This window comes from Phocoena sinus, chromosome 3 (genome assembly GCF_008692025.1).
Source record: "Phocoena sinus isolate mPhoSin1 chromosome 3, mPhoSin1.pri, whole genome shotgun sequence".
Taxonomy (NCBI): Eukaryota; Metazoa; Chordata; class Mammalia; order Artiodactyla; family Phocoenidae; genus Phocoena; species Phocoena sinus.
Genome location: NC_045765.1, coordinates 65,250,198 through 65,317,367, shown reverse-complemented (window position 1 = coordinate 65,317,367; position 67,170 = coordinate 65,250,198). Strand labels below are relative to the sequence as shown.

The following is a 67,170-nucleotide window of genomic DNA, read 5'->3' as shown; positions in this document are numbered from 1 at the left end:
TTGGAGAGAAAGCTCTGATGATCACAGAAGCTTTTACCTCCCAGATAATTACATTGGTCAGAGCCTTCTCTAACCCATGCTGAATATGTAATGTACTTAAGGAAAAATTATTTATTGGGTTAAGTCATTATATTAGGGTTTGTCTGTTATTGCTGTAGCATAAACTACCACCTATTCTGGCTAAAGTAGACTTAATTTGCTCAATCTCTGTTCTAATCTTTTCTGACTCTTCTTTCTCTCATCTCTCCCCTACCTCTCTCAAACTCTAGAGTTTCTTTCAGTCTGTACCTCATAATCTGTGATGAACAAGTAGGCTTTTTCAGAGTCTCCCAATAGTCAACAAATAAGGAGCCACCAATATCTACTTTTAAGGTCAAGCTTGGGAGATGCCACAGTACTCAAGCGGAATTCATACGGACTATATAAATGATCTCTTTATCATCTGGAAATGACTCACATTAGCTAATGTCTGGCCTTCCAAGTACTGGCCATATGTTTTTGTTGTAAATACTATTAACTGATGGACTGCAGCCATTATCTCAATTAGCAGATATTTAAGCCTGGATGAGCAGTACGAAAATCCTCGACAGTTGGCAGCATGTTTAGATTCTGTTATGTTTAGCTACAGGGAAGGTGAACTATAAGAAGTTCAGTGCTTGTCTTTCTTTGATCTGTGTAGAATCTATGTCCCAAGAAATTCCTTTAGTGAACTACATGTATTAATGACAATAAAAACAACTTGAAAATAATTATAATTTCCCACTAGAGTTAGCAAATATCAGTTTGACTTTTAGGTTAATTTGTCAAGCAATATATCAGACCACAAAATCAGCAATGACATTTGGGATGCTTATATTTTAAAATGAGTTGAGTTTTGAGAATATATATATATATATATATATATATATATATATACACATACACATATAGAATGCTGGCAATCAATTAGTAAAAAATAAACACAAATAGCAAAGAATTAAAATAGGCAGTTATTAGATGAAATCTAAATGTCTAACAAAAATATAAGAATGTTTAACCTTATAATTAATCAATGAAAGGAAAATTAAAACCACAGAAATATCATTAAATGCTGTAAGACTGTCAAAAATAGAGAAAAAGTCAAAGAATTGGCCAAAAGGTATGGAAAATTGAATCTCATATTTTCCTAGTAGAATATGAACTCAATAAGAAACCAATTTGGCCATATTTAATAAACCTCCATATGATCCTAACCTGTGACCGACAAATTTCATTTCTGATAATATATTCTAGGGAATCTATCACAAGTTCACAAGGAGCATATAAAAGAATGTTCACTGCAATATTTCTTTGGAATAGCAAAATATTGAAGACCCCTAAATATCCATATATAGTGAATGAATGAAGGGATTGTATTATATTCATTCATTGAAACACTATGGAAGTGTTGGAATAAATGAACTAGAGCTGTAGAATAAATGTGGATATATATTGAATAGATAGTGTTACATGGAAAATAAATAAAAAATGGATACCATTCAAGTAATTTAAAAAATTCCAGTAATCATAGATTTTTATTCAAACATACTTGCATACCCAGAGTAAAATACTTGATCAGGAAAAATATATACCAACTCCAGAAAAGGTTTTCTCTGGGGTGAGGAGAGGGTTCTCAGGAGACATTGTAAAGGGATTTCAACTACATCTGTCATATTTTATTACTTAAAGGAACTTTTATGATAAGCAGACAAAAAAACCAAGGGAAAAGCAGTAAAATAATCACTAAAAATTTTAAATATAAAAAGTCAAAACAAAGTGAAAAATCATAGATAATATCAGTTAAAATTTTGTTGCATTAAAAATTTTTCCATAGATAAGAGTATTTTAACCTAATTAAATTTATTCTCTTTACAAATGTCTCTTGCTTTTAAATTTTTATATTTTAAATGTTTTCATATTGTATTGTATAGACTTTGCATCACTTTTACCAGTGGAAGGTGGGGGAAAGTGATATCTGTCACTTCTGGATTAAGGCTTTAAGTGAATATAGCTTCCCCGTGCTCTCTTGTCTCTTCTGTTTTCCAGGTGCAGATGATGACATAGGGGATGGCAATGCTTTAGAAAGAAGCCTGCTCATCTTTAAATCAGGATGTCTAGGAAAGTCACCCTACCAGGGCTGTCACATGAGTGAGAAATAAACCTCTTTTGTGTTTAAACCAGTTTACATGTTTGGAAGCAGTTACAGCACCTTAACCTACAGCAATTTACACAATAGAATTCTTAGATCAAAGATCATTAATATGTTCAAGGTTTTTGATACATGATGTCAAGTTGTGTTTTAAAACGATTATATTAATTTACATGCTGACCGGAAATATATGAAAGATTGTCTTATTCCACCTACCAACATATATTATTTTTAAAAATATTTTTATATGATGTGGTATTATTCTTTGAATACATTTTTCCAGTATTTTGTAGAATAGCAATACCTGTGGTGTCTCAGAACTGGTGGGACAGCTTAAGGCTATACACTGAAGTGCACGTGAGCTCTTGTGCTAGTTTGGTCAAAGGAGAATGAGATTCTGTGGAAGGAAGATGTGGCCTTTGGGCCAAGTGACCTGACCCTAAGAGCGTGGTGATGTGAAGAACTATGAAATTTGCTTTGGTGAAACTGGGTGTATGGGGGAGAGAAATAGAAAATGATTTGGTTTGAATGGTGCTATAAAGAATGTAGACTTGGGAAAGGATATAAATATAGAGCTTCCTGGAAGAGAAAAGCTGATTGGTTAAAATAGCCTCACCTGAGCAAGAAAAGCAGAGATAGGTAGGTCAAAGACTTCAAAGGGCAAAGGCTATAGGTCTCCATAGCCCAAAGGTTACAGAATTGTCTACTAGAAGTGTGACACATTTGATACCATGGGATGTTTAGTTTAGAAAACCCTTCCCTGGATTCTATGGGTTACCGAAGAAGATTTAGGGCTGAAATATTGGGAGTACAGGGGTCTAGAAAGCTTTTCCAGAAGGGTCTGTCTTAAAAATTTTAAATGTTAAGGAGTATCTAGCTTATTCACTGCTTATTGCCAACAATGGTGTTCCTTTGATAGATTGGTTGAAAGTCCATTCATTCAGCAAATACTTCAACTGGATACAGTTTATATAGCATACTTTTCTCACATTATTCTAAAAACCCTGCACTTAAAGTCATTTTGTGTATATAAGATGATAAAGTACACAATAGAACAAAGAGTCCTGCCAAAGATGAGGAAGTGGGGAAATTCCATAACCTAGGAGTACTGCCTTTAAAGGAGAAACTTCTTTTCATTTGATTTCTATCTTGGCACATCAGTCTGGAGAATTCTTCTATAGGAATGATGGAACCTGGGTTCAAATCCAGACACTGCCATTTAATGACTATTTGATCTTGGATGAGTTGTATAATCTCTCTCTGTCTCAATTTCCTCACCAGTAAATGGAGATAATAACTATATTTCTCTCAATGGCTGTGTGATTAAGTGAATTATATGTGTAATGTGCTGTAGCGGTCTGAATCATGGCTCCCAAAGATATCTGGTCCTAATCCCTGGAACCTGTAAATGTCTCTTTATATGGTAAACAGTGACTTTGTAGATGTGATTAAGTAAAGGATCTTGAGATGCCGAGATTATCCAGGTGGACACTAGAAGTGATCACATGTATATAAATGTATCACAGGTATATATAAGAGGGAGGAAGATTTGACCACAGACAGACATAGAAGAAGGTGATGTGAAGATGGAGGTGGAGATTGGAATGATATGACCACAAGCCAAGGGATGCCAGTACCCACCCGAATCTGGAAGAGGAAAGAAGTAGATCCTCCTCCAGAGTCTCCAGAGAGAGCATGGCCTTGGTGACATTTTAATTTCAGCCCAATGATACTGAGTTTGGACATCTGGCCCCTAGGACTGTGACACAATATATTTCCTTTGTTTTAAGTCACTTAGTTTATGGTAATTTGATAAAGGCCACAGGAAACTAATATGAATGCTTAGACCCATGCTTGTAACATACTAAGGATTATAAAAATATAGTATAAATACTATATGCTATTAGTATTCTAAGAAAATGTCCATAAGGTCACACTCTGAAGTACAGAACTGGACAGCTCAAAGACCATTAACTGTGTATTTTCAAGGAACTTATTTGTGTCTGTTTGGGTACAAAAGTGAATTCAAGAAAGAAGCAAATTGTGACGTGGGAAGTGAATAGAACATTCCATGTGGCTCCTTCCACCAGAAGACCTTCCAATCAGGTGCAGCAAGGAAGAGGGACCTGTGGAACCTTAGAGGGAGACAGTGGCCATACTGCAATGCCCTCTCCTTCTGCTCAACTAAGAAGATATCCCATATGTATTCCAGGCGGCAAAATCACCTGGGAGGTATGTGAAGTATTTTTCAAAGCCTTGAAAACAGTGGCCCTGAATAGTATCTTGAGCTAAAATTTGCCTCCCAAATAACAATGCGAAACCCATTCAAGAGAAGGTGGTCTACTGCAGTGATTAAGAGTCTTTAGAGTGAAACTGACCTCTGACTGAACCCCTAATCTGTACTTAAAAATTACATGACCTCATACAGCTGTCTCTCCTCTCTGGACCTCCATTTTCTCTGTAAACTTGGGGTTGGGGTGGGGAATTAAGGGAGAGGAAGACAACATTGCCTCATTGGATTATTATAGGAATCAAATTAAATAATGCATGTAAAATGCTTAGTCTTGGACTGGTAAGCCGGAAATACTCAATAAATAGTCTCCAGAAAAGGTGAGGCCAAAGCAGCAATTCATTCAGAAACACTGAGGATTAAGTAGACAACTAAGTTCAATAAGGCTAAGGGATTGTAAAAAATCTGTGCACAAAAAGTCCCAATAGGTTTTTTCTTTATTTGTTTTAGCCCCGTATATTGTTTTTTTTTAACATGTTTATCAGAGTATAATTGCTTTACAATGGTGTCAGTTTCTGCTTTATAACAAAGTGAATCAGTTATACATATGCAATGTCCCCATATCGCTTCCCTCTTGCATCTCCCTCCGTCCCACCCTCCCAATCCAACCCCTCTAGGTGGTCACAAAGCACTGAGCTGATCTCCCTTTGCTATGCGGCTGCTTCCCACTAGCTATCTATTTTACGTTTGGTAGTGTATATATGTCCATGGCACTCTCTCACTTTGTCCCAGCTTACCCTTCCCCCTCCCTGTATCCTCAAGTCCATTCTCTAGTAGGTCTGCATCTTTATTCCTGTCTTTCCCCTAGATTCTTCTGACCATTTTCTTTTCTTTTCTTTTTTTTTAGATTCCATATATATGTATTAGAATACGGTGTTTGTTTTTCTCTTTTTGACTTACTTCACTCTGTATGACAATCTCTAAGTCCATCCACCTCACTACAAATAACTCAGTTTCGTTCCTTTTTATGGCTGAGTAATATTCCATTGTGTATATGTGCCACATCTTCTTTATCCATTCATCTGCTGATGGACACTTAGGTTGCTTCCATGTCCTGGCTATTGTAATAGAGCTGCAATGAACATTTTGGTACATGACTCTTTTTGAATTATGGTTTTCTCAGAGTATATGCCCAGTAGTGAGATTGCTGGGTCGTATGGTAGTTCTATTTGTAGTTTTTTAAGGAAACTCCATACTATTCTCCATAGTGGCTGTATCAATTTACATTCCCACCAGCAGTGCAAGAGGGTTCCCTTTTCTCCACACCCTCTTCAGCATTTACTGTTCGTAGATTTTTTGATGATGGCCATTCTGACTGGTGTGAGATGATACCTCATTGTAGTTTTGATTTGCATTTCTCTAATGATTAATGATGTTGAGCATCTTTCATGTGTTTGTTGGCAATCTTATGTCTTCTTTGAAGAAAGGTCTATTTAGGTCTTCTGCCCATTTTTGGATTGGATTGTTTGTTTTTTTGATATTCAGCTCCATGAGTTGCTTGTATGTATTGGAGATTAATCCTTTGTCAGTTGCTTCATTTGCAAATATTTTCTCCCATTCTGAAGGTTGTCTTATCGTCCTGTTTATGGTTTCCTTTGCTGTGCAAAAGCTTTTAAGTTTCATTAGGTCCCATTTGTTTATTTTTGTTGTTATTTCCATTTCCCTAGGAGGTGGGTCAAAAAGGATCTTTTTGTGATTTATGTCATAGAGTGTTCTGCCTATGTTTTCCTCTAAGAGTTTGATGGTGTCTGGCCCTACATTTAGGTCTTTAATCCTTTTTTTTTTTTTTCTTTGTGGTACGCAGGCCTCTCACTGTTGGGGCCTCTCCGGTTGCGGAGCACAGGCTCTGGACGCGCAGGCTCAGGGACCATGGCTCACGGGCCCAGCTGCTCTGCGGCATGTGGGATCTTCCCGGACCAGGGCACGAACCGGTGTCCCCTGCATCGGCAGGTGGACTCTCAACCACTGTGCCATCAGGGAAGCCCTTTAATCCATTTTGAGTTTATTTTTGTGTATGGTGTTAGGGAGTGTTCTAATTTCATTCTTGTACATGTAGCTGTCCAGTTTTCCCAGCACCACTTATTGAAGAGGCTGTCTTTTCTCCACTGTATATTCTTGCCTCCTTTATCAAAGATAAGTTGACCATATGTGCGTGGGTTTATCTCTGGGCTTTCTATCCTGTTCCATTGATCTATATTTCTGTTTCTGTGCCAGTACCATACTGTCTTGATTACTGTAGCTTTGTAGTATAGTCTGAAGTCAGGGAGCCTGATGCCTCCAGATCCATTTTTCTTTCTTGAGATTGCTTTGGCTATTTGGGGTCTTTTGTGTTTCCGTACAAATTGTGAAATTTTTTGTTTTAGTTCTGTGAAAAATGCCAGTGGTAGTTTGATAGGGATTGCATTGAATCTGTAGATTGCTTTGGATAGTAGAGTCATTTTCACAATGTTGATTCTTCCAATCCAAGAACATGGTATATCTCTCCATCTATTTGTATCATCTTTGATTTTCTGCATACAGGTCTTTTGTCTCCTTAGGTAGGTTTATTCCTAGATATTTTATTCTTTTGTTTGCAATGGTAAATGGGAGTGTCTTCTTAATTTCACTTTCACATTTTTCATCATTAGTGTATAGAAACGCAAGAGATTTCTGTGCATTAATTTTGTATCTTGCGACTTTACCAAATTCATTGATTAGCTCCAGTAGTTTGCTGGTAGCATCTTTAGGATTCTCTATGTATAGTATCATGTCATCTGCAAACAATGACAATTTTACTTCTTTTCCAGTTTGGATTCCTTTTATTTCTTGTTCTTCTCTGATTGCCAGGGCTAGGACTGCCAAAACTGTGTTGAATAATAGTGGCAAGAGTGGACATCCTTGTCTTGTTCTTGATCTTAGTGGAACTGGTTTCAATTTTTCACCATTGAGGACGATGTTGGCTGTGGGTTTGTCATATATGGCCTTTATTATGTTGAGGAAAGTTCCCTCTATGCCTACTTTCTGGAGGGTTTTTATCATAAATGGATGTTGAATTTTGTCGAAAGCTTTCTCTGCATCTATTGAGATGATCATATGGTTTTTCTCCTTCAATTTGTTAATATGGTGTATCACGTTGATTGATTTGCATATATTGAAGAATCCTTGCCTTACTGGGATAGAACCCACTTGATCATAATGTATGATCCTTTTAATGTGCTGTTGGATTCTGTTTGCTAGTATTTTGTTGAGGATTTTTGCATCTATATTCATCACTGATATTGGCCTGTAGTTTTCTTTCTTTGTGACATCTTTGAATGGTTTTGGTATCAAGGTGATGGTGGCTTCATAGAATGAGTTTGGGAGTGTTCCTCCCTCTGCTATATTTTGGAAGAGTTTGAGAAGTATAGGTGTTAGCTCTTCTCTAAATGTTTGATAGAATTCGCCTGTGAAGACATCTGGTCCTGGGCTTTTGTTTGTTGGAAGATTTTTAATCATAGTTTCAATTTCAGTGCTTGTGATTGGTCTGTTCATATTTTCTATTTCTTCCTGGTTCAGTCTCGGAAGGTTGTGCATTTCTAAGAACTGGACCATTTCTTCCAGGCTGTTCATTTTATTGGCATAGATTTGCTTGTAGTAATCTCTCATGCTCCTTTGTATTTCTGCAGTGTCAGTTGTTACTTCTCCTTTTTCATTTCTAATTCTATTGATTTGAGTCTTCTCCCTTTTCTTCTTGATGAGTCTGGCTAATGGTTTATCAATTTTGTTTATCGTCTCAAAGAACCAGCTTTTAGTTTTATTTATTTTTGCTATCGTTTCCTTCATTTCTTTTTCATTTATTTCTGATCTGATCTTTATGATTTCTTTCCTTCTGCTAACTTTGGGGCTTTTTTGTTCTTATTTCTCTAATTGCTTTAGGTGTAAGGTTAGGTTGTTTATTTGAGATGTTTCTTGTTTCTTAAGGTAGACTGTATAGCTATAAACTTCCCTCTTAGAACTGCTTTTGCTGCATCCCATAGGTTTTGAGTCATTGTGTTTTCATTCTCATTTGTTTCTAGGTATTTTTTAATTTCCTCTTTGATTTCTTCAGTGATCTCTTAGTTATTAAGTAGTGTGTTGTTTAGCCTCCATGTGTTTGTATTTCTTACAGATTTTTTCCTGTAATTGATATCTAGTCTTGTAGCATTGAGGTCGGAAAAGATACTTGATACCATATCAATTTTCTTAAATTTACCACGGCTTGTTTTGTGACCGAAGATATGATCTATCCTGGAGAATGTTCCATGAGCACTTGAGAAGAATGTGTATTCTGTTGTTTTTGGATGGAGTGTCCTATAAATATCAATTAAGTCCATCTTGTTTAATGTATCATTTAAAGCTTGTGTTTCCTTATTTATTTTCATTTTGGATGATCTATCGATTGGTGAAAGTGGGGTGTTAAAGTCCCCTACTAGGACTGTGTTACTGTCGATTTCCCCTTTTAATGGCTGTTAGTATTTGCCCTATGTATTGAGGTGCTCCTATGTTGGGTGCATAAATATTTACAATTGTTATATCTTCTTCTTGGATCGATCCCTTGATCATTATGTAGTGTCCTTCTTTGTCTCTTGTTATAGTCTTTATTTTAAAGTCTATTTTGTCTGATATGCAAATTGCTACTCCAGCTTTCTTTTGATTTCCATTTGCATGGAATATCTTTTTCCATCCACTCACTTTCAGTCTGTATGTGTCCCTAGGTCTGAAGTGGGTCTCTTGTAGACAGCATATATACTGGTCTTGTTTTTGTATCCATTCAGCCAGTCTATGTCTTTTGGTTGGAGCATTTAATCCATTTACATTTAAGGTAATTATCAATATGTACGTTCCTATTACCATTTTCTTAATTGTTTTGTGTTTATTATTATAGGTCTTTTCCTTCTCTTGTGTTTCCTCCCTAGAGAAGTTCCTTTAGCATTTGTTGTAAAGCTGGTTTGGAGGTGCTGAATTCTTTTAGCTTTTGCTTGTCTGTAAAGCTTTTAATTTCTCCATCAAATCTGAATGAGATCCTTGCTGCCTAGAGTAATCTTGGTTGTAGGTTTTTCTCCTTCATCACTTTAAATATGTCCTGCCACTCCCTTCTGGTTTGCAGGGTTTCTGCTGAAAGATCAGCTGTTAACCTTATGGGGATTCCCTTATGTGTTACTTGTTGTTTTTCCCTTATTGCTTTTAATATGTTTTCTTTGTATTTAATTTTTGACAGTTTGATTAATATGTATCTTGGCATATTTCTCCTTGGATTTATCCTGTATGGGACTCTCTGTGCTTCCTGGACTTGATTAACTATTTCCTTTCCCATATTAGGGAAATTTTCAACTATAATCTCTTCAAATATTTTCTCAGTCCCTTTCTTTTTCTCTTCTTCTTCTGGGCCCCCTATAATTCAAATATTGGTGCATTTAATGTTGTCCCAGAGGTCTCTGAGACTGTCCTCAATTGTTTTCATTCTTTTTTCTTTATTCTGCTCTGTAGTAGTTATTTCCACTATTTTATCTTCCAGGTCACTTATCCGTTCCTCTGCCTCAGTTATTCTGCTATTGTTGCCTTCTAGAGCATTTTTAATTTCATTTATTGTGTTTTTCATCTCTGTTTGTTTGCTCTTTAGTTCTTCTAGGTCCTTATTAAATGTTTCTTGTATTTTCTCCATTCTATTTCCAAGATTTTGGATCATCTTTACTATCATTGTTCTGAATTATTTTTCAGGTAGACTGCCTATTTCCTTTTCATTTGTTAGGTCTGATGGGTTTTCACCTTGCTCCTTCATCTGTGGGTGTTCCTCTGTCTTCTTATCATGCTTAACTTGCTGTGTTTGGGGTTTCCTTTATCGCAGGCTGCAGGTTCATAGCTTCCATTGTTTTTGGTGTCTGTCCCCTGGGACTAAGGTTGTTTTAGTGACTTGTGTATGCTTCCTGGTGGAGGGGACTAGTGCCTGTGTTCTGGTGGATGAGGCTGGATCTTGTCTTTCTGGTGGGCAGGTCCACATCTGGTGGTGTGTTTTGGGGTGTCTGTGGACTTATTATGATTTTAGGCAGCCTCTCTGCTAATGGATGGGGTTGTGTTTCAGTCTTGCTAGTTGTTTGGCATAGGGTGTCCTGCACTGTAGCTTGCTGGTCGTTTAGTGGAGCTGGGTCTTGGCGTTGAGATGGAGATCTCTGGGAGATTTTTGCCGTTTGATATTACGTGGAGCTGGGAGGTGTCTTGTGGACCAGTGTCCTGAACTTGGCTCTCCCACCTCAGAGGCACAGCATGATGCCTGGCTAGAGCACCAAGAACCTCTTCTCCACACTAGCCCCATATATTGTTTTCTTCACTCCTAAAGCTTACAAATCCAGTAGCACAATATCTGGGGGTAGCAGAATAGGATTGGAGAGGTTGTTTCTGAAAAGGAAGGTAATAGGAGATAGTCCAGTCTTTCAGTAAGCTTAAATTGGGGGAAAGGCACTTTCCTGGTGGTGCAGTGGTTAAGAATCCACCTGCCAATGCAGGGGACACAGGTTGGAGCCCTGGCCCGGGAAGAAGAGCCCACGTGTAGCGCAGCAACTAAGCCCGTGCACCACATCTACCGAGCCGGTGTGCCTAGAACCCGTGCTCTGCAACAAGAGAAGCCACCACAATGAGAAGCCCACGCACCACAACGAAGAGTAGCCCCTGCTCACAGCAACTAGAGAAAACCCACGCGCAGCAGCGAAGACCCAATGCAGCTAAAAAATAAATAATTGTTTTTAAAAATTGGGGGAAAATCCTGCCTATGAAAGTAGATGCTGGCTTCACAGCAATATTAATTATAGAAATTCTATTTTTGCCAAGTTGTAGCTCCAGAAAGGAAGTTATGAGAAATCACTTTAACTCTTCATAGCTTGATTTTAAAATTTAAGGAGATGACAGAATCGACAATTTAAAGTGGCCACAGAGCCCACATGTATTACCACAGTGAAGAAAGCACAAGGCCTCCCTGTCTGCTTCAATCACAGTGCTCATGTGTTGAAAACATTGCAGGTTTGCAAGTAGAGTAATGGAGTGGAACCTGGGGCAACTGCCATCTGCTGCCTTTGCTCAGCAAAGCCAAAGAGGGAAGGCTGAAATTTGGCTAAAGTTGTGATAGTTTATAGCCCTTATTCTTTATTGTCCACCAGAAGCTATTCCCTCCTTCCTCCTTAGTACCAAAATACCTACTTTTATTTCTACAGGTGGGTATGTGCCCCACTTCTGGCCAATGGCATGCCAGCACAAGTTTGCTCAGGGGTTTCTGGAAAAGATTTTTTCCTTCAGTAGTGGCAAGGGAGTGACAGAAAACTGTCTCTGCCTTGAGTTACGCTTGCTTCCAGGCACTGAATATAATTGTGTGGTGCTTGGAACTGCAGCACCTACCGTGGGACCAGGAGAGGAAAGGTGAGAGAATTAGATGCCAACCTTAAACTAGACATCACTGCAGCCACAAGCCTCCTCTGGACTTCTAGTTACATGCAAAATGTAAACTCTTTGCCTGGAATTCTATTTCTTGCAAGTAAAATGTAAACAATACATATAAATAAATTCAGATTGTCAGTAATTTAGGTTCAGAGACCTTGGAGCCCACCATGATGTAACTATACTACAACATCTTTGGGGAGAGAATGGGAAATGACTTTGAATTACTCAACCAGAGAACAGAAAGGAATGTTAAGGAGAATAGAAAAGAGTATTAAGGAGAAAGACTAATCAATTAAATTTAGTTATTCATTAGTTTGTTCGAGTATTTATTGAGTTGTATTTGACTGGTACTGTGCTACTGAGAATAATTTGATGAAAGAGGTGAACAAAGTATCTGCCTTTGTGTAGTGTGTACACTTCATAAATAGACTTATGGAAAAGATGAATACTGGATGGCAAGTGCTTAAAAGAAAAACAAAGATAATAATATGATGAGCGAGGGGGTTCCACTGCTGGAATCTACTCTAGATAGAATTGAAGGATGAGAAGGAGCCCAGTATGGTAAAATCTTGGGAAACAACCTTGCAAGCAGAGTAAGTACAAAGCTTTGAAGCAGGAAAATTCCTAGAGAATTCAGTGTGGCTGGGGCAGTGTGATATAAGCACAGACATGAGGTGAGCACAGAGAGGCAGCGCCTAAGTCAGACTTTGTGAGCCCTAGCAGACGAAGGTGAGGAAATGGATTTTATCTCACTTTAAATTGGAAGCTAATGAGAGTTTTTAAGGAGAGAAGTAGGATGTTCTCAATTATGTTTTCAACAGTTCACTTTGTCTGGAGCGAGGGCTAGGGGGCAAGAGTGGAATCAGGGAAACCACTTGGCAGTAATCCAATAAGAGCTGATGTGCTTCGACTAGGAGTGTTGCAACCTGAGAGTCAATAGTTGGTAGAAGCAATGGACTTTGCTCGTGAAATGAATGTTGTCGTGCTGGAGGGGGATAAGTCAAGAAGGACTCACATGTTTCTAGCTTGATCACTGTGAAGCAGTGTCACTCTCTGAGTTAGTGCCACTTTCTAAGATGGGGAAGACTTAGAAAAAAACTATTTACAGAATGAAAATTAAAAGTTCTGCTTTGACCATGGTATGTTTGAGAAGTCCTGGAGACATGGGTGGAGGGGTCAAGCCGGCAGTTTGACACATGCGTCTGAAGGTCAAGGAGGAGTCGGCACTGGAGAAATAAATTTGGTTTTTGTAACATCTGGATGGCATGAAAATGATGGGAATAGATCATAATCATTTGAGGAAAGTGTGCAGAGAAGAAGAGAGGATCCAGGACTGAGGCCTGCTGTGTGCTGACATTTAAAAGTCAGATAATGAAAGAACAACATTAAAAAAAAAAAAAAAAGGCTGGTGAAAGCAGTCAGCAAGAAGGAAAATTAGGGGAATATAAAGTAATGGCAGCTACAACCTAAAAAGGTTTCAAAAAGCAGAGAGTGATCAGAGATGTGTTGAATATATTTGAAAAGTCTGGTAAGTTCAGGGCACAGATACGGTCCTTAGCCATAGGCATGGTCACAGGATTTGGCAAAAAGATCACTGGTGACCTTGACAAGAGCAGTGGACTGAGGAACATAGAAGCCATAGCGGGGTGAGTTAAGGAGTAAATGGAAAGAGAATCGGAATTACCTCTTCCAAGAAGTTTTTCTATGGAGAGCAGAGAAATGGGTTCATATTAATAGGAGAAGAGGAAAAGAGTTAATTCATTATCACCTCACTTCATGTCTAATGAGAGAGATCAGTAGAGAGGGAGAAATTTTTCATGTAGAACAGCAGTGGGGATAATTGAAGAACAGAAGTCTCTGAGAGATGGAAGATCCAGAGCCCAAGTGGAGCACTTGGTAGGAGCAAGGGTGCTTCCTTCAGCTTCTGAGGAGGGAAGATGTGGATGGTAAATGCTGTGCTGACCTGAAAAGCTCTGCGTACTATGCCGTCTTACATAAGGGACTTCAGCATCCACAGATTTTGGTATCTGAGGTGGGGGGTGTCTTGGAACTATTCCCCCATGGATTCTAAGGGACAACTGTACTAACTTTTGTCAAAGAATGGCAAATCACAAAACTGCATTTGCCAGGCATGACACAGCCATCTGCAGCAGAGCAGTGAAGACAAGCAACAATGTGATTAAGGATTCCAATCCAGCCATAACCGAACTTGAGGAAATTAAAGCCATGCAAATTGTGATTAAAATTAATTGGGATTAGTGAGATGTTGCTAAACTGTCTTAGGTTGATGATTTCAAGATCTTAAGATAAATTTTGGACACAATAGGAGTTCTGGATTTAGGAAAGAGTTTATAATTCTGCTTTTTCCTTTCTACTCTAGGAACCCCTTTATTGAAAAATGAGCCAGACTCAGCAATGCACAGAAACTTCCTGATGAGATTTGTGGACATTCTAAAATACAAAGTAGAATAAATTATAAACACCTTTCTGTCTTCAAAATATGATCATGGTAAGGTGAATGTTTTAAAATAGAAATGTGACTCTGAAAGTATGTTCTTTGAAAAGAAAATAAGGAAAGACAGAGTTAGGAATACCTGACCGGGCCAAAATTATGACTACCTTTAATATAGTAATATATATCTAAATTATGCCAAGAAATAAGGATAATAGACATTTAAGACCTTGTTGTAAATAATACAAAAGAAAATATAATTAAGCAACTCCCTCATTTTCTTATTCCAAAATTATTAACCTGCCTGTATGTTTAACCAAATTTCATTCTCAATAGAACAACTGTCTCTGGTCCTACAAGAAGCCCGAACTCCCTTCAATCTTATTCCCTGATTGAATAAATTGATGAAAAATTCAAACAATTCAATTTTATATTAATGTGAGTTTGAATAAGATTATGACTGGCACTCACAGCTGGATGCACCAGCAATTAACTGTAAGATCTTTGGTGATGTTGTGATCAAATAATAATAATAAATCCTAGCAATAAGGTTCTGCTAGATGTCTCTACTAAGTGATCTCTAAGGTCTCCTCTGGTCCTAAAATTTATCCGGTAGCTCTTCAAATCATTTGACTGTACCATAATCTATCTATGTATAAAATGACATCTTGACACGCTTCCCATTCCTTTGCAGAAAATTGTCAGAATTCTCCAGAGAGGAGAGTATAAAAGCTGTTTTGATATTTGACTTTCTTTGCTTTCCTTACCACAAACTTTCCAGAAAACACAAATGGAGTCAGATAATCTTGTTTGGAGCCTGCTGAGAAATCCAATAATCCAATAATAGTTGTCTCAGGATTCATTTACAATGCAGACAGAGCAGTCACCTAGAAACAAATCCCCTTTGACTAAATATACCTTGGATTTGAAGTATGATAAGCTTGAAGACAAATTCAGTGTAACAACCCTTCACCAAATATTTGTAGAGAGCCTACTGTGTGCTGGGTTGTGATACAGCATGGAACAACACAAGCAAGTCTCTGCTCTCACAATCTATGCAAATGGTGATAAGTGTTAAGAAAGAGAAGAAATAATGAAGTAGGAAATGGGTATAGATTGTGATCACAGTAAGTGATATATTTTATATAAGATAGCAAGGGTAGATGGCTTTGATTTGAGGTCCTTATTTGAACACAGATCTAAATTAAATGAGGACGCCAAAACTCATATAGACTCATATAAAGCTCAGCGAGTGTGGCTGTCTGGGAGAATAGTTTTCAGGCAGAAAGAGCAGCAAGTACAAAGATTGAGACCGACAGGGGGTCCATGGGGCTGGAGAAGAGGGTGAGTGACAGAAATTAGGATCAGAGAAATAAGACATTGAACTGTACTTTTTATTTTTAAATATTTTAGGATAAAAATTCCCATACAGTAAAATGCACAGATCTTAAGTACACAGGTAAAATACAGAATATTTCCATTAACCCAGAAAATACTGTCACCCCTTCCAATCATTCCACTTCTTCCCACAGGGAATCGTTGTTCTGACTTCTATCACCAGAGATTAATTTTATCTCTTTTTGAACTTCATTTGAATGGAATCACACAACACACACTTTTTGGTGTCTGGCTTCCTGGTTTTGTTTTTTGTTTTTGTTTTTAGATTCAACCACATTCTTAGGGTATCAGATATTCATTCTTTTTTATTTCTGTGTAGTACTCCATTGTATAAATATATCACCATCTGTTTCTCAGATCTCATTGATATCTGGGTTATTTCCAGTTTGGGGAAATTGTGAATGGAGCTTCCATGAATGTTGATGTATAAGCCCTTTTGTGGATATATGTTGTCATGTCTTTTGCATAAATAGTGAGGATTGAGATTTTGTGATTAAAGGCCAGGTATGTATTTACCTGTGTAAAAAGCTTCCTTATCAATTTTTCCAAAATGGCTGTGCCATTTACATACCCACTACAGTGTATAAAAATTTTAGCTCTGTATTGTCATTGTCTTTTTAATTTTAGCTATTTTAGTGCGGTGAAGTAGTATTTTTTGTTGTTGATTTATTTACTTATTTATTTATTTATTTATTTTTGCGGTACGCGGGCCTCTCACTGTTGTGGCCTCTCCCGTTGCGGAGCACAGGCTCCAGACGCACAGGCTCAGCGGCCATGGCTCACGGGCCCAGCCTCTCCGCGGCATGTGGGATCCTCCCGGACCGGGGCACGAACCCGTGTCCCCTGCATCGGCAGGCGAACTCCCAACCACTGCGCAACCAGGGAAGCCCTGTTGTTGTTGATTTATGTTTACTTGCCTTACAACTTGTGACATTAAGCACTTTTTCATGTACTTTTTGGACATTTATCTTTTTTTATGAAGGCTCTGTTCCAGTCTTTTTCTCCTATTTTAATTGGGCTGTCTTTTTATCATTGATTAATAGGAATCCTTTATATATTCTGTTTGTCTACCTGGTGGGATAGTATCTCTCTTCTAGAGGCTCCTCTTAGTGAGCATTACCATACAATATGAAAATTGTCACACTTGGTGCTTATTCCCATATGAACACATTCATGTGTCTATCCCAGATCTCTTTGTTCCTGATTTTCCAATCTTTCTTCTTCCAGGTTCCTGACTAGCTTGCCAAGCCATTTGCACAGCCCATGATTCTCTGTTTTTTCTAAGCTCAGCTCAGGCAACTTCTCTTTCCATGCGAAGTAGATGACCAGCTTGCTGCTCAAAGTTTTGCCCACTGGGAGGATTTCCCCTCATTCCTGACTTCCAAGACTTATACCAACATACTAAGCCAATCCATTTGTGAACCAAGCTCAAACTTTTTATACGCCATCAGCTAGTGATAGTGAATTCCCTATCTGACCTGAGGGACAGGCACTGGTGAAACACTGGTGGATGACGTGGGTATTTAGACTAGCTGCTCACGTAGTTCAGTTGTTCTGTCCATTCTTGCTTATTATCGATCCCATAAAAATCACTTCCAGCTTTCTATGGGTTTCCTCTTGGCTTTCTTAACCTTAGGTTTTGGTGGATCTGACAGAAATCAACTCAGGATGGGCAGTTCCATCTGCATGGTTACTTTATGTCCTATCAGAATATAGATTTCTGCTGCAGGTGGCATGGCTTTGTTCCAAAACTTATGGTGTCTGCATTGTGAATCTTGCCCTGGGGTTTACCATAAATCTAACATCACCCTTTTGTACTATTAGTATGTCCAGTAACATAGGATTTGTCAGGTTGTATGGTCTGAGAGGCAGGGCTGCTTGCACCACTGCTGGGACCTACTGCAAAGCCATTTCTACTACTCTCGGCCCCACTCAAAGCTGGCAGCATTTCATGTTGTGCAGCATGAGTCTTGGCTTATGCTCAGTTGTGGAATATGCTGTCTCTATGATATACTAAAGAGGTCTCCTAGGCTGTGTGCTTCCCTCTCCACGGTGGGAATAGCGAGTGCAAGAAGCAGTAATTTGTCCTGGACTTTGACGGGGGTGTCTTAGAATGCCCTAGATACTGGACCCTAAAATTTTACGAATGTGATTGGTCCTTGAAACTTCTGAGAGTTTCTCTCTCCCCTCTGGAGCTCTTTGGTCTCACCAAACCCTGCCAGGACTAATTACTTCTTCCTTATCTTCTCCAGTTAGCGTGATGTTATCAATATAGTAGATGAGTGTGATGTTCTGCAGGATGTCCAGGCACTTTTTATCTCTTCAGAGGGAAAGACAGCTACCATAGTTTTGGACTGAGAAACGTAGATGTGTGGTCCATGGAGGAGCTGCCCTAGAAGCACTGGGTCTGGTCTATCTCCCAAAAGCTTTACGAGGGTGTTAAGTTCTGTATGCTGGAAGTTTCTTGATTGATAAACTTATGCTCCACCTCCTTGATCATGCACCCTCATACTCCAGTGCCATGCATGGTCTCAGCTCCTGCTGGTTAGATTCTACAATTCCTTTGAGATATCATTCCTTTCCTTCCTTATCAGGCCCAGTACATCTATGGCCTGGTTTTGCTATTGCTTAAGCCTACGTATGGGCCTAGGTACCAGGAGGGAAGGTGAAGGGAAAATCCTGGGAGAGTTCACGTCTTGCTGAGGAAAAGCCTCTGCACTGTCTTCAAAATATTGGGGAATGCTAGTCATTAAGGAGTCTGAGGACTCATGATTTTTGGTGTTATCAGTCCCATCTCGTGTGTCATGGTTCCATTTCCCAACCAGGGCCCTGACCTTGGCATAGAAAATATGTATTGTTAAAGAGTTTAATGTTTTTTGGAGCTCTGCTACTCTTTATATTTAAGTCCTAGTCCTTGCCCTCAGCATTCTCTATCTGCTCACTGTAGGAATAGAGAGCCTCTTTCAATGCTACCAAGAAAGGCATTCTGGATTTCACACTTATCTTTTAATTGGCAATTATCTTTCTATCATCTTTTTCTAGAGCATCAATAAAGACATGTAACTGTCACAAGTTTTCTTTATCTCTATAATTATTATTCCTATATCTCTATAATTATTCTTTCCCCCATACTTTTCAAATGGTTGATAAAGCTAAGGCACTTCGTTCTACTGGAATATGATCCAAGTTCACTCTTGGTGACGTTTTAACAGCTGCCAGGACAGTTGCCAGGAACTATCTGTGTCCCACTCTCTGGAAATGGTAAGGTATTCGTTACTAGCTTGACAGCTTTCAAATCCCATTCACGGTGACTTTCTTGAATCGTTCCTCACACCAAATGTCACATGTGGGTTTCCTTGATACCATACTGTGAGATAAATGTTAGCATGCTGAGGACTTACTAAGAAGTGCTATTTTGGGCCAATATTTCATCATATTCTTTCTGTCCCACTATGTCTTGATTCTCCTTTTTGGACTCCAATTACACATACATTAGACCACTTGATAGTGTCCTACAGATCTCTAAGGCTATCTTCATATTTTAAAAATCTCCTTGTGTTCTTCACCTTGGATAAACTCTATAAATCTTTTTTGTAATTTCACTAATCATTTATTCTGTAACTTATAATCTGATGTTTAGACTATCCAGTGAATTTTTTCACAAATATTGTACTTTTTAGTGTTAAAACATACATTTATTTTTTGTCATTTTCATTTCTCTGCTGATATGCAGCAATATCTGCCGATATTCTCTGTTCATTCTTATAAATATCCTTTGAATTCTTAAATATAGTTATATAATAACTACCTTAAAGCTCTTTTCTCTTAATTCCAACATCTGGATTTTCTTGAGGTCTGTTTCTATGTACTGGAGAATTTTGAACAGATGAGTGATGTACTGTGAAATCACGATTTTAAAGTACTACTCTGATTGCAGTGTGGTAAGTGGCCTTTTGGGGTACAAAAATCAACACATAGGCACAGTCCAAGAGGATAGTGTTTTAGTCAGATGAGGGATGATGGTGGTTTGGCCTTGGGTGGTAGCACTGGTATGGATGAGAAGTTTTGGATTTTGATGATCAGGTCTTGTTGATAGATTGGAGGGAGAGAGAAAGAGGAATAAAGGATAAGCTCATGGTTATTGTGCTTAGTGACTAAAATGAGGTTGACATTTGCTTACATGCTAACACAGGCAGGAGAATGTTTGGAGAGGGTGCAAAACCAAATTAAATGTGAGAAATCTGTTAGAGTTCCAAGTGGGGATATCGAATAGCCACTTGTATATGAGTCTGGCATTCAGGAGTGAGATCTTGCATGACATAAATTTGGCAGTCAAAAGTCTGTGGGTGGTATTTAAAGCCATGGGTCTTAAAGAAGGGGTGTGAGGACTAAGCCCTGGTGTACTCAAATGTTTAGAGGTCTGGGAAATGAGGAGAACGTGGGAAAAGAACTTAAAAATGAAGTAGAAGGAGAAATAAAAGAGAATGGTATCCAGGAGATGAAGTAAAGAATATGATTCAAAATGGAAGGAGTAATCAGCTTGTCAAATGTTACTGCTGGGCTACCCTAGTGGCGCAGTGGTTGAGTCCGCCTGCCGATGCAGGGGACACAGGTTCGTGCCCCGGTCCGGGAGGATCCCACATGCCACGGAGTGGCTAGGCCTGTGAGCCATGGCCACTGAGCCTGCGCGTCCAGAGCCTGTGCTCCTCAACAGGAGAGGCCACAACAGTGAGAGGCCCGCGTACCGCAAAAAAAAAAAAAAAAAAAAAAAATGTTACTGCTAATTAGGGGGAGTAAGAAATAAGCCTTTGTTGTATTAAACCACTGAGATTTTGAAGTTTGTTTCTGCAGTGCATTAGCATATTAATCAATACTGTATAAACTAACTTCTTGAATTGCTTTGAATTTAAATTCTGAAAGTAAGTGCTTAAATTCAACTAATAAACATCCTTAGAGTCCTATGTGAGATCATTTTGGGCATTTTACCTGTAATGATTTGTCAATTAGGATAGTTATTTTCTTCTTGTCATTAGAATATCTGCTTATGGATTCTTATTCATTGACTCCAACAACATTTATAAAACTTAATACTCTAATAATTAGCTTCCTGAGAATAGTAAATTATCAGTGAAAGGTGCACTCATGGCGCTTTTCTAGCATAGGAATGCACTGCTTGACACAGTTGGTACTCAATAAATGTGAATATGTCCATCAAATACCTGTTTTATTAATGTTATTTGATGTGTTATTACCACAGAGACTGTACTATTAAATGGCCAAAGGCCAATCTCAGGTAGTACAATGGATATGGAAATTACGTTTCTGACTTTCAGTAAAGAAACCATTTACAAAATCTGAGAGTGGAATAAGTATGTTGACTCGGGGCCATCAGAAGAGACTGTGCAGATGCAGAGGTGCTTGTTGAGGGGGACTGAGGTCCAGACCAATTTCCAATCTCCAATCTGCTCTGTCCCAGAAGGCATTAGTGAGTAGAAGGAACACTTTTATAATTAGTCCCCCTAGAACAGGTACGTTTTTGTAATTAGTTAGTCTAGAGAAAGTACCTTTCTCTTAGCACAGATTTGCACATCTGCCTACAGAAGACTTTCAGTGGAATGATATCTGCAAAAATATCATTTTGGTTTGATGGGTTCAGACAGCAGTTTTAAATGGAATCTCCAAGTTTGATGAGAAGACAGAAAACAGACTATTTTCAGTAGGTTGGATACAAGTGAGCAGTAAAGGCCAAAGGATGGTATTGGCATTATTTTAAAGCAATGGTTCTCAAATGGGGGCAAATTTGCCCCCTGGGGGATATTTGGCAATGTCTGGAAACATTTTTGATTGTCAAAATTAGGGAGGTGCATGGTGATACTGGCATCTAGTGGGTAGAGGCAGGGATGCTGCTAAACATCCTACAAATACACAAGATAGCCACCCCCGTCATTTAGAATGAAATAGTATCCATTCTAAATGTCAGCAATGCCAATTGAGAAACCCTGACATTTCTTTCTTTCTAAAAGAAGAAACCCCTAATATCTAAAATCGAATTGTATGTTTAGAGTCATAAGCCTATCTTCCCAGGACCTTCTGTTTAAGGAAACTTTGTTCATAATGTATACTTTTCTAATTCCAGCTAATTATAGTGCCTTACAGTGTTCATAAGTCAAAAGTTATTTGAGGGTGATTGCTTTTACTCGCTCAAAAACAGAATCCTCAGTTTGAATATAAAGTCCTGATTTTTACTCTTTTTACCCTTTATATTTTTTGCAATTCCCCATCCAAGTTCTCCTGGAAATTGGGTTGAGATAAAGGGAGGGCAAGACCTCAAATCCACGACTAGAGAGATAACTGTGTTTCATGGGGTGGAAAAACATGAAATTCTGAGTCTCGGATGGCCCTCCTAAGGAAGCATCGACTCCCACCACTCTTCTTAGCATCGATCAGCCTGCCCGATTGGTTTTAAGATTACTGCCGCCGTCCTCAAGTACTGCTTGCCTCTGGACAAGAGCGACAGGTAACGCCTCCCAGCAGTTTTAGCCGGGCAGCCCCGTGTCCCCAAGCACAGGCCCAAACTTCCGGAGCACACCGCTCGACGGTGGGCGGAGCGGGGTGGAAGGCGGGCCACAAATCTCCTCTGAGGACTAGAGCACCGGGCAGCCCAGGCAGGTCGAGGGTCTGCGAGGCGACCGAGCCCCTCGCGGCCCGCCGGAGGGGCCGCGCGCTGCCGGAAGTTGGAGGGGGCGCTCGTCCGAGCGCCGGCCCCACAGCCAAGCCCTCCGCAGGGTCCGCCCCCCGCCGGGCATGGAGGAGGGCGCGGCAGCCGCGGCCGCCAGGACCCGCCCCCTCGCCTTCCAGAGCCGGCGACAGGCGGCGCGAGGAGGCGGGGCCGCGGCTGCTGGCGGTGTCTGCGCCTCGCGGTTTCGGAGCTAGCAGACGCTCGGGGAACATGGCGGCGGCGGAGCCCGCGGTCCCGGCGCTCCCCAGCGGCGGTGGCTTGGGGGCGCCGTCGGGCACGGTCCCCGTGCTTTTCTGCTTCTCGGTCTTCGCGCGGCCCTCAGCCGTGCCGCACGGCGCGGGCTACGAGCTGCTCATCCAGAAGTTCCTCAGTCTGTACGGCGACCAGATCGACATGCACCGCAAATTCGTGGTGCAGCTCTTCGCGGAGGAGTGGGGCCAGTACGTGGACCTGCCCAAGGGCTTCACGGTGAGCGAGCGCTGCAAGGTGCGCCTCGTGCCGCTGCAGATCCAGGTGGGTCCCGCGGGAGGGCCGCGCGCCGAGCCGCAGCTCCCGGTCCCCGTGCGTCCCCGTCCCCGCGCGTCCCCGTCCCCGCGGCGCTCCTCAGGTGCCCCGTGGCGGCGGGCCCTGCGCACCGCGCCCGCTGGGAAGGGTCGTGCCGCTGTCGCAAGCGTCCGGGATGGCCCAGCGAAGGCGCCTGTCCAAAGGTGACGGTCACCGGCTGTCCTCGGCCGAGGACGGGGCGTGGGCCTCCCGGCTATTGGCGGCGCGCGCGAACGCCCCCACGTGTGTGGTCCTCAGCCGCCCGCATCCGCTTTGTGTGCTGGGAGCGAGTCCTAGCCTCCTGCGTAACCGAAGGGCTGTGCAGAGTAAGCTGTGTTTTTATTTGGGTTGATGCAGAACCGGGGAAAAGAGATTGTGGGGGAGTATCGGCCTTAGGGTTTGTTCCCGGAGTTGTGTTTACCACTTGCGGAAACAGAAACTTCAGGAGTCCTATCCTTTCACCCATCCTCTTCCCCAGTTTTCTGCTCCTTTGATCTTAAGTCTTTCCTAACCTTAAGTGAAATAACCTTGTTTAGCCTCTTCCAAGTAACTGTCAACTGAATCTGTTGATTACATATATACGTTGCCTACCTTGAAAAAGTCGTTTGACTCAGCACTGCAGCACCTTCTTAAATACCCAACTTTAGCTAGACCATTCTTTCCTGGTCGTGCTGGCAGAAAAAGTTGTCATACTTGAGGATTATTTTATGCCTTTATAATTTTTTAAAAAGCCGTGCTCTAATACTGCGCAGATCTGCCTCCTGTGTTCTTTTTATGCTCAGCTCAGAGGATTCACCGGAAGATTTATCCTGTTGAAAAGCAAGAACAAAAGGTGTATTTTAGGTACTACACCACCACCATTTTTTTTGGTTGAGAAACCGGTAAGCCATTTCTTTGGAAGACCAAACTGAAATGTGGGATTCAGGATTAGAAGGCATTTTAATATTCAAGTGTCATTTTCTGAGGACTATTATGTAGTTTTTGGTGGTTTTTTTTTGTTTGTTTGTTTGTTTTTCATTTGTAGTTGTCTGTGGAATTGGTCTTGTTTGCTATTATTCCAGCAAGTGATGGCAAAGGAAGGCCAGAAGCTTCCAAAGCAGATACTTGAACCAGAGGGCAAAGGCTGTGAGATTCTGTGGTCAACCTTTGGAGAGCCAAAAGGGAGGCAGTTGGTGTCTGATACCCTAGAATTTGCCCTGTTCTTGGGAGAGTTGTGGTTGGTAGGTGTTTACTACCACCCATTTTTATGCCTTCAAGAGTTTTCATGACTGACACCTCTCTGCAGCCTTCCTTGTCAATCTGTTTAGATTATTGCTGCCAAAATATGGAAGAAGCTGGATGCACCTTTGACAAATCCATTAATAAAGGGGAGAATCCAAATACTAGCTGAAGAGATCTGGAGCTTTACTGAGGATGCAGACTTCTTTGTGATGCATTTCCTGTAGTGGTTGGGAGGGAGAGTGGGCTGTTACCTAATAAGATGTTATGCCAAACTAGCACTCTCCCCAAGTCTTTAAGACTTCCCCCATCCCAAACAATGGGATTTCTTATTTTGAAAAATTTAAAGCCTGGATCTGAGAACTCTTTTTAACTTATCAGTTTAGAAGTTAATGAAATATTTGTATATACCTGAAATGTCTTGTACATTCTCAAAAGGCATTATATAATTCAGGTCACATGTGGCTTTTGAAGTCTTTTGCTTGGTATTGGAGATAAAATATAGTTATTTTTTTGTGGTGATGTTTAAAATAATAATGATAATATCACTACTCTGTCCCATTCTTTTAAAAATGTTATTTTTTTCCCCACTAAATAGTCCAATAATTCTTAAGCATCTGTTATAGGATACTTTATATATTTTAAAGTATTTAAAAATATTTTTATATTCTTTCATTTTAGTAATCACAATAGCTTGACTTCTTCAGCCAGGTGCCTCCCCCAGCTTAAAAATAGGTAATGTGGAGGAATATACACACATACCATATATATCCATATACTTATTCTGATACCTATTTATATGAAAAGAGATATATATGTGTGTGTGTGTATGTGTATGGATATTCTCAGAAGAAAAAGGGAAGATACTTCTTTTCATGACCGTTTTACTATATTTTTTTGGAACCTGGCTGTGTAATCCTAGAGACATGGACATTTTATGGCTGGATGAGAACATAGAGTTCACTCCCCATTTGAGTGGCAGCTGTAAGTGCCTGGCCCAGTGAATGTAAACATCGGTAAGACCCAATTCTTGTTCCGTACCTAGTAATCTAACTCCTTCGTTTTACCAAAGAGCAGAACATGTAGGAAATTGCCTGAGGTTCCATGGCAAAGCGTGTGAAGGTCCTACAGCTGGGCATAGCATTTATGTTCTCTTTTCACGCTTAATGAAAATAGCAAGCAGAATGGAAAACAAGCTGCAAACTTGAGCTTGTAACATCATTTGTTTTGATGCTATTCGTTGTTTCTGTGGAACAGATGCCTGTCACTCAGCAAGACTCAAGGTGGCCTGTCAGTGAGGCCATGCTCTGGGTATAGGCCCCTTCTCCCAGAGGCAGGGATGAAGAGCATGTTTGGCCACATGTAATCCACAGCTTAAATAATGCCATTTATTATTTCTCCAAGAATAGGCCTTATAGCCTCTGTGGCCCTGGCTAACATACAAAATATTCTAGAATGTATTCTTAATTTACACAGGGGTCCGAGTTTGCTTTCACGCTTGTTCTGACTGACGTTGCTAGTGACCTTGTAAAACACAGTGGCTGCTTGTGCCACACTGTCTGCGCTGGTGGTTGGTTAGTGGTTCTGTGGGGATTGATCTTTAAGACCCCCATTGCCAGTATTAGGCTCTGGTAACTGTTTAGTGTCTTCTTTTCTGAAATATTCTGTCCAAGTGACCGAGTGTCTGCTGACAGCTCAGGTAGCTGAAGACAGCTCATGTTTCAAGCACGGTTTATGAGTCTTCAGCCTTGTCAAAATGCTTGAAGTCAGGGGAAGAAATGTAAATGAGAGGATTATACAGTGGGAATTTAGGTCATTTTCATGACTTATAAGTGTTAATTTTTCACAAGGTATTTCCCAAGTTTTAACTAACGGAGAATTCAACCCTGGACACTTGGGCAGAGCCCAAGTAGAAGAGAGGAAGAAAAGGACATAGTAAGAATGACACCAGCGAGAGGATTTTACTTCGGTATGTAGGAGGGAAGGCTCTGGCAGCTTCGTCTGGGCAGAAGATAAGGGCTTCCCTGGGAAGGTTATTTCGACTTTTTCCTGAGGTAGTTAATTTGGAAGGGATCCTGCTCCAGGTTTTACTTCTTGGAAGTTTATTAGTACTATGATTATTTTAAACAGAGGTGTAGACGTTTTATAGCTAGAAGAGACCCCAGAGTACATGGTGGGAAGGGAGAGAAGGCAGGGTTTGGAAAGAAAGGGGAAAGGACTTGGGTCTCCCTTGGTCTTACTAGTTGGAAGGTGGTGATTTTTTTTTTTTTTTTTTCTTTTGCAGTATGCGGGCCTCTCACCGTTGCGGCCTCTCCCGTTACGGAGCACAGGCTCCAGACGTGCAGGCTCAGCGGCCATGGCTCACGGGCCCAGCCGCTCCGCGGCATGTGGGATCCTCCCAGACCGGGGCACGAACCCATGTCCCCTGCATCAGCAGGTGGACTCCCAACCACTGCGCCACCAGGGAAGCCTGGAAGGTGGTGATTTTTGATTTCAGAACCTTTACTGTGGAGCGTGTAGGAGGAGCAGGTAGATAAGCTAATGCTCAGAACTCTTGAGTTAGAGAAGCAGGCAGGAACTATCTTGGGAGGCGCACAGTGTCAGGGGCACTGGAGAAAACAGCTGGATCCTGAGGGTATGATATTGTTTGCCCGCCCACTTTTTAAGAATTTAACATTGCAGATTACTGCCCAAAGCATTGTACACATTTTGCCTCTTGTGGATACATTAGAGGCTACCTATAAATAAACTGTGTTTGAGTGGGAGCTAAACACAATTTCCAAACTGTGTTTGGAAATTTTTTTCTGTCATTTAGTTTGCCAAGGGGAATCCAAAGTAGATTCAGATATCACTGTGTTCCTGGGATCTGGCCAGCTTCACCTTCACTCCAACCTCAGGTACAGTCTAAAGAAATCCATCGTCCTTAACACTGAAATTGATGGAGTTGGCTGGCTTCCCTTAGGCAGTTAGAAAGCTCGCTGGAGTTGTAACCTCAGTGCAAGTGACACAAGTGCTTACAGCAGGTGAGTAGGTTGTAAAATAAGAGTGAAATAAATATTCTTTTGTAGTCTAAATTAAAAAGCCCCAAACCGTTTTGCCAGGAGCAGATCATGTAATTGTCAGTCTTTTGGTGACATTTAGAAATCCACTTTATGAATCATTTCTTAATTCTGTAGACTATGTTAACATAAGTTAGGCAATATCAGTATTTCTTTCTATATATTTATTGTTTTCATAAGGGATTTTAGTAGTAAGTGGTATTTTAACCTCATTACAGAAGAACTGTTTTTAACATGTGCTGACCTTCAGAGCGTATGTTTCCTATAAGAGGGATACACAATAACCTAATACATTTATTGATTGATTTACATGAAGCTGATTTAATCCTTGAAATAGCCCTGTGAGGTAGATACTATTTTTATTACTTTGTTACAGATTAAGAAGCAGCTGTTTGGAGATGTTAATGATTTGCTGCATTTCATGTAATTGAAATTAGTGAAATTGACATTTGGACTCAGATTCTAATGCGCCTGGGCTGTCCTGTGTAGGCACTCTTGTAACCTGGGAGAGTCATGTCACAGACCTCTGTTTTGAGTCAGTATTGGAACAAAGCCTTACTATGCCTGTGGTAATCGGGTTTCCTTGGAAACACTTCTCAGTGAAATAATGATACCTCATATCCCCTTCTAGACCCCTCTCCCAAGCACATCATGCCTATATTGTGACTATAATAGACTACTAAAATTTTGAAAACATCACATTTACAATTCCAAACTTTAATCATTCCTAAAGATATACAATTTACTCACTGTAGTCGTTCGCTAGGTTGCTGCTGTAACAAAGTATAGTACTACAGACTGAGTGGCTTATACAACAGAAATTTATTTTCTCATAATTCTGGAGGGTTTAGATCAGGTTTGGTTCCTTCTGAGCGCTGTGAAGAAGAAGCCGTTCCATGCCTCCCTCCTGGCTTTTGGTGGTTTGTTGGGAGTCTTTGGCATTGTGTGGCTTGTAGACATGTCACCTTGATCTCTCCCTTCATGTTCACATGGCCTTCTCTGTGCCCGGATTTCCCCTTTTAATAAGGATGCCACTCATGTTGGATTAGGCACCCACCCCACTCCAGTATGACCTCATCTTAACTAATTATGTTTTCAGTGACTATTTCCAAATAAGGCCACTTTCTGAGGTACAGTACTGGTGGTTAGGAATTCAACATATGAATTTTAGAGCACACCATTCAACATACAACACTCACCATGCATTACGTTTATGGAGAGAACAGAAGTGGGGCACCATGTATCACTAAGCAAGGCCAGCCACTGTGTATGTGCCTGTCCTGAGTAACCGAGCAAGGGAGGAGCAGATTCCTTGCAGATGTAGCAGCCATTGTTAGAAAATGGTCAGAGCACATGTGGAAGTGAAGGAGGGTAAATACTATTATGATCGTGGTAATAATGAGACTTGGGGATGAAGAGTCTTTTGAATATGAAATCTAAGGTTGAATGCCAGCTAAGACAGTTCTTAAGAAAGTGGACAAAAAATTTATACTTGAAATTTATCTCTTAAACTGTTGCTTGAGGAAGCCATTGGTTGTGATCAACTTTTTGTGTTGAAATATGTATATTGAAATACGTATTTTTTATGTATATGTGTATGTGTAGGGATTTATGTGTATAAATATATGAAGGTGTGTGTGTATACACATATTTACTTTTATACGTGATTTCTTCATACTTCTTGAATATGTGTTGATCTGTAATTGCTTCGCTTTTACTCATGATGGCACTTGGTCAAGGTCACTTTTAATTTGCTGTCTTGCAGTTGCAGCATGTTTGACAATGAGCAGCACTTTAGTTATGTACAAGGTTCTGGTTTAAGAGGAATTTCTGAGTCAAGTTACGAAGTCACTGAATTATAGAGTCAGTGTGTAATTTAACAACAATTACTGAAATTCATGTGGATTTGGGGTGGATGGGGGGTTTGGTTAGAGTTTTTCAGTAGTTTTTTATTTGTTTGTTTTTTGTTTTGGTAGCCTCAAATCCTCCTTTTTCTGTCTTGTAAGATATGGAGTTTATTCATAAAGTAGCATCTTTTCCCCCTACTACTATGGCATAGGGAGACCTTTTTTTTTTTCCCCATAAACTTTTAATTTTAGAATAGTGTTGATTTACAACAAAGTTGCAAAGGATAGTACAGAGAGCTAGCTCCTTTATACCTGACCTAGTTTCCCTTCTTGCTAACATCTTACATTACTGTGGCATATTTGTCATAGCTAAGGAACCAACATTGGTACATTACTATAAGCTGAGCACCACACTTTAGTCAGATTTCACTAGCTTTTCCCTAATGTCCTTTTTCTGTCCCAGGATCCAGTTCAGGATACCGATTACGTTTAGTTGTCATGTCTCCTTCGACTCCTATGGGTTATGGCAGTTTCTCAGAGTTTCATTGTTTTTAATGACCTTGACAGTTTTAAGGAGTACTGATTAGATATTTTTATTCCTTTTTTTTTTTTTTTTTTTTTTTGGTGTACGTGAGCCTCTCACTGTTGTGGCCTCTCCCGTTGCGGAGCACAGGCTCCGGACGCGCAGGCTCAGTGGCCATGGCTCACGGGCCCAGCCGCTCCACGGCACGTGGGATCTTCCCAGACCAGGGCACGAACCCATGTCCCCTGCATCGGCAGGCGGACTCTCAACCACTGCGCCACCAGGGAAGCTCTGATTAGATATTTTTGTAGAATGACCTCATTTTGGGTTTATCTGATGTTTTCCTCAGGCTTCAGCCAGGGTTGTGAGATTTTGAGAGGAAGATCATGAAGGTCATTCTCATCACATATCAAAGCTGAATACTGTCACCATGGATTACCTGAATGTTGATCACCTGGCTGAGGCCGTGTTCACCATTACCCTCCCTCTATACTCTGAAGAAGCAAATTGCTAAGTGCAGGTCATATTCAAGGGGATGTCAACTCCTGGAGAGGAGAATATCTAAGGCATTTTTGTTTCATGAAATTATAACCAGTCATTTCTGCATAAAAATATGCCTCTCCCGCTTATCTCTATGGTTTCTTTCTTTAACTGAAGGTTTATACATGATGAATTCCTCTGCTAGAAAGGATTTGCAGGGTGCTAAGGATTTCAGGGCTGCATTTTCTGACCTCCTCAATCTGTGTCTAATATGACATACGTCTGATGTGGTCCCCTGCCTAGAACAGATACCTCACAGCTGAAATGAGGTATAGGGAAGCACCAGGTAACAGGAACCCCAGGAGACCGCAAGTCTGAATATTCTAGGATTTCTGAGTAGGTAAGGTTTTATTACTTTAAATATCCCAATTTTCTGTATTTTGACCACTTTATATGGTAGTCCTAAAATATTATGTAACTTATTTTCTTAATGAGTGTGATAAAATGATTTTGTCCCAATTTATAACTTATATACAGCTTGTTACTCCTTCATTGGAGTCTAGACTGAGAACTAGTTGAGTTTTGATCTGCTTTTATTGTATTTTTAATCTTTGCTTCCTCCGCTGTCATTTCTTGCTGCTATCAGTTTGCCTATCTTCAGCAGTTCCCTTTCAGATTTGCTGTTTCCAATCCTGTGTTAATTTATAATCCAGACAACCAAACTTGTTAGGAATGTATACAGAGTTAGTCAATACCGTCTGAGATAAGATCTGAAAGCTGGAGATCGAAGCAAGTGTCGGCTGTGTGTTAGTGCATGGCCATCCAGCATACTTGGGCAGCTGCCTGGGAGTTTTATTTTGCCTGCTTGCTGGTATTCCCATGTGGTAGAATGGCAAGATGGCTAAGGTGCGTTACAGTTACTTGAAACAAGACAGTTACAGCTAAACTGCTTTTCATAGTGTCCCCTCAACACATTGTGGATGACAGGGACCCCTGGTTCAAATTTCTAAAAGAATATATATATGTGGATTTTAAGCCTTTTGAGCCAAGATTTAATGTTTACTGAAATTTAAGATACATGGTCATAGTGACTGGTTTTCAACCAAGTACCCTAAGTACTTACCTATACATCAGACTCATTGCTTTTGATAATGACCAAAATGGAAGCATGGTACTTGCATTAAAAATTTAAGTAAGGAAGCAGCCTGAATATTTATTTTAAACATACTTTATTGGCAGAGTAGGAAAACCGTCCACATAGTGTTAGAATTAAAGATGGCACTCGCATTCTGACATGAACTTGGTGTTGGACTGCACACAGTTAATCAGTGCACACCTATAGAGTTAATACCAGAGGGAGATTAAGGTGTCGGAGTCCTTCAGACCAGGACACAGATAAATAAAAGTGCAAACTGACTAGAACAGTCATACTGTTAAGGATAAAAGATTCCTTTTGATGATTCATTTAATTCTTGTAGTAATTGTTTCTTGGGAGTATGCCATGTGCACAGATACTAAGGCAGAGTCTAGGGCCAGGCTGGTGGTGAAGCCACCACCATGTAATCAGGACTCAGGTTCCTCTATAAAATTATGAGTAATTATTGTCTGTGGGTGGTTTAGGTTAATTAGAGGGGAGATTTAATGGGGTGCCTAGTAAGAGTAGTGGCATGGGTTCATTCATGGTCAGACTGCATCCTTTCCAGAGCTTTCTCTCATTTGAGAAGGTAGAAAGAAAAGTACCATGGACTTTTAAGAATTAAATTCTTGTATTCAACAGTGATTTTTCCCTTTTTGGTAGATCCATATTGGGCCCAAGTTGTTATAATAGACCAACTGCAGCAATTAATGTAAAGCATGGTAATCTAATACCCAGTTTTCATCTTAATTCATTGACTTTCCTGATTGTGATAAATATGTGTAAGAATTCAGATGTCAAATTTACGTCTTTCCATTTGACAGTGGTGATGTGCTTGGCATCATTTCGTTGCATTTTATTTGAAGTCTAAGAAGTTATTCTTGAGAATACCAACTTAATATTTCTGTGTTGATGATAGCAGTATATCTAGATTTGTTTCTGTTTTTTTAGTTTTTTGTTCCATAATCTTTGCTACAGATTATTGAAATTTTATTCTTTGTTCTTGTATGCCATCAACAGATTTAAGTTTTTTACTGTTTTTTATTATAAAAGTAATACATCTTTTTAAATAACATTTAGCAAATGTTTTAAAATAGCATTTGAAAAATAAAAGAAAGGTATTAAGAAAAATGTTATCAGCATCCCTAACTATATAACCATGTGTTCATATTTTCATATATTTGCTTCTCCTTTTTATGCATATTTTTACATTATTGAAATACTATTGAACTGTGCTCTGTTTTTAAAATTAACATTAGATTATGGCATTTCTTCTTAGATGGTGCACATTTTTTGAAAACATATACATACGTTATTTTAATAGGCTAAAAAATGTTATGTGAATGTGTTAAAATTTGTGAAATCATTTTTGTATTGTTGGTTCTTGGTTTATTTCTGATTTTCGCTATTAAAAGCAATTCAGTGGACATCTTTGCACATAATTTTTTTTCCTGTTATTCATATCATTTCTCTTAGACAATAGTTGTAGAAATGGATTTAATGGGTCAAACAGTAGGAATGTTTTTCTCTTTACTGACCTCCAGCTGAAAATAAATGTCATTGTATAACAAATGCTAAATCATTCTGTTTTTCTTTTTTCTTCAGCTTACTACCCTGGGAAATCTTACACCTTCAAGCACTGTGTTTTTCTGCTGTGATATGCAGGAAAGGTTCAGACCAGCCATCAAGTATTTTGGAGATATTATTAGTGTGGGACAGAGATTGGTATGCTTGCTTGTTCATTTTTTCCAATTTGCTAAAGCATGATTCATACACAAACATATGTATATTGCTACTTATCTTTGTGTGTTTTTTTTCCTCCAGTTACAAGGGGCCCGGATTTTAGGAATTCCAGTTATTGTAACAGAACAGTACCCTAAAGGTCTTGGAAGCACTGTTCAAGAAATTGATTTAGCGGGTGTAAAACTGGTACTTCCAAAGACCAAGTTTTCAATGGTATTACCAGAAGTAGAAGCAGCATTAGCAGAGATTCCTGGAGTCAGGAGTGTTGTGTTATTTGGAGTAGAAGTGAGTACCTCTTGTTCTGTTTTGGACACAATATCATTTGTAGAAAACTTGTTATTTCCAGAATGTAATTTTGTATATAGAATACCATGTAGGTATCTGATAGAAAATAGCTACCATTTTTTAAGTGTTGAGTACTTGCATGGCACTGATCTATATTAATTTGTTGAACTCTCACAGCAATCCTCTGAGCTAAGTACTTTTGGTCTCATATTGTAGGTGAGAAAACTCAAACACAGGTGCTGTGTGTCTTGCCCAAGGTCATAGAGTTAGTTAAAGTTCGATGAAGCTGCATTTGAACGTAGGTTGATAGATTCTTGGGCCTTTACTTTGAACCTCAACTTTTGGAACACATTTTCACCAAAGACAGTATGTTTATTTATGTGTTATAGGAGCTCACCTTGGTCATGCTTTTGTTTTAGAAAAACCTTAGAAGTCATGTAGTTCATTGTCCTTCACATTTGAATCATGTGTACCTATTATTTTAAAGGAAAAAAAAATACTCATGGATTCCTAATGCTGATTAAAATGATTTTTTGTTTGGTTTGTTTTTTTGACATGTAGAAACAGAATATAAGTATTTATTCATAGCTTTTAAACACCTCTTGAACTAAAATTTTAAAATTATGAAAACCATAAAAACAGTGAAATCCAAATAATATTAAAGACATCCATGATGTTTTGATAGTAGGTTTCAGAGTAGTAGGTTTTAATAGCCTCAGGTTTAGATATAAAATATTTCTGTATTTTGACTTAAATAATGATAAAATAAAGGAAGCCTATTTGTATAAATATGTCACACCAAATGCTGACTTTTGCACTTTTCTTGCTTGTTCATCATTAGAGCTCATGTCTAATCAAAATCATCTTTGGGCATTCCTCCAGTGCTAATTTTAATGAGTTGTCAGTTGATAATTCTCCACAGCCCTCTTGTCATATGAAAATAAGGTTGGTTGGCATTATTAAAATCTGCTTTCATTGGTTATATAATCCACTTATTGTTGGAGCCTGTTTTTACTCTTTATTCTCTGCTGATGAATTGTTACAAGTTCATACTTACAAAGATGGAATCTGTATAATTCATTTTCTGGTGATGTATACTGGGTATTTTTTGCCTGTGCTACAAGTTATTTTTAACTTGGCTTACCTTTATACTACTGGGTGCCTTACAACAACTCAGTTTTCCCACCATTATCTCAATTGGCAGTACTGCAAACGCGTTCTTTGTGTTAGGCACTTGGTGTGAATACAGAAATAAACCCAACTGCGAGTGGCATCAAAACTGAGTAGTAGTAGTCAGCCATATGAAGGTCGTCCAGATGACATAGATGAAAATCTTTAAAAAAAAGCGCTCACAGAGCTCTAAGAATATGTTCAAGGTTCCCAGTACAAAGAACATTGATGTAATGCAGTCCCTGACTTAACAAAGAGGCAGCCAAAGCCAGAAATGCTGTTTATGCTCAAGATCACTAGTGAGTTGGAGGCAAAACTAGATGTGGACAAGGCCATTAGACCTGTAGTGCTCTTTCTGCTCTACCGTGTTGCTGCACATTTGTAAAATACTTGTAGTTTACCACGTTATTACATATGGTTTTTACTTTCCTACTAGACCCATGTGTGTATCCAACAGACAGCTCTGGAGCTCGTTGGCAGAGGTATTGAGGTTCATATTGTTGCTGATGCCACGTCGTCGAGAAGCATGATGGACAGGATGTTTGCTCTTGAGGTAATTGTCCTGCTTTAAAATAAATCATTAACCAAGGCTTCCAAGTAACTTTGGAGAGTATCAAATATGTAACAGCAGTGAAAGATTTACCTCTTAAATTTGAGCTTGGTCTGACAACAATCAGGCTGATTTCCGGGGTCTCTACTACGCACGAGAAACCTCTGAGGTCTCACCATCATATCCTGTTTTACATCTTCTGTCTTTATTTCTAGATGTCTAGTAAAGCCAAATGCTCCTTTACATCTTCTTTCGTAACTTTGCTAGTTTTGCACATCAACTAAGAGGTATTCCAGTCAGCTTACTCTGAACTGCTGAAAGATTTGCAAATTAACAACAGTTCACCTAGGCTTAACTCGTCCAGGGTCTAGCCAACACCTAGGGTATGGTGGGCCGAAGCCTGGTTCAGCCACTTGGACTTGAATTTCTGGGGATAGGAGGTGTGTCTCTGACTGTGGACACCACTCACACACAGTGTTTAATGGCTCTCTGCGTGGAGTGTCAAGATATACTTCAGAGTCAGGGAGTTGATGACTTTCATCAGTGTTGCATAACAGTAGCCTTACGTAAGCATTGCCTATTCCGAGACTGTTGAAAAACAAACTCCCACAATTAATCCTTTGAACCTTCACTCCGCGTTGTGCATCTCTCTCTTTCATGTTTAATTCTAATTCTATAATAGCTTTAAAGTGATGTCAATCTGGATTGAATTGCTGAATTTTTAACTGATTATTTTTATTGAGAATGGGAAATGTAGATATTTTTTTGAGACCCTCCAGTGTTCCATGCATAAGCTGACCTGTGAACCACTTTCTCTGTAGGATTGCTCAATCATCTCTCTAGCCTAAAATGTTCCCTAGGGTGGTGAGTTGGGCAAATAAGAAAGAGAGGAAAGAAAGGAGACTCACGTCAGTGGGGAGGGCTGATATAGAAGCAGGCGGGTAGCTGTCAGCAGCAGTGGTTTTAAGGCCCTGGTTGGCCATCCCTTCTCTTATTCCTGAGCAGTGAGTCCTATTTTGCGATTATGGGTGGAAATGGTTTTATTTATTTTATTCAACTATTTTGAAATCCACTTGGACTACTGGGTTCTCTGGTTGGTTAGATACTAAGTGTTGCTTCTTCCCCTCTCAGCAGAGATCTTTAAGCTGTTCTTACAGTCATAGTTAGCTTCCAGTTTTCAAATTTCCTTAGTAATCTGAGTTTAAACACTTCCACTGTCAGATCCGTACTACCTCGGCAGGCAGCTCTTTTCTTCTTTGAATACCTTTATGGTAATGCTGAGGTCCAGAACTTGAAGTGTTTCCAAGGAAGCGAAAAACTAAGAACATATAAAACCAAAAATTTTCCTTGCTTGTAAAGCGATTTCAAGAACTTTCGTCCTACATTCGTTTTTTAGATGTCTTTATTATGCCATTTATTACAGAAAATCTTGATTGTTGGCAGTTCTATGTTCTACCAAGACTCAGAATAAAAACAGCCATTTACCATCTGAGCCTCATTCTTTTGGAGGTAGTCTGTAATCTTACTGATTAGGAGGAGTCTAAACAGTGGAGCGGTAATATGGGTTTGAATTCAGGTTCCGGCATTTTGTAAATTAGTGTCCTTGGACAAATTACCCAATATCTTTGCCTCAGATTTCTCATTGGTGATGTGAAATAAAATTCATATTTTTATGGCAAGACAAGAAAAATTTAAACATGAAAAAATTTTCTTTGCCCTTTGGCCTCCTCTCTCCTCCCTACTGTGCATTGTGTATCTAAAGTATGCATCGACCAAACCTCCCATCAGCAGAAATACCTGCTCAACCATAAAGAGCAGACAACCCCTTAAAAGATAACGTTCCTTCTTGATCTTCTAAAGGGTCACATGACCCACGACAATGGCACTTAGATCTGGATTATGTAAACTGTCAATAATAGGTTATTTAATGTACAGCCCTCTGTCTCAATTTATGTAACTGTGCTTTGACTTCTAACGGGTGGACCAGTTCTCAGAGCTTTCTGAGGGGCTGTTCCCAGGTTATAATCCTCACTTTGGCTTGAATAAAATTTTCCATTTCTTCCTTTTTTTTTATTGGAGTATAATTGCTTTACCATGTTGTGTTAGTTTCTGCTGTACAATGAAGTGAGTCAGCTATATGTATACCTATGTCCCCTCCCCCTTGGACCTCCCTCCCACCTACCTAGGTCGTCACAAAGCACCGAGCTGAGCTTCCTGTGCTTTATAGCATGTTCCCGCTAGCTATCTATTTTATGCATGGTAGTGTATATATATCGATCCTAATCTCCCAATTCATCCCACCCTCACCTTCCACCCCTGTGTCCACATGTCCGTTCTCTAAGTCTGTGTCTCTATTCCTGCCTTGCAAATAGGTTCATCTGTTTCTTTCTTAGATTGATGGATTAATTTTTTGTCGACTGTGAAATAGAAATAATAGTCATTACGTGGGAGGATTTTTGTGAAGAATCAATGAAATAATGTATCGATAGCACTTAGTACAGTGTCTGATATGGTAAACACTCAAATGTTAGCTGTTGCTTTTATTTTTACTGTAGCTATTATTTGTTTTTGTTGTCTTCATGAGGTTCATCTGATCAGAAAAGTATAAGCATTTATCAGCTCCCAAGACCCAGAATGGACTAGTCCTGAGAAGTTCTGAGGAGGGAAGGAAGGAATATGGTCTGGGGTGGATTTGGAAGAGCCTGGAGCAGCCAGCATTGCCTTGGCTTAAAGTGCTGAGGTTGAAAGGGAGAGAAGAAGCAGGTCAGGTGGTGATGGGGGAAGATGTGTGCCACATTTCAGATTTTCCCTCTTAGTCTTAATTTGCTATGGAGGTGCTTTAGTCCCTCAGTCCTTGGGAGAAATGTTAAGTCTCCTTTTTTCTTCTGTGACTATGAAAGTGAAATAGAGATCTGGTCTGCTCCCCTTCTTTTTTTCCTTGAGAACGCAACTACTTAAGGTCATTCCTGAGACTCCCCATATTACCTGTTAAGACCATTGTACTAATAAGATTTATAGTTACCGTTATTAAAACTTCTCTGCCGGGATCTGTGGTGTGTGCTTTATTCCACAAAATTTTTTGAGCACCTACCATCTGTCAGGCATTTTTCTTTCAACTTACAATTGTAGAGTAAATGTGAGATAAAATAGACTAAAACCGTCTCATGAGCTTGATGTCCTTGTACTTCTGGGGAGTTGTTAGTGTTACTTGGGAATTTAATGGGTTTAGTCTTTTTTTTCCCCACCCTCTCTGAGGCCATCTTGGCTTTGTGTTCTTGCATTTTTAGGTTTGTGGGTCAGAGTAACCTTTCCTTTGGCCTAGTTGGACTGGTTTTGCAAGTGTAAGGGAAGAACTCAGGAAGCCTATTAAGCCGTGTACCCATTTGCATTAAACAGCTGGAGTTTTAATTGCCCCTTCTAAAGCCAGGAGATAAAGTGAGTGTGGGACCAGTATTGTAGGTGTCCTCATAGCTCAAGGTGGTGGGCAGGAAGCTGCCGGTGTCTGGAAAAAGTGCTGCTGTTCTCTTTCTGCTCAGGTACCCTTCTGGGTTGGGGCTGGGAAGGCACCGTGGGAAGATCTGTTAGTCTGATCTAAAGACTTTGCAATCTTAGCAAAGGCGTGAGCCACGCCTTCCCCTAACACAGGTTCTTGGCTTGATTACTTTCGAATGCAATCAGTATTGGGCATATCTCCGTCTTGAAGTTAAGTAATTTTATGTTTCTGTTTACTGAAGTTTTTCTGTGTGCCTCTAGTGTCCCAGCTTGCCCCTGCCACAGTGTACGGACTCACAGCATCCCTGAGGGTTGCTGGCTTAGGGTGGATCCGGTGCTGCTCTAGTCTGGTCAGGAGAGCACTATGGACAAAAGCTGCCTTCTTCCTGGGTCATCACATTTCTTCCTCAGACCTGGAAACAGTTTTCTGTCCTTCCTGCCTCATGAAGGAACTAGAAAGATTACTGAGAACTGACCTTTGTTTGCACTTTGGAATATAGAAGGCACTTTCACAGACATTGAAAGTATGATTCAGATTCAGACTGACTGATTGAAAGTCCGTTGATTCAACAGGGAGCAGTAAGGAAGGCAGGCAGCCAGGGAGAGAGCTGCATTTGGATGGCTGGACATTCACGGCATCGAGCTGCAGCTAGTCTTATTCCCCACCCTGCTGTCTGAAGCAAGCACACAGTCCTTTGAGATTTCAGAGGGTTTGATACGATAGTCAGGAGTTGACTGAAAAGCGAGGAGGAGGAAATTAGTCTCCAGACGTCTTTAAAGAGCTCAGTGATGACTCATCCTCTGGGATTTGTCCCAACATAAAGGACACTAGCAGCCTCACTTATTTCTTCCTCTTTCCTATGTAACCCTCTGCTGTTTTTTCATTTCTCCAGAGCTGTGGTCAGCCTGCTCTGCACACTCCTGTGCTGGTGTTTGAGGTCCAAGCTTGCTATCTGATAAGTAGGCTATGGCTTACGCTCCCTTCTGCATCCTTGGGGATAAAAAGGAAGAGTCTGCCAGTGGGAAGGTTGGGTCTCTGGATCTGCAGCCATTTGAAGGGTTTACTTTGGCTCCATTGGGATGTCCTGTTTATTTAGGTGACTCCCTTTATGACGAGACACTGATCCACGTCTTTTCCTCTAACTTGCATAGGAATCGTGTCTAACCACCTCATCTTCTAAGGCTCTTACAGTGAATGTTGCTTGGGGTAACAAACAGTTGGTCTGTTTTTTTCCCTGAGGTTTCTGATAAATACATCCAGAAAATGGATCTCTGCTCTAGAATTCTCCTCCCATTCCCCTCTCCCACCCTTTTCTCCACTTTCTCTTCTTTGCCCTCCTCCTTCCCTTTCCCTCCTCCCCTTCCTTGAGATTTCTGTCCTTAGCTCTTTATTATGATTCCACTGGAACAATTTGGCAAGGATGTTCTTTCACCTGTCAGTGAAACTCTATACAACCTTACATTTTATACTCCTGTTTATGATTCTAAAAAGCTTACAATGGTGGCAATGGTAGTGGTTCTGTTGTCGTCCAGGGGCACGTTCTTAAACCTCACATGAGGCTCCTCTACCACCAGCATTTCTTACTTACGGGAAGGGCATGCAGTTTAATGTCAGATATTTGCAGAGAGGAAAAAAAGAACTTAAGAATCATTGTTTTACAGTCCTTAGCCTTGATTTCCCTCTGTCCCTGGTGCATGTAAGTGAGAATAGTGGCAAGTGAGAATATTGGCTGCCTATTCTCTTTTACTTGTTTCTAGTCCTTATTACTAATATTGAGAACCATCATAAAGGGTTTGTGGTGTGGCTAGTTTGAAATCTCTCCTCATCTCTGAATTTGATGGTATGGCTAAGGGCCCTGGTTTTGATAGAGGACACTAATCATTGTGTCCTGGCATGCTTTTTGCTGTTTTAATACAGTGTTCATTCTCATGCTTAATTTCTTGATTTGTCTTTTTTTTTTTTTAAAGCGTCTTGCTCGAACTGGGATCATAGTGACTACAAGTGAAGCTGTTCTGCTACAGCTGGTGGCTGATAAAGATCATCCAAAATTCAAGGAAATTCAGAATCTAATTAAGGCGAGTGCTCCAGAGTCGGGTCTGCTTTCCAAAGTATAAGACATGTGAAGAACGGGTGTGCTACTCACCATCAGGTGACAGGACTGCAAGCCTGGACAAGCTCGTGTCTCTAGTAGAATTAAAACGTTAAGTCAAAAATTGGCTCTTTTTTGCGCCTCTTAGTAAAACTTAACCAATTAGACCATTTGGGTTACAGATGTCAAAGGTTTTAGGTGCTGCTTACCTTCTTCTTATGTTAATGTGCTTTTATTTATTAAAAAAATTATAATGGAGGTGCCTGTTTTCTCTATACCGTATACACTGATCATACTTTCCAAAGTGCACACTCTTGTGAAATTTTCTTAAATTGTGCACAGTTAAAGACAAAGATCTACCAGTAATAGTTTGACTTTTGTCTTATTGTAATATGTATGTTATAATGTTAATGTGGATTCAGTGCTTTTACTTTACAGGTTGATTGAAATAGGATTATTAAACGAGAATTTAAAAACAGGACTCTGGATCGTGTTACCCCTTTCGCTCACGATGCAGTCAAGTTATTTATTACGTTGCACTGGTTTAACCAGACAAACTTATGTTGAATAATTACATATCTTTCTTAATTATGCTAGTTTTCTTATTCTGCTCACCATCACTAATTCTCTGTTAATGTTCTCTTTTTTAACTGAATCTTTTACCCAGAAAGACTCATTCGCTCATTGCTTGTTTTAATTTTGTAAACAGATGGGAGGATTTGCAACACCATATCATTAATGGAGGGCTGTTTTAACATCTTTGAAGTATTACTTTAGCTGAATAGCTTTATAACCATCTTGAATATATCTAATATGCACAAGATTTAGCAAAAAGGGAAAGGCTGGATAAAATGTAGTTTTAAAACATCCATATTCTTGTTTGAAATTTTTTCCACCTACCTTCCAATTACTGTTAATGCAAAAGGCCTCAGTAATCATTTGGTAGTATTGCTTTTGCAGTCATTACTACCATTCAATAAATTTATTTTCATTAAATACTTATTATAGGGTTTTAAAACTTTTTAAAAAATATTATGTGAAATATGAAACATTGGTGTCTTTTATATTAAAGTAATTAAAGAAAACGTATTATGTGAATGAAGTTCTTTTGTCTGCCACAGCATGGCTCTTTGAGTACTCTTCCAGGGATTCTAATATTTATTTAAAGGTGTAAAAATTTTGACATTTGTAATCTTTCAACTCATGGAAATTTTCGAAGAATGAAAATGTTTTGTCCATGGGGGTAAATGGATTTTATTGAAGGGCCTTCTTATTTAAGAGCAGTAGAATTTTTTTGTTGTTTTTTTTTTTCTTTTTTTTTTTTTTTTTTTTTTTTTTTTTGGTGGTACGCGGGCCTCTCACCGCTGTGGCCTCTCCCGTCGCGGAGCACAGGCTCCGGACGCGCAGGCTCAGCGGCCATGGCTCACAGGCCCAGCCGCTCCGCGGCACGTGGGATCCTCCCGGACCGGGGCACGAACCCGCGTCCCCTGCATCGGCAGGCGGACTCTCAACCACTGCGCCACCAGGGAAGCCCGTTTTTTTTTTTCTGGTCAGTATAACAAACAGTAATCTAGCATTCTTCTTAGGGTTATGTTTAAATTTTTTTCCCAGCAAACTTGTGTGTCAAAAAAGAAGAATCAAAGATTTCTACACGTTTTAAAATAGTTTTTAATAAATTTAACCTAGTGCCTCTCAAACTCTAATATGAATACACATCACCTGGGGGATCTTGTTAAAATGCTGACTCTGGTTCAATAGGTCTGGCTTCTGTGCCTGACATTTTGCATTTCCAAAAAAAAAAAAAAGCCAGTTTCTACCAGCCCTGCTCAGAAGAGACCAACCATACTTTATGAGTAGCAAAGATTTATATAACATCACCTGTTTTCCTCCACTGAGTCCTGGCCCTTCCTCTCATGAAACACCACCCCAATGAAGCCTTTTCACAGCTGAAACAATTCTGTGAACTTGAGTCAGTTTCCTATGGCTACCATATTAAATTACCACAAACTTTGAGGTTTAAAACAATGCAAATTTATTATCTTCCAGTTCAGTAGGTTAGAAATCTGAAATGGGTTTCGCGGGGCTAAAATCTGTCTTTCCCACTAGATTCTAAGCTTCTTGAAAACAGGACCTGTGCATTCTATACTCGTTCTGGAAACTCATTTTGAGAACCTACTAAGTTCTAAACATGTGCTGAGGATAGAAAGATGCCCCAAGGAAGCTTAGGGTCTGGTACAAAATCAGATGTATCATAACCTTTCAGTAAAAGTGAATTGAATTATGTCAAAGGTTCAGGAATGTCAGTACAACAAAGTTTAGAGTAATATACTTGTGAATTCTGCGTTCTCCCTTCTTTTTTGCAGATCATGCAAGCAAGGTGATGAGGCCTAATTATAGGAAACCTGAATTGATTTTAATACATTAGTCTTTGAATTGGAAGTGTCTCCAATTTTGTAAGGTAACAAAATTCTTTTAACTGATGTAAATAAAGACCTTGAGAACATAAGCAAAAGAATAGTCCAGTGTCTTGAATTGCAAGGGGGTTAGAAATAAGATCAAGACACATCGTTTATTGAAATGCTAAAACATATGCGTTTCAAATTAAATTAAACAAATTAAAAGTAATAAAAGTTATTCTAACCAGGAAACCAAATACCCTATAACATCCATTTAATTACCACATTTCTCTAATTAGGAAGAATATTTTCTCTTTTTAAAAGTTGATATTTGGGTAAATATGACTTTAGATCTGGGTGGAACTTTAAAGATCATGATCTCAGGTCCATTTCAGCTGTAAAATTCTAGAACGGTTTTCTTTCACAAGTGTGGCTAGTGAGACCCAGAGATAGATGTTTCTAGTTGCAGAGGTGAGGAAAGGCTCAGCAAGATGACAACTACATTACTTAACACGTTGCCCTGGGCTTCCTTACATTAGTTGATAACGCTAGAGATTTTCAGGAGGAAAGGGGGGAGAACAGTAAAAAGGATCCATTTTAGAATCTATAAAACAGTACACTGTTTACATTCGCAAAGCTAAAGGGCTGCTTCCAGCGCCGAGAACTTTCCCTGTGCCCCATCTTCAGTCTAGCCTTACTTCTTTCCAGATGGTTTTGAACTAATTTGGGAGAATGGCTGATCATATGAAAATTACCATTATTTTCATCCTCAGATAACTACAAATCAATATTCTTACATCACTAATGCTTCCTTGATCCTCCATGGAGCATTATTGTCACTGTTTAACCCATGATTAAAAAATTTAAAAATCACTAGGCCACCATAATGAGATACATCGATTACTTTGATATGGTTATGAAATAATTGCAGTTGGCTTTTAGAATTCTTATTACCATGTTGCTTTTCTTTATCTTTTAAGCCTGAATAGCAGACATCTTATTGAAAATTTATTTTTAGAAGAGATTAAAGTCCAAAGTGGTGGTCAAGTAAAATAACCTATTAATTCCGGTTAAAGAGACTGTAATCTTGATTTCCCTGTTGTAGGAAACAGAATTTTGGACTGGGCCCCAAGTTTCCCACTCTGGTGTACACACACTTTGCCCCTGACAGGCAAATACTAATCTCTGTTCAGCTGTAAAGGGTTTGCTCAAGTAATTAAGGCTTCAAATCAGTTCACCTTAAGATAGGGAGACTGCCTTTGTGTTCTTGATTGAATCAGGTGAGCTCTTAAAAGGGACTGGGCTGTTCCTGGCAAAAGAGATTCAGTCTGTGGGAGGGATTCCGTGGGAGGGAGATTCCCTGTTGCTGACTTAGAAGATTCTCTGTTGCTTACCACAAGGCTGAGGATTTGGGAGGCCAGCAAGGAAACAGGCTCCTGAGTTGTACAAGCACAAGGAACTCAATTTAGCAAAGAACCTCAGTGAGTCTGGAAGCAAGTTTTCCCCCAGAGCCCCCAGGTAAGAATGCGGGCGGGACCCCCAATGCCTTGATTTCTGCCTTGTGAGACCCTGAGCCGAGATGGCCCCCATGCTGTGCCAGGACTTCTGATCTCCAGAACTATGAGGTAGTAAACGTCTCTTAAGCTGCTAAATTAGTGATAATTCATTACACAGCAATAGAAAATTAATGTACTTGCTTTTTTTGTTTGTTGTGGTTTTTTTTGATTTGCAATCATGTTTATATGAAGAAAAAGAGGAAGAAAATAAGTGGGATGCCATCAAGACAGTAAATCTAGCTTCTATTCATTTATTTCCAGAAAAGTGGGATGGGAGGGAAAGTGTATGTCTGTTGTATTAATTATGTAGCATTTTTCATTGTAAGGTTAGCTTTTTGTCATTCTTATTGCAGAAAATAGTCAACTTAGAGCATACCTGTCATAGATGAGGCTTCGTTTCTTGATATAATTGTTAGTTGCACGGTATATTTCACTAAACTGTAGAAGTCCCTTGGCTTCAGATTTGTTCGTTGTTCTCACAGCTGTTTCCTTGCTGAATTGTTCCTCCCACTTGAGACAGTAAATGCAAGAAATGAAAGGTGACGTGTCTCAGAACCTATGGTTAATACACAAATGCTCACTGTTAACGTATTTTGAATACATGCAGCTTTTAATTGGACTTCTGGAAGATACATATTGTGCTTTCACAAAATAGCCTGTTTGGCAGCCCCAACTAAAAATGTGGAATGCTTTGTAAATGTCAGAAATGTGGGGATTTTTCCAAGAAATTAAGACCTAGAAATAATACATGAAACATACAAAGAAGGCAGGTGTACATTGTTAGCTGTTACCCAAATGTTAACATCTTTTTGGTTGTATTGTTTGTATGCCAATAAGTGCTTTTTTCTTTTGGAGAATTTGGCAAAACTTAAATACTGGGTCCTATGATGTCCATATTGGATTTCAGCAATTCATTCCTGCAGGTAGACAGCATGGTGTAGATGTTAACATTGTGTGTGTTTATCTATTACATACCTTTCTTTTCGTATTAAAAAAAAATGGTTGGAGTTGTTGGTGGAGGGAATTGGCAGGAAAGAGAAGAATGGGGGATTGCCTTTAAATACTGGAGAAAGAGCCACTGGTTATGTGATGCATCGTGTAATGAAAAGCTTTGAAATGGTAGACCCAGCTTCATTCTTAATAGCTTTAACACTGGGGGGCAAATGTCTCATTTGTACAATGAAGAGGTTGGACTGAACTGTACCATGTGTAAGGTTCATTGCAGTTCTAAATTGTATACTTCAGATTTTTACAGTGAATCAAATTTAATATTTGAACGTCTGTCATATTAAGTAACTCAATCCTGATAACAACCATATAATGTAACTGAAGAACTACGTGAATAAGTAACTTGCCCAAGGTCATCCATCTGGTTGGAAGTGAGAAGGCTGAGATTTTAACCTAGAATTTAGAAACTGCTGTAACTGCCATAACTACTATGCTGTACTCCCTCTGGCCATCATGAGAGCCAGTCATTGTGCGAGGGAAGCCTCTGTGAGCAAGTAATGATGTGTGAGGCATGGGTGGCAAGTGGGGATTCTTTATTTCCAAGTTTTAAAAAAATTTCTGTATAGACAACTTTATGCTCTGTTTGCTATAAATAGCTTTTTTGAAGACTAAACATTTTAAAATATTCTTTAGAGAGCTCATTGAGAAAGGTGAGTTCCATTATATGCCAACCGTCTTGCTGTCTTTAGTCTTCCTTTAAATATTAAATTGATTTAGCTATGCATTCAAAAAAGTAATTAGAAATTTTGTCAACTCGCCCAACCTCTGTGTTCAAATCTTCCAGAGATAAATAGAAGCTTAATTTGTCTGGCGAATATTGACTTTGACAAATTACTTTCTGCATATTTTAATTACAAAATAACTATACTTAGCTAAAACTAAATCCATCTCTTTTAAATACCTGAATATTTTAGTTAGCTTTGAATAAAAAGTCTTCAGTGACATGATTAGAACCAAAATTAGCATAAAAGCTTTTTAGAATTATAGAGGAGTGGGAACACACCTATGCGGTCGCCCTTGTTCTCTTTCCATGTTGACCAATCTCATATGTTCTGAATAAATCTAGTTAAATCATTTGCTATAACAACCTGTAGACATGACTTTTCAAGCTAAAATCAGTGGCAGGCTTGGGATTTGATTGTACACTTCTTATAAGATAATGACCATGCTACTGTTTCATGGATGCTAGCAGAAGACATGACATTCCTGGATTAGAGACAAAGGACTTAATTATGCAAGCACTGTGAGCAGTAGCATGTGTGCATTGGTTCCCTTTACACCTAAGTCCCACAGGGGCGATGCAGTATGTACCAGATGGATGCCATGCACTCAGTGGGTTTACACTGAACTTTTATAGCAAACAGTAAGCAAACCTGTTCTTTGTCCATAAAAAGCTGTTACCTCATTACTCAAGGTTACCGGCTGCATAAACAAGACTGAGAAGTGGGCTGGGTAGTAGTGTTCAGGGTCTTGAAGACATGGCACACCCAGCAAGACCTGGAGGAGTACAAGAGCTCTAAGGAGGACTTACCTCCCAGCAGACAGGTGTGGTGAACCTTAGTGGAAAGGGTAGTGAGGCAGGGCTCTGGTTCTTGTCCTAGCTCTCTGCAGCAGCCTTCAACAAGCCTTTCTGAGACATCTCTAGGTTCTCTTGAAATGTATAGGAAATGGAGTTGGATGAGATGACAAAAAATATCTACTCTTTCATCTAGATATTAGGGTTATACTTTTCTGAAAACCTTCATTTAAAATAAGACTGAGCAGGTTGCCTAAGGCTAAAAATTGAGCCTCAGAATTTTTACAAAATCAAGCAACACGAGCACAGAATGGCTGATTCCCCTCAAGTGTTAAATGGATTCTTAGGAGAGAAGATGAATCATTGTATTGGTTCAAACAAGGATGCCCTTTATAATTTTAAGAGACATACCTTAACGCAAACACGATTATAAAAGCGTGAACAAGAAATGTTACCTCATTTTCTTTGATAAACAAAAAAATTCCAATGATTATATAAGGCATAAGGGCATTCATTAAAAAAATTATCATCTTTATGGAATGTCTGGACCAGCTTAAGAGATTTTAGATTGAATGCATTGTTTGAGATTTTTTTTCAAGAACAAATGAATGAGAGCTCATTACTTAATCTTGTGAAACACATTTTATAGATTTTTTATTTTAGATTTTGGAATAGATTCTGTGAATTCACAAATTTTGCTGAAGATTACTACATTAAGATCAGCTTTGTTGGTCGAAACTTCTCAAAAATAGGTTAAGCATCTACTTTTCACCCCTTGAAAAATTCTACTCGAAAGAACTACTAAATTTTTAAATGAAAGATACTTGGGAAGATGTTAAATGATTTGAGTCCACATTAACTTGCAAAATAGCAAAAATAGTTCTGGAAAATCCAATCATGCTCTCACTGTTAAAATTTAGATTGTACACAAAACTCTGTTTTGGCTACTTAGAATGTGGAAAGATGTTCCGGTACATGGGGTTTATTTATATTAACATCATCCAGCAAACACGTTCTGTCACTGATAGACCAGCAGCACAGGTTTTGAAGTACTTTAACACATAAGAAATAGACTGCAAGCAAACCTTGGCTACCAAGAGTTTTCTGGAGTGAGTATATATGGGTTTGTCTGTTCTTCAGTACTGCTTTATTGACTACCTACCCAGTGAAAGCCTCCCTGCCGGGGAATGTCTCCAGAAGAGAGAGCTGTTCTGAAGAAGTTCAGTCTAATGAGAGACAAAACAGGTCACACAGGGTGGTTCGTACAAAGATGAGGTCCTGGACATAATTGGGGAATGCTGGAAAACAAATTCTCCCCAGATGGGTTACGGCTTTTTAAATCCAGGGCCTGGAACCTTTTCATTTTAATTCTTTCTGGCAGGGTTTGTTTCTTTGGCCTTTGGCTGGTTAGTTTGGTTTAATAGATACAATTATATTGTAATATATAATCTATATTATGGTTTGTTTTAATATTTGTAACATTTCCTGCCTTAACAGGTTAGGACATTTTACTCCTTGAAGGAGCTTACAATCTAGTTGTCTAAAAAGAGCTGCACAACCTGCACTGGCCATGCCCAACACAGGTGAAGGGCTTCGTACAAAATGGGCAGTGATAGGAGCTTGATACCACTTACTCTGAGCCAGGTACTTAGATGCTGTGACTTCCCTAATACTCATAACCTTGTCAGGTTGTTTCTGTTATCCTTACACGGAGAGGTTAAGAACCTGGAGCTAGGAGTTGGTATGAATGAACCCTGTTTTACGGGCTCTCCCACTAACTGCATAGCCTTGAATATTCCTAAGTATCAGCTATGGGGAAGGACAGCTCACGATACGTACACCAGGGCAGTGTCTAAAAAAATTCTGTTGAGTAGACCAATTATTCGTGGTATGTATCGATTAAAGACAGCTCTGCTGGGGTGTTGCTAGTCGTGCCGGGTGACTGGGGGTTAATGTGCAGTAGGCATTGCATAACCCAGAGCGCTCAAACCTGATTGCCCATGGGGTGAGGCAAGCAATACAAATAAATGAAATGGGACAGGTAGGCCTGATACGTGTGCAGCTAAGTTTGAGAACCAGTGCTCTGAGACTTCGCTCCTCAACGAGCCCCTCAAATCATCACCGTCATACCTGTGGGCAATAGAGAATCTCAAGCCCCATGCTAGTACTATTAGTACATAATCTGTGGTTTACCAAAATTCCCAGGTGATTCTATGCAGGCTAAAGTTAGAGAAGCATTGCCTAATAATCAAGTGACAGGTTGAACCTCACTCTAAAGCCTTAGAACAGTGGTTCTTAAATGATGGCTATGCATAAAAATCAGCAGGGAGTTTCAAAAAGGCACTAATATTCACATCTGTCATTGGAAATTCTGTTTTAATCTCTGGTTAAAATCCTGGAATCAATATTTTAAAAAATTGTCCCAAAGTGAATCTTAATATGCCAGGGTTAGAAAAAAAAAAAAAACACCTGTAATTCACGTTTTTTTTTTTTTCCACTTTGAAATTCTATGAAACTGTCTTCACCCAACACATCTTTCTTGTATGGAGTCATCTGATAATTACTTCATATTGAAAAAGGCACTGGGAGAATTTTGCCTGCTTCCAAAACTGTTAGCTGAATGTTGTTAGCTGTTAGTTGAACTAGGTCTGAATGTTTTCTGATCATTGATATTAAGTAACTCTTCATTTGCCACTCTTGAAGATGGACTTAAGAATTAGTCTGCCTTCGTTCGTGAACAGGCAGCCCTTCACTTTGGTTTTCAGTCTATCTATACAGCAAAACCATCTGGGGACCTTGCATCCACATTTAGTGTACTTTCACAGAGCTCAGAATTCTGATGGGGTGAAGGGCACGTGCTTTTAGTCACCCACACACAGGCCCACAGTAAGCTACTGGAACAGTTCAACCAACCAGGTTGTCTTATCTGTTAGGACTTAGAGATCACCTGGAATAAATCGAATTTTATCATCACTCCTGTGAACTCCAGATTTTTCAACTGTTAAAAAAGAAGATCTTGTTACTTATGAGAACTTCATATAATGTTTATAAAGCACTTAACACAGTCTCAATTCTGAATACTTCTGAAAGTCTAATCTGACAGGGCAGGTCTTCTCCTGATGGAAGATATTCACCTCAAGTGGTGTATATCAAAGACCTTGGCTCCAATTTCTTTAACTTCTACCCAAATTAAGGCATTTTTTCCCCCTTAATGAACTAGTTGTATGCCTTCCAATCACAAAATAGAAAAATAGCTACCTTTTCTTATGCAGATGGCATGGCTTATCATAAAGAGCTAGAGGTACCCCAATAAGCCAAATGATCTGAGAAAAATTAAGTGCCCGCCCCCGCCCCCCGCCCAAGTAAGCAGTTGAATTGAGCGATTCAGTTTTTTCAGCCTTGTGGGGCAGGCCGGCAAGCAAATTCAGGTGGGTGGGCCTGCAATCCCAATCACAAGTACTTTAAGAGCCATATTAAGGTTCTTCTGTCAGTGGCAACAGGTCACACCTGTTAACTCAAGTTTAACTGGCTAATTGATCTGTTGTGCTACAGTGGTTTTCAATCTTTCTATCACAGTGCAAGTAAAAAAAAACTAACATTTCTAGAGTACTTTAGGGTAAACTGATAAAGCTTGATCAGGAGAGGCAATGTACTGAAATGCTTTGGCTGCTCAGAGGGCTGGAAACATCTGTATCTCAGTACAAGCACGTTTGGATCCTAGTCCGGGAACACGTGCACTAGAAGCTCTATGGCGCCCCTTCGGGGCATGATATGGGAATAGGGCTCTCAACACTGCTTCGTCCAGGGCAGCTCATCTCTCATGTTTTATTATTTATCTTCCATATAAATCTTCATTTACAGAAAAGTGAAGTCCCTGCCTTTGTGGGATGTAACTTATGATGGTATCTCGGCTTTCACTTTATAAAAATGGATCATGTAATCTAAATATCACTTGAAGAAAGTGGTAATAGCTCAGTGAAAGGAGATCCAGTATTTTCAGACATTCCTTTTGGAGTCTGTTTTGATAACAAGTTTCTTAGTATTTACCCTCGGCTTTCTATTTGTGGAAAGGCATGTATCTTGTATGTGATTTGTTATGAACCTAGATGGTTAAATACACTGAGAAATAGTGAATGCCTAATTAGAAATTAAGAATTTTTCAGTAAATCCAGCCTTAGAAATTAACTCATCGAATTTCCTTTACGGATGAGATACTGAAATGCAAACTCATCTCCTCCACGAGTGATTTGTTCATCGGGTTTTCATGTCTTCCTAACCAGGCCACATCAAGGCTGTTCACATTTCCTCAGAGCTTTGAGGGGATATTGTTTATTTGCTAACCAAAGCTCAAAGACCTGGTGACTTCACATTAAGAAAAGCTGATCCAAGGTATGAAAAATGAGGACTCACTACTTACTGTTTAGTTAAATACAAATTTATAAATCAGAAAATCATTTTTTAATCGGTGTGCCTACTGTCTTTAGCTATAAGAAGTATACAGTATTTGATACAAATTCCTGAGAGGATTTTGAACTACTTATTTGTGTTCTGTATAAATGCATACATTTGGATATTTGGATTCAGTGCTTCCTTGTGCACTGTGAAAGCAGTGAGGCCTGAATAAGGCAGTCGTGTAGGGGAGAGGACATGAGTGACTTGAGTAAAACTCAACAGCTTTGCTGAGAGTTTTGCGGACCTAATTATTGGTATTTGGTGGTGCTTTCCAATCTGTTAACTTTCCTTTATTATAAATAGTCAAAAGTATGACTGAAACAGGGCTGGCAGAGCTAATATTTCTTTCTCCTGGTTGCGTTCTGTCTCCAGCCATCCTTCTCTCTGCAGATTTAATTTTTCAACAATGATTTGTATGTGTGTGTATGTTCTGCATGTCAGATGAACTCTGAGGATACAAAGACATAATATGAAACTGCCCCATCTTAAGGCACTTATCTACTCGTGAGGTAATTTCTAATCATCAAAGAATTCAAAAGTGAGACTTAGCCGTAATTCCTGCTAGTAATCAATTTTTAGGTTTAGGAGTTCAGAAATGTTACTTTTTAAAAAAATGGAGTTAGACACTGTGTCAGTTTAGGGAATGCTAGGAAACATAATAAATTTAATCAGATAAAGACTTTTGGCAAAGTCATAATACAACAGTGCATTTTTTCCCAGTGATTTCTGTGATCTCAGATTATTAAAAACAAACTTTATATGAAATTTAGGAGTAATATTGAGAATTATTTAAATTTTATAACAAATCATTAGTTTGTATGCATTATTTCACCTAAATATTAAAACCAAAGTGAATTTTCACTATCCTGAATTGGACCTACTTTCTAGGTCATTTTCAAAGCAACACAGAGAGAATTCTTTTTGTACTTTAAAAATAAAATTTAACTAAATCCATTTGCGTTCTCATAGCCGATTTTACTGTCAGTCCTAAAATGAGGACAAAGGTAAGCTGGTAAGTTCAGGGAAATATAAGGTTATACCTGTAGCCTCTAAATACACTGTATTCTCTCAAGGAAGCACACTCAGAAGCTAATTGACAGGGTAGCCTGGGCTTACGTGGAAAGGTCATCCATAATGTCAGAAAGAAGTCAGAGACTGAGAATATCCATTAACAAGGGAGATTTGAAAAGATGCCCACTAAGGCCAGAGGATCAATGCTCATTTTCTAAGCTTACCTCATTCAATCTTAAGGAAGAGAGAATGATAATAAGCTCATTTAAGTACCACGTTGTAAAAAGTATTCCAAATACGCATGCTTATAACTTGTATTTCTTTCATCAATTATTAACTCACTACATGACCAACTCTTCACAAATTTCTCATAATTTTGAAGTTGCAGCATACTTTACTCATTTATTGATAGTTTGATACCATAAGTCAGGTCTCATTTCCCAAAATAAAGACAGCTTCACCAAATTGAACTCTAAACTAATGATCCCCCATACATAATGAGCAGATAGGCACATTTGATTACTTTAAGCTTATCTCAGCATTGAAAAAAGTAATAAAATACTATGAAGTGTAACCACAAAATAAGTGAAATCTTATAACTCTGTAATATTAAAAAGCAAACATCAACTTTGGAAAATTCTGCAGCATATAATTAAAAAGAACTTACACTTTTTAACGTAAAGACTTGTTAGCAATTTTTTTTTAAACTGGCAGCTCTTTTTTTCATATTAGAAATATGGGCAAATAGGAAATTGCCAGATGTTTACCAGAAAAGAATGCAGATGACCACAGCATGAAAAATTATCATGAAAAATGTAAGTGGGGCTTCCCTCGTGGTACAGTGGTTGAGAGTCCGCCTGCTGATGCAGGCGACGCAGGTTCGTGCCCTGGTCCGGGAGGATCCCACATGCCGCGGAGCGGCTGGGCCAGTGAGCCATGGCCGCTGAGCCTGCGCGTCCAGAGCCTGTGCTCCGCAACAGGAGAGGCCACACAGTGAGAGGCCCGCGTACTGCAAAAAAAAAAATATATATATATATAAGTGAAAATAGGAAATTATTACTATCCACGGTACTTGGAAAAGGAAGCAAACAAACAGAAAGACAATCTGGTACAGTTTTGTGTGTAATTAGTAAAAACTTTCCAGAGGGAAGATGGTAAATTTAAAAGTATATGTATAGACATGTTCTTTAAATTTTAGTAAGTTCTAGGGAGTGAAACATTAAGGGATACATAAATGGATGTTTGCTTATGAGAGAAGAGACATGGATGGATATTTGTCAAAATATCAATCGTTATTTTCTTTTCAACCATATAAAATACTGAATAGTCAATTTGAGTGCCAGGACCTAGTCAAAGTACTGTATATACAGCAATGCCTGAAACAAAAATATCTGCTTATAGAACTTACATTCTAGTTGAGGCTGATATTTAATGTATTTAGATTTGGTTTTTATGCTTTTCAGTGTTCTCCAAATTTCTTCAGTGAATGTACTTAATCAGAAATACATGTTACTTAATTCATTCTAGTTAAAAGATGAACATCTGTTCTTTTTAAATATCAGGTTCAAATATTTTGGCTAAACAATTTCCTGCTCTCTTAAGTGTTCTGAGATGTTATGTATTGAACTGGGCCACAGAGGCCTTAGCTGTATACAAGAATGTATGACTGTGTATTAAGTTTATTTACAACCATCATTGTCAAGCTAATATTAGGCTCTCTAAACATCATTTTTCCAAACTTCTTCTGACAATAAAGCATTCTGAGAATTTCAAGAATGAGAAAACTAATGAAGAAGCTACAGAGACATTTCTCTCATCACTGATGCCCCTGGATCATTACATAGTCCTGAGATGTATCTGACATTGTTGCCATTTTCAGTATATTCTATGTCTTAGCCATAGTGGGGAGGAAGAAACGGGATTATGCAGGGGTATGTGGTATTTCCTAAGTACCTTTTAAAACTGAGTGGTAGTTCTTAATCTCTTTGTGCATCAGAATGACCTGGGGAGCTTAATATAAATCAGGTTTTCAGGCCCCTGCCCAAGAAATTGTGATTCAGTAGGTCTGGGTCTGGGCCAAGCATCTGGTTTTTTTTATCAAGTGGTTCTGATGGCAGTAGCCACATACTGGAAAACACTGAGAGTAGTAAGTGCCATAGGGCTTGAAGCATCTGTCCCAGTAAGTTTTAGGATGTTTAATTATTGTCTCCAAAAAAGCTTTTCCCCTTAGCTTAACTCTCTGATATCCCATTACTGTAGTGGCTTTCTAAGTCCTCTGCACAATTTTACGCTGAGCATTTCTGTTTTTTCTTTTGGCGGTACGTGGGCCTCTCACTGTTGTGGGCTCTTCTGTTGCGGATCACAGGCTCAAGACGCACAGGCTCAGCGGCCATGACTCATGGGCCCAGCCGCTCCGCGGCATGTGGGATCCTGCCAGACCAGGGCACGAACCCGTGTCCCCTGCATCGGCAGGCGGACTCTCAACCACTGTGCCACCAGGAAAGCCCGCTGAGCATTTCTTGAAGGTCTACCTGCAGAGGGTTTGTTTTTTTCCTGAATCTATTTCGGACTGAATAGAAATGTTAAGGTCACCTTCAGCATCAACAGTTGTTCTTTGTAGGTCTCCCTATTTAGTCTTTGTCAAGTCAGACTTGAGCTCTCCATGCTCAAGGGGAAAAATCTTTCAGACTTAATAGTCTTCCAAATACCTCTGTTTGACAAATACTAACCTGAGGAGCTGTAACATTATTCTCTGAAAATGTCTTCCAGTTGGAAGTATTATTGCAAAAGAGAATTTTTGGCTTTTCAATAGCAAAACAAATTTTCCTTTTATTTAGCATCAAAATGAATACATGAAAATAAATTCTCAGTGTTGAGGGACTCCTAAATATATATGCAAATGATCCTTCATTGCCAATTTAAGATACGTGTTTAAAATCTCTTTAAGTGATGATACGTAAAGCATGGTCATGACCTAACATTGGATTACATTGTGAAGTAGACTGAGGTGGTCCCTCATCTCTGCTTCCTGATTGTTCTGTTTAGGGAAGTGTCTATTTCTCCTGTCCTCTGGTACCAGGGCCACCAAAGCTCTGCCATGTACTCTCAAATTTGCCTTTCTTAGCTGCTGACATTAAGTTCTCAAATAGAAGTAGATGTTCTACTTCTTCCTGGGACTTCAGCAAAGAAGTTTTCATCCAGTAAATGCAATTCAGGAAGGATGTTGAATAGTAGCAGGAGTTCAGAAAACATTTGTCAGGGCCTAAGGGTTTTGCCCTGAAATAAAAATCCATGATAGTCTTCTTTCCCCCTGTGAAAGCACCTTGACCTTTGATATTCCTTCCTTAGCATTTTGTTAATGTTAGTCATAAAAATACCGTACTAACCATAGATACTAAAATGTGTCTAGTATGAGTACGTGTTCTATTTTCCCTTAAGAGTTTCTTAAAGCAAATTAAACACATGAATATGAATTTATATAAATTCACGAGTAGATAATATGTATATATAAGCATTCCCATATTTCCTATAAATTGCTATAAAAATAGAGATTACTTTCAAGTAATGGCTTTTTGCATGGACTATTTAAATTATTGTGCCAGAATTGTGTTTGTTGTCTTGTGTCATGGAGACATAGGACAGTGGAGACATACATATCATGTTGAAAAAATGTGCTGGGGTAAAAAAGCAAGAAAACAGCTGCATTCACTAATGAAACACTAGAGACTGGTTATGTAAACTCGTCACATATTGGTGTACTTAAATGTACTTTGTTTTTTTATCCCTCGAAGAGTTTTGTTTGTTTTATTAAGCTTTATTGATGAAAGAGCAATGGAAGAGAAGGCCACTTTTAACAAGTTTTAAAATATGTTTTTAATTCAGAGCTTAGCATGTTGCTTGGCATGTAATAGGCCCACTGGATTAAGTCCTGACTTTGGCAGGCTATGTAAGACTAAGACACTCATTTCACCCCACCTCACACACTTATCAAATGACAAACTTACCCACCTTTCAATTCTTCTGTCATAAAATTTCATAGTTGATAGAGAAATCACATCATCTAATTTAGCTCCCTCTTTTACAGATGAGGAATCTGAGGCCCAGATGCGTCGATGATTTGCCTTAAACAGGATCAAAACTATGTCCCGATTCTCATCCCAGCTCTTAACTGTATGCTTTAACTACAGCCCTTGCATTTATATAGAGTGTAACATGAGTCTAATAGTTCTAAGTTCACATTTTATCCTCTCAGTAACTATGCGTGGATGGAATTTAAAAATATCCCCACTTGACAGATGTGAGAATTGAGGGTTAGAGAAGTTAAGTGAGTCATCTTAGGATGTAGGTTTTTTAGGAGTAGAAGTACTCTCCCTTTTGCTCTTGATGGTATTGCCTCTTGAGTGGCAATGTTCCTGGGTCTCTAACCTGAGCTACTGTAAAGGTTGCCTTTCTTGGAAATGTTAGGATTTCTCTTCGAATCCTTTAAAAATAAAGTGAACCTCCATCTTGTTCTGAAACTTGGGAGTTGTTTAATTAGAGCCAGTCAACTAGACAAAAGAGTTTAGGTACAAACACATATATTTCCACTATTTAACAAGTAGGATTTACTATTCTGGAATTTTTTTTACCTGACGTCTTACATTTTGGAGTATAATCTCAAATTATCAATCAGTGTGATGTGTGGGGTTTTTTTTGACAAAGAGCTGATCAGTTGATGTAATTTTTTAAAGTTAAAATAGATTGCTTGAAAGAATGAAAAGGAAAGTCTTCAAATTACAGGCCAAATTTGATAGCCCAAAGTGTTCAAAGGAAGTCGTTTCTTAAGTGAGGCTAATTCTCACCTTAATGTAATATTCTCTCCCTCCAAAAGATATACTGTTGGACTACAGACGTCAGTGGAAAAAGTCTAGAAGTAGCTAGATGTCTCGGGAAGGGGGAGATCCAGCCACCATGAGGTAGAACAGATACTATGGTAATAAAAGAATTTGTATTCCATCAATAGTAGGGCTTAAGCTGATTATATGTACCAAAGAAGACACGTTCCACCCTTCATAATGAAAAAATTCCATGGCATTTATGGAAAGGGAGAGTGTTTAGTCAATACTCGTATTTTACTGTTGAGGAACAAATTTAGGGTGGTGAGGTGCCTTGTTTAAGCTATCAAATACAGGTGCCAAGCCAGAGCCAAAGCCCTGCTTTCCTTGCTCCCTTCCTGGACCTCTGTTACTAAAATAAACTACATTCATTGAAAAGATAGTAAGTAGACAGTAAACACATCTGGAATAATTTCATATGGGATATGTGCACGATGGACAAAGCTGCATTTCTGCCAAAGACCACGGATATACGATCAATCAGGTCACAGAAGCTATTTGTAGTTGTCAGAACAAGATGCGCTCTGATAGAAACCTGGAAAATAAAGATTGCTAACAAGCCAGCTTTAGGAACAGCAGCTGTTTTGGAGGAGGTCATTGAGAGGATGTCACCACCAGTTGAGTTGACTGGAGAGCTGAACCTATGAAATCTTGAACCCACTGTTCCCATAGGCAGAGCTGTCACTAGGAAGTAACCATGAGAGAGTAAGGTGTGGAGACCATCCAGGCTAAACCCAGGTAAGGTCCATATAGAAACTTCTAAGGTCCTGGTGGGTGAGCGCTTGTACACGCAAGGCTCCTAAGTAAGTTGCTTATTAGAACTGCCACCTACCAATCTGGAGTGCTCTCTCCTTGCCCTCCATGTAGGGGGGCCAATTCGTGAACCAACGATATGGTTATTTTAGGGTGATTTTGGCAGAATGCCTGCAAAAACACTTCCAGATTTTAAACCAAATGGCAGAAATTTGAGGGATACACTTACATACAGGATAGTCTCTGTGGTCTATTTATCCAAGAAAGGAGAACCACTTCTAAACCACTGAAGGACAAAAGGAATTGCTATTCTAAAGAGAAGAGGTATTTTGGCAACTTGCTCCACTGTTAGATCACACGAATATTGTGTGTTTTTTGAGAAACTTGGTTATCGATGGGAAGGCAGTATCATATAGATGAAATCATATTATTATAGAAGTTATAAACTTCTCATCAACCATAATAAAAATTGAATGAGGGCTTCCCTGGTGGCGCAGTGGATAGGAATCTGCCTGCCAATGCAAGAGACACAGGTTCAATCCCTGGTCCTGGAAGATCCCACATGCCACAGAGCAACTGAGCCCATGCACCACAACTACTGAGCCTGTGCTCTAGAGCCCACGAGCCACAACTACTGAAGCCCACGCGCCTACAGCCCGTGCTCCGCAACAAGAGAAGCCATTGCAATGAGAAGCCTGTGCACCACAATGAAGAGTAGCCCCTCCTCACCGCAACTAGAGAAAGCCCCCGCGCAGCAACGAAGACCCAACGCAGCCAAAAATAAATATTAAAAAAAAAATATATATATATATAAACATATAAAAATGTGTTTACTGGAATTTTTTAAATCAAAAATACCACATGAAATTTAGGCCTATTTGATGCATAGGTTCAGGGTACATGAGACTCATTCATCCTGCCAATCATACGCTTTAGTGCCATTCCTAAGTCTCCCTTCATACCTTTTTTTCTATTTTGTAGGAAAATTTTGACTTAGGCTTGGAGTACTCTTTCCATTTTACCCCAAAATTATGTTTCCTTATTGCTTTTAAGAAGACTGATGCTTATCTTCTGTAGAATCGATTAAAGCCAATTGTTTTCATGTAGAAATATAATTTCAGCACCTTGCCTAGGTGTAAGGTATCAAATAATATACAGCATTTAAATGTTTTAAAATTACAGGTCATTCTAAAAATGTATCGGTCACTAGTAGTATTCTAAAGGTACCCATCTCAAATATGTGCTTATAGCTCATAACTTAAATATAGACAGACTTTTTGTCTAATCAGTTGTTTAACTGAAGGCAAATTTAAAATAAAGCTATTAGAAATTAAATTATGTATTCTTTCACTCTATATAAACAAAATTCCAGTCACTGGAATGAATTGCTTAGGTATGTAAGTGCATGTACTCTCTTAATAAGTTGGAATAGGTCTTCCTACTTTATTCAATGTCAGAAAAATGTTTAAATGACAATCCAAGGCTCCTAATTTTCCAGGGTTAATGAGAAATTAAGTTTTTTAAGGAAAACCCTTCTTAAAATAACTTTTAGAACCAGATTGATTTTTCTGTTTCTGTCCTTGTATTGCCAGTTTCTGGTCCTGTCTTTTCATTAATTAGTGAAGAATTTAAACGGTTTTGGTAAAAGTAAACTACCAGGGAAACTAGTGATTTTACAAACTAGTTCAATAGAAAGGAAGTAGGGGCAATGTGAGGAAGCAGTGGTGGTAATCTGTCTTCAGAAATCAACAAGATTCTACCCATAATGGCTCTTAAAAACTCAAAGTGCAGAATGGGAAGGCATTTGTTATAAATAACTGCCACAAAGATAACTTGAAAAAACCAGGCAGGCATATCTCCAGGTGAAGTAGCATAAAAAGGAGAGCCTCTTCAGAATTCATGTCAGATATGGTCTCATTTATTATTTAAGCTTGCAGATGACCAGAGTAAGCCTCTCTGGACATTGAAGTAAACTAAACTCTAAAGGCTTATAGGGACAAACATTGCAGGTAAGGTCATGTTAGTGTGTATAGTAACACATTGAGAGGGCAGGGACTCCAAATACAGAGCCATCAAGGGGTTCACGTCAATGGTTCTTAAGACCTGAATCCAACGCAGGATGTTTGTCGTGGAAGTTAGAGACACACATGAAAGGAACAGAGACAAGAATTGTCAGAGCACCTGGTCTGTGCCTTTTACAATGCTTAAGAATTATAAGGAATAATAGGATTCTAGACTTTTTACCTAAAAGTATTAACTACTGAATAAGTACAAAGTTTTTGATCGTGTGTGTGTGTGTGTGTGTGTATGTGTATGTATATGTTGGTATCCTCATGGGAATGAAGGAAATCAGTATATTTTGGCTCTGACTAATTTTCTGAGACTAATAGCAAAGACAATAACCAATCCCTTCTGCAATAGTCCTTTGGTGTCTCTGCCAGAGACAGAGGCCAGACCCAGATGGAAATGATTCATTTAGTTAATCCAAATCCTGGAAACACATAAGGGGATGTTTAAAGCCTGGACTTCTTTGGTTAGTTGTCTGTAAAAGTTTAGAAAGTTAATATAAGTGTTGATGTTTGTGAAGCAAGTCCTTTATTTCTCCCTATATATGTATCGTGTGTTTAAAAAAAAATGTATTAAGAAGAAAAAATTTCCCCTTTGAGTCACCTTTCCTCTATGAACAAAATGAAGTGAAAACACATCCTGCCTGTTGAGAGCGCCCAGAGTATGCATCCTGCTGTTTCATGGTTATTTAATTATGCAATGATTCATCAAGTTCTCATTTAGTCAGAGAGGTAGAAAAAGAGAAATCATAATGAAATCAACACTGAGGATAAGTTCTACCAAGGGGCAGGATTTAGAAAGTTATATTGCTGTTTTTCTTCCTTACTGGCCCCTAAGCCTAGCGTTCTGGATGTCGTTCAGGAATCACTCACCAGTGAGGATGAAGAATTTTCAAGATGTGTTGATGGAACATTGGAATGTACTCAGTTTACCTTTTCCTGCTGGCATTTTCCTGTGTCTGCTTATGGTTTTTATGACAGAGGAGGTTATTTTAGAATCAGAAGACTGTTTTAGAAATGCTACGGCAGTGAAAATGCATGAAATCATTCTCAGGTTTCTCTGAGAGGTAGACGACAGTAATAATCTTGATTGTGTCCTGGCTCAGGCACACACTGGAAGCAACTCTCCTGAAGTGATGCATCAGATAGTTCCAGAGCCAAGTGTGAAACCAAGAATCTGACCCCGCAACTGCTACTATTAAGAAACCCCTGCATATGAAAACACTGGCCATACGTGGGTCAACAGAAAAAGAACTATGGAAACATGAGGCTAACGAGCTAGCCTGAGATCAGCAGTGGGAAGTTATGATTTCAGAGGGAGCTCCTTGGTGCTCATTCAAAAATGTGCACGTATGCCTGCCTCTCTCCTTCCTGAGACAATAAAGGAACACAAAAATGAATGAAATCTTAAAAGTGAGGAGAATTGTAGCCGATCATGGGGAAATTAGAGAGTAATGATTTTCTGAAAATCTGAAAGTACATACATGGAAGTCTGCTGATGACTAAGACCACGAGGAAACTGAAATGGAGGTGAAAGCCAAACTCCCCAACAGGACCCCAGAATGGGCCGAGCTCAGTATGTGCAAGCATAGAGCACAGAAGTGAAAAGAGCAAAATACAGAGCACTTACATGGATGCACATACACATTGTACCTTCCTCCCTCTTCCCATTATAAGACACATTTAAGCTCTCCTAAAAGTCTGTGAAGAGCTGCCTAGAGAAAGCAATAGTACTGCATGGGTGTGGATATCCCAGAAGTAGTCTTCATTCTGGCACCAGAGGATTTTTTGAGCTGTGAAAATACTCTGAATGGTATAATAATGATAGATATATGTAATTTAAGATACATGTAATTTACTTAGCAAACTCATAAAAGAGACAACACCAAGAGGGAAACTTAAGGTAAATTACAACTCTGCAATTATGATGTGTTACTGTACATTTGTCCTTGGTTAAAAAAAGTACCATTCTGATAAGTGATGATGATAATGGGGGAGGCTCTGCATGTGTGTGGGCAGGGAGTATATGGTAAGTCTCTGTACCTCACTCTCAATTTTGACTCCTTGAGCTCAAGCTGAGTACACTTTAGTAGAAGAAACAGGAAGAACTAACAATGAAGTACAACAGAAAGACTACAGAGGTACAAATTTCCTTGGAAATAGTGAGAGAGGTGCAGTTAAATCCATTTGCAGTGGTACCCAAAGCTACCAGGAGCCTGTATCTGAGCTAAATTTGTGCCCATCTCTTAGCAGACATCTCTAACTTAGGGAAGTAGGAAAGGAGAGTACCATATTTCTTACTGTCTTCACCCAACCAATTACTAGTCTTGTTTCTGTCCTAAGTTTCTTGCCCAGTACAAGTGTAAAGAACTAATTTTGTACATCTGGAATTCCTTGCTAAACTGGACATAGGCTGTAGAGGATACAGTGGTCTTAAACCTTCTGTACTTCATGCACAAGACAATGTCTGCTGTTCAGCCAAGAGTACATCATATTTTTTTAAAGAAATTCTTAAAATAAACATAAGGATAGTTAAAACTCATTATTTTGGCAAAAAACCTCATTTTTAACTTGAATTCCTTAAAAAATTAAAAATAGAATTGCCATATGACCTAGCAATCCCACTACTGGGCATATTCCCAGAGGAAACCATAATTCAAAAACACACATGCACCCCAATGTTCATTGCAGCACTATTTACAATAGCCAGGTCATGGAAGCAACCTAAATGCCCATTGACAGATGAATGGATAAAGAAGATGTACATATATACAATGGAATATTATATTACTCAGCCATAAAAAGGAATGAAGTTGTGTCATTTGTAGAGATGTGGATGGACCTAGAGACTGTCATACAGAGTGAAGTAAGTCAGAAAGAAAAACAAATATCACATATTAATGCATGTATGTGGAATCTAGAAAAATGGTACAGATGAACCAGTTTGCAGGGCAGAAATAGAGACACAGATGTAGAGAACAAATGTATGGACACCAAAGGGGAAAGGTGGGGTGGGGGGGGCTGTGGTGGTGGTGGGATGAATTGGTAGATTGGGATTGACATATATACACTAATATGTATAAAATAGATAACCTGCTGTATAAAAAATAAAATTTAACATGAATTGACAAGTTAACCTCATATCCATTTACAGTGAAGTTAAAAGTGACATAAGTGTGGTGAACATGAGTGTGTTACTGTGACTGATTTCTCAAGAATGATAACATTTTGATCCTCACTCCAAAAGGTAGACCCTAAGTTCGGTAGGCACACAGAACTTTCTGCCCTGTTATAATTCATTGTCCTTTACTTTGATCACCTATTCGCTGTCATTACTCTCCTGTTTGATTATTACCTAGAGGTATAAAAGAAGGCAAAATTAAAACCAAAAAGCATAAAGACCTGGAGTGGGGTGGAGTTGGAGGTTTGGGTGCAGCAAAGTGGGAGGGGGCCACATTTTCAGCTGGTTATTTTTGGAGATGCCAAGCCTCTAGCTTTAACTTCTATGTGTCTTATCTAATATAATCATGACATTTTTTTGTTCTCCCAAATGTTTCTATTATTAAATATTAGAAACATTTTAATTTTATTAAGCTTACTTAGTCTTTATAACTTAGGCTTTAAAACTGAATGCAAGGGACTTCCCTGGTGGCGCAGTTGTTAAGAATCCGCCTACCAATACAGGGCACATGGGCTTGATCCCTGGTCCAGGAAGATCCCACATGCTGTGGAGCAACTAAACCCACGAGCCACAACTGCTGAGCCCCCCACATGTCACAGTTACTGAAGCCTGCGCACCTCAGAGCCTGTGCTCTGCAACAAGAGTAGCCACCGCAATGAGAAGCCTGCACACCGCAACAGAGTAGCTCTGGCTCACCGCAACTAGAGAAAACCCGTGTGTAGCAATGAAAACCCAACACAGCCAAAACTAAATAAATAAATTAAAATATTTTTAAGTAAATAAAAAATTATAAAAATAAAACTGAATGCAAGAAGATACTTGCAAACGATATATCTGATAAGGAGTTAATATCCAAAATATACAACGAACTTGTACAGCTCAACATCAAAAGAACAATTTGATTAAAAAATGAGCATTGGGGCTTCCCTGGTGGCGCTGTGGTTGAGAGTCCGCCTGCCGATGCAGGGGACACAGGTTCATGCCCCGGTCTGGGAAGATCCCACATGCCGTGGAGCGGCTGGGCCCGTGAGCCATGGCCGCTGAGCCTGCGTGTCCGGAGCCAGTGCTCCGCAACGGGAGAGGCCACAACTGTGAGAGGCCCGCATACCGCAAAAAAAAAAAAAAAAAAAAAAAAAAAAAATGAGCATTGGACCTGAATAGACATTTTTCCAAAGAAGGTATACAAAAAGCCAACAGGAACGTGAAAAGATGTTCAACCTCATTAATTATCAGGGAGAATGCAAATGGCTATTATCAAAAAGACAAGGTTTTACAAGGGTGTAGAGAAAAGGGAACCCTAGTATACTGTTGGTTCGAATGTAATTTGGTGCAACCACTATGGAAAACAGTATGGAATTTCCTCAAAAAATTAAAAATAGAACTACCATATGATCCATCAGTTTCACTCCTGGGTATTTATCCAAAGAAAACATTTATTCAAAAAGATAGAGGCACCTGAGTTTTCATAGCAGCATTATTTACAGTTGCTAAGATATGGAGGCAACCTAAGCATCTATCAATGGATGAATTGATAAAGAAAATATGGTTGCATATATATATATATATATATATATATATATGTAATGTTATATTACTCAGCTGTAAAAGAGAATGGAATCTTGCCATTTGCAACAATGTGGATGGACCTAGAGGGTATATGCTAAATAAGTCAGAGAAAGACAAATACTGTATTATTTCACTAATATGTAGAACGTGAAAAACAAAACAAATGAACAAACATAACTAAACAGAAATTCTCACAGATATATAGTACAAATAAGTTGTCAGAGGCGAGGAGTTGGGGGAGGAGAGAAATGGGTGAGGGAAATTAAAATGTACAAACTTTCAGTTACAAATTAAGTGAGTCATGGGTATGAAATGTATATTATGTGGAATATAGTCAATAATTATGTAATATCTTTGTATGATGACAGTTGGTAACTAGATTTACTGTGGTGATCATTTTGAAGTGTTTAGAAATATCAAATCGCTCTGTTGTGTACTAGGAACTAACATAGTGTTGTAGCTCAATTTTAGTTCAAAAATAAACTCATAGAAAAAGAGGTCAACTTGTGGTTACCAGAGGCAAGGGGCTGGGGAGGGTTAATTGGATGAAGGTAGTCAAGAGGTACAAACCTCCAGTTATAAGAAAAATAAGTAATAGGGATGTAATGTACAACATGATATATATGATACTGCTGTATATCATATATGAAAGTTAAGAAAAGACATACTAAGAATTCTCATCATAGGGAAAAATGTTCTACTAAATTTTGTATTCGTATAAGAAAGTGGATATTCACTAAACTTACTGTAGTCATTTTACAATGTATTTAAGTCAAATCGTTATGCTGTACACCTTAAACTTATATAGTGCTATATGTCAATTACATCTCACCAAAGCAGGAAGAAAAGTTCTAAGTACTGTTAAAATTAAAGTAATAAACTTTTATATCTCTTGACATTCTGAATTTGCAGAATTAACTAATGTGTCATGAGATAAATCATAATTATAAATCAGAAAAATTATACTCATAAGTCATTATAAATCATAATCATAAGGTATTATCTAGTGCAAGGTTAATCTTTTTCTTTTAACCTTGTACTGGATAATATCTTATGATTTTCTCATTTCTTTTTTTTTTTTTTGATGTGGACCATTTTTAAAGTCTTTATTGAATTTGTTACAATATTGCTTCTGTTTTATGATTCGTTTTTTTTGGCTGTGAGGCATGTGGGAACTTAGCCCCCCGACCAGGGATTGAACCCACACCCCCTACATTGGCAGGCGAAGTCTTAACCACTGGACTGCCAGGGAAGTCCTGATGATTTTTTCATTTCTTGAGCAAAGAAATAGATGATGGTAAAATTTTAACTCAACTGTTTCACCTGAAAACTCACAGAAAACTAAAAATTATAGATGTTCAGTAATTTTTGAGTTGAACTGTTTTTGTAACTATCTCACATGATATACAAGATATGAAGAACTCAATGAAATTTAATTCAATTGGAATTCCAAGGGAATTTGCAATTTAAAGGAATGTTTATTCTGTAACAAATCTTGGGTTAGAGGCCACCTATGGATATTGCATTCTTAACATAGAATCTGTTTTGCACTAAAAATACTTTATTAAAATATTGGCGTGATGGAAAAATACATTTTAGTTGATGGGTATGAGGATTTCATACATACAACCCTGTCACTCTTGATATCTCTTACTCTGTTTTTTTCTTTTTCTCCGAGACACATTAATTTCTATTATATCAGATAGTTTACTAATTTATCATGTTATTCACATCTTTCTCTCCCTGCTAGCATATAAACTCCATGCAGGTAGTGATCTATATCTTTATTTTTCACTGCTGAATCCTAAGCATCTACACCAGTGCCTAGAGCATTGTAGGTGTTCAATCAACAGATATTTGTTGAATGAATACATTAATAACGATAATGCTTTTTGAAGAAAAAAAATCCCATCATCATTCTTGACTGTTACTTTTCTTTAAAATTTCTTAGGCATAGACTTAAAACAGTCTGGTAACTTGACTTATTAAAATACTTATGTAAATTTATACTATTCTAGTATAAATATTTAAGTATTCTGTAATTTTTTGTGACATAATTTGGCTCCTTTATATTTCATGCTAATAAGAAAAATGGATTTATGATACAGAATTGATAATTCATAGACTTCATTTTTCACTCAACAGTGATATTTTTATTGACCTCAGTCAAATACTTTGTTTCCTACTT

At 38.9% G+C, this 67,170-nt stretch overlaps 1 protein-coding gene across 4 annotated transcripts; it reads left to right on the top strand.

The window, feature by feature from the left end:
* Positions 1-22,454: 22,454 nt before the first annotated feature.
* On the top strand, positions 22,455-41,692 carry ISOC1 (isochorismatase domain containing 1). 4 transcript variants are annotated; one of them, XM_032628674.1, is made up of 6 exons: positions 22,455-22,981; positions 32,879-32,998; positions 33,098-33,301; positions 34,143-34,246; positions 34,908-35,024; positions 40,482-41,692. In XM_032628674.1, the coding sequence occupies exons 1-5, from the start codon at positions 22,679-22,681 to the stop codon at positions 34,999-35,001; spliced, it is 825 nt and encodes a 274-aa protein (XP_032484565.1). In that variant the 5' UTR covers positions 22,455-22,678; the 3' UTR covers positions 35,002-35,024; positions 40,482-41,692. The 4 variants fall into 4 exon arrangements, with proteins under 4 accessions (XP_032484565.1, XP_032484564.1, XP_032484563.1 ...); XM_032628675.1 differs by lacking the exon at positions 34,143-34,246 and adding an exon at positions 26,514-26,706 and having other exon boundaries at positions 22,664-26,198; XM_032628673.1 differs by lacking the exon at positions 34,143-34,246 and having other exon boundaries at positions 22,583-22,936.
* Positions 41,693-67,170: the final 25,478 nt, after the last annotated feature.

Bases quoted from the DNA above. Each gene is read 5' to 3' on its own strand.
- ISOC1 (XM_032628672.1), top strand. From the start codon at position 22,679: ATGGCGGCGGCGGAGCCCGCGGTCCCGGCGCTCCCCAGCGGCGGTGGC. The intron at 22,982-32,878 runs GTGGGTCCCGCG...TTTTTTCTTCAG, and splicing joins TCGTGCCGCTGCAGATCCAG to CTTACTACCCTGGGAAATCT. The intron at 33,302-34,907 runs GTGAGTACCTCT...CTTTCCTACTAG, and splicing joins TTGTGTTATTTGGAGTAGAA to ACCCATGTGTGTATCCAACA.